The 62,172-nt window shown below is 41.6% G+C and overlaps 3 protein-coding genes across 4 annotated transcripts; 2 read left to right on the top strand and 1 right to left on the bottom strand.

The window, feature by feature from the left end:
* The first annotated feature begins 7,005 nt into the window (after positions 1-7,005).
* LOC113028036 (very long chain fatty acid elongase 6-like) lies at positions 7,006-18,293 on the top strand. The gene is made up of 4 exons (XM_026177994.2): positions 7,006-7,255; positions 12,442-12,573; positions 15,300-15,451; positions 17,384-18,293. Exons 1-4 carry the CDS (start codon positions 7,158-7,160, stop codon positions 17,812-17,814), a joined length of 813 nt encoding a protein of 270 aa, XP_026033779.1. The 5' UTR covers positions 7,006-7,157; the 3' UTR covers positions 17,815-18,293.
* Positions 18,294-25,458: 7,165 nt separating this feature from the next.
* LOC113028035 (transmembrane protein 150A-like) lies at positions 25,459-52,523 on the top strand. 2 transcript variants are annotated; one of them, XM_026177993.2, is made up of 8 exons: positions 25,459-25,675; positions 28,200-28,325; positions 35,268-35,315; positions 37,588-37,674; positions 39,756-39,823; positions 42,782-42,909; positions 50,068-50,245; positions 51,506-52,523. In XM_026177993.2, exons 2-8 carry the CDS (start codon positions 28,261-28,263, stop codon positions 51,748-51,750), a joined length of 819 nt encoding a protein of 272 aa, XP_026033778.2. In that variant the 5' UTR covers positions 25,459-25,675; positions 28,200-28,260; the 3' UTR covers positions 51,751-52,523. The 2 variants fall into 2 exon arrangements, with proteins under 2 accessions (XP_026033778.2, XP_026033776.2); XM_026177991.2 differs by having other exon boundaries at positions 28,200-28,371.
* Positions 52,524-54,021: 1,498 nt separating this feature from the next.
* Positions 54,022-58,526, bottom strand: LOC113028033 (S-adenosylmethionine synthase-like). The gene is made up of 9 exons (XM_026177990.2): positions 58,292-58,526; positions 57,073-57,150; positions 56,448-56,570; positions 56,220-56,332; positions 55,973-56,116; positions 55,422-55,640; positions 55,028-55,210; positions 54,447-54,580; positions 54,022-54,349 (listed from the first exon to the last, which is right to left on the bottom strand). Exons 1-9 carry the CDS (start codon positions 58,374-58,376, stop codon positions 54,247-54,249), a joined length of 1,182 nt encoding a protein of 393 aa, XP_026033775.1. The 5' UTR covers positions 58,377-58,526; the 3' UTR covers positions 54,022-54,246.
* Between the last annotated feature and the right edge of the window lie 3,646 nt (positions 58,527-62,172).

Genomic DNA, 62,172 nt, shown 5'->3' with positions numbered 1-62,172 from the left:
TACTGGCCGATCACTTATCTTGGAAAAAGCGCCACCATTCTGTGTGTAGATAGGAGGGTCTAAAGTTTTTCACTTATTTCTGCAAACAATTTTACTTTTCTACAAGTATTAATAAAAGATCCTAAAGAGGATTATGCAGACTAAATCAGAGTCTGAAGAGGATAAAAACTTTTAAGTCATGTCTATGTTTTATATACGGCTATAGTTTCAGACCAGGGGAGGCTGCTCCAAGGCAAAGTGTAATGTAGAATTACTGTATTTAGCAGTGAATCATCCAAAGCTATTCTAGCAGAGTCCAAGAATAAAGAGTGAGCAATAAGCATATCAGGGAGTCTTTGATTAAAAAAATAATGGCATTTATGTAAACACTCAAGCTGTCTGCATGCAAACATCACAGAGCACTGCAGAAAGCGGTTAATACATCTTTAAGGGGCCAGCTATGCATTCATATTTAGCCTCAAGTTGATAGACAGTACAGTGAAATTCGCTGGCATGTACAACCATCATCTTCTTCTTTCGGCTGCTCCCTTTAGGAGTTGCTACAGCAGATCATCTGCCTCCATCTCTCCCTATCGCTAACACACACCAACCCCCTGCACGTCCTCCTTAACCACATCCACGAATCTTCTCTGCGGGCTTCGTCTTTTCTTCCTGTCTGGCAGCTCTGTCTTCATCATCCTTCGTACGTGGCTTGTACAGCAAACACAAGCAAATCTGTTCTGGTGCCTCTCGACCAAAAATGACATCAAAAAGATTTCTAAAAATAAAGCAGCGCTTAGACACATTAGGACATCACGAGCATCATCACACTGTCCTCTGGTAGCTTTGCTTTTGTTTGGCTGAACTAGAAATGCACTCATCTTCAGGTCACTGTGATCTGAATGCCGTTAAAGCCTGGGAGCACAGTGTACTCATATTTGTTCCCTCTGAAATTTGCTTCCTTTCAGACCACAGTGACGACTGAGACTGTAGGAGATGTTCATGCCTGTCTAAATAGTCAACATCATTTCCTGCCAGAGGCATTAATGCCAATTTACTGTACACTGATCTAAAAGGCATTTTGATTGCCTGAATTCCTGCTCTAATCCCTTTGGATCTTGTTGTGCCATAAAAGAAGTCTGAGCTGTGACAGAAAAATGAATTATTTAGAGATATCTACAGTGGGAGGCAGATCAGCTGCATTGTACCTGCTGACATCTTTGATCTAAGGCATTAGTGTGTCTGTCTTCACTGCAGGTCTCCATGTAATCCCTCCATTCTGAAAACCATCTCTATCACACAATGCAACACTGCTAGCTTGCTGGCATGTAATGCACTGTCTAGTTTCTTTCTTAATACTGGCTTATAGGTACTTCTACCACCAGAGGGCAGCATTGTACCCAATCCTCACATGGAACTGAAATAAGCCGTGTGTGTAACAGTGTCTATACTGTAGCCAATTACTGTCTATTTAGTCCGTGAAGTCAGGTTCTGTGACAGTACCTGACTCCACAACACATTTCCCTAAGGGGACAACAAAGTATATCGTACTATATCGGCGCCTCTGTCAGTGCGCCCCAGGGAAGCTGTGGCTACAATGTAGCTTGCCATTGCCAGTGTGTGAATGTGTGTGTGAATGGGTGAATGACTGAATGTAGTGTAAAGCGCTTTGGGGTCCTTAGGGACTGAGTAAAGCGCTATACAAATGCAGGCCATTTACCATTTTATATTGTAAAACAGGACATGATACTGTGTGATAGTAGATGTCCCTCTCTGAAAATGGGTGTTATAAACCCCCCAAAATACAATCTATGCTCTTTGAAACATTAATTAATGATTAGTCATCCGTTCTTGTCATACGGACTGGTTACTAAACTGACTTGTAGATCAAAATTCAGTTTGGAAACTAAGGAAATTCTCAACCCAGACAGCAGAGTGTAAAGGTATAAAGTATGAACAGTATGTCGGGGTTAAACTTGTTGTCGAGCTGAGTTAAATTTTCAGGCAGTCTGGTTATCATTTCACAACTAGTTCACCCTCATAGGATAGAACAGAATGACAGCTGGGAAAGACTCCAGCTCATCCAGAAAAGGAAAATGGATTAACAGGTTTTACCCGTGAGTGCAGGTGAGCGGTCACATTGAATTTGGTAGGTTCCTCATTCTCCAAATACCAATGAAAGGTGCTTCCTTTATTAGGATTCACTGGAGCATCTTCTATGAGAGGGAAGGAAACGGTTCCATCCCAATAATTCATATAAAATGAATGCAGTAGTTTAATGGCTTCTTTGTAAAATATTTTAAGCAGCAGCATCAGAGGGCAGCGGGCAGGCTGAGAGCAGCAGCTGTGCACAGACGGCTTCTGGAAGCCTCTCTGTGTTTGTGCTGTTCGCTCTTTTCTGTGTCCTCTCCTGTCACCACCAGCTGCTCTGACACTAAAATGCAATTAAACCTTTTCGTACAAACATCCATTGGAAACATAATGAGCTTACTCTTTTCAGAAATACTGTATAAAAGAAGAAATATTTACAGGCTGGTTCAAACTTCATGGTTTGTCCAGCAGATGGCCTCCTGCACTCATCCTGTTCACACTTTGCTGAGTTGTATTCAGAGCCTGAATTTATTAATGTTTTAAGTTGTTTTCTTTGGTGATCTCACAGATATGATGCTAGGTTACTTAAAATATGAAAATTGACAGTTTGAACACGTGTTTCATTGATCTACTAAGGTGGGTACCATAGACTCAGCTGGAATAATTCATAGATGTGTGTCCTTGGGCACCTTAACTCTTCTGTACCTTTATGAGCACCTTTATACTGCATTAGTACTTTTTAAACATTAAATAACACGGCATCACCGTCTTTAAGCATCACAGGGGGCAGGGATTGTAATGAGGGACAGAAGTATTTACACTATGCAAAACCTTTTACTTATCAATTTAACACTGTGGATATTTTCTGAGTTGAAGTACATAAAGGTGTGCCAAAATTTTTGGATTCTTGCAGTGTTTTTCACCCATTCTAACTTCATATGTGTGGGACATATCCATACGAGATCTTGAGGGCTGAAAAACACATTTAAATTCTATTAAAAACTACAGCCAAAACAATTTCACACACACTCCCAAGCATCACAATCTAAAGCCAAAGTCTTTAAAGGTTTTGTGCAGCACAGTTTTTTTTCTTGTGACCAAGTTTGAGTATCAGTATGATGGGATACATACCATAGTTTTGCACAGTTAGCCTTACAACAAGCACAGCATGGGTTTGGGTCTTTTTATGTGCAGTTTTCATGTTCACCCTTGTCACTGAGGTTTCCTCTTACAGTCCAAAGACATGCTTGTGGTCAGGTTAAATGTCAGTTCTAAAGGTGTGGATGTAAATGGTTGTCTGTCTTTATGTGTTAGTCATGCAGCAGACTGGTGATTGGGTGTACCCTGTCTCTCTCCTTGACTGCTGGAATAGGCTTGAGCCCCTCCATAACTACTGAACTGCATGAGAGGTTGGAAACCATAGTTTCAATAAACTGCATGATTCCTTCTTTCTATTTTTTTCTAATATAGTCATATTTTAGCACTGCAGTGAAATAGAGAAACAACTTTGGTGTTCGTATGCGAAAACGGTTTGGAGAGTCACACTGATCTAACAATCTAAGTCCTGAAGCAGTTTTTCAGAAACCCTTGAAGGGTCTGGACAGTGAGTACGAACACAGAGCGTCACAGCGACTGGATCTTTCCTAGTGAGTAACAGGATCACGCCATCTTAGGGCAAAAGAAAATTCCCTCAAGCTGAATGGGTGATGAAGCAAGAAAACGGTGACGAGGGTATCCGATGCAGTTTGCAGCTGTTCAAATGTGTTTTTCATCCCACAAAATCTCAAGTGGCTATCTCCTGTACTCATAAAGGCTTAAAATGCTGTGAAAAATAAGCTAAATGAAAAAGTGACAACATTTGGACCCAGCCCGCCTCACAAGCCTGTATGAAGGTAATATTTTGCATTCTTCTTTATACTAAAGTTATTCTGCAGTCAGTTGTTTTGCCTATGAAATGTGTTCAATGGTTGAAACGATGCATAGAAAAAACACCTTTGTGCAGGAAGTGAAGCATCTGCTGCAGAGAGTTTCCTGGTCTTTGTGCGTGTATTAATAGTACATAAGAGCTTATCACATCACCACATTATTGCTGAGACTCTCCCAGCTTCCTTTATCAGGTTTCATGTGCAGTGCTTCCGATGCTGACAGATGATGTCTTATGAAACTGTACACCAAGCTGTTCCAGATGTACTTCAAGGGACTCGTTGTGTCCTTTGTACAGGATCAAAGAGCAGATCAATGCAGAAAGTCAATTTTTGTGAGCTTATTACAGATAGGAGCACTGCAGACTGCCAGCGGAGAAAAGGATCCATTGAGCAGGCATGTGAAAGGGAAACTTAAATGCAAATAAAGGCTCGTTCCTCACTTTGTTTAATAATGTAATGCTTATTTTACCAAGCTTAAACTGCATATAGTTGTTACGAGTTATTCTGCAAGTCATTTTGTGATTGATAGAGATTAAGTCTTTGCACATATATTCACCATAAAAAGAAATGGAAGAAAGCAGTAAATTATAGCTGCATGTTAAACTAATTTTGTGCATTAAAACCATTAAATCATGTGAGTGCACACTGCTGCTGTGTAAGTGTAATAATGTATTTGAAAGGACCCAGTTAATCTAAATGATATTTTTCTCTTACATAATAAAGCAGCTGGTTTTGACTGACAGCATTAATCCAAGTATGGATATCTGGGGTCCTGGCCTTGCTGACAGGAGCAGACTGGTCCGACTGGTCCCAGTGCTTTTTATGGGGTCGATACTCGCAGCGCTCTCGCCTGATGACAAAACGTCACACCCAAGCCCCGCCTTTCTAAAAACAAAAACAAAAACGTGTTCTTATTGAATCGCCCAATGACAGCGCAGGGAATACCGGAAATGCCAGCAAATACCTTCGTAATAAAAGTTGAGACTACAACCGGTGGAAATTTTGATATTGAGCACTTGAACTGTTAACTCTAGTGTTGAATGAGATATCAAAACTATCTCTCCCCAAACAATCTAAAAGTAGATATCAAAATAAATATAAAATAAAGATATAAACATTGCTTATTCTCACAGTATAGCTAATGTAGTACTGTAGTGATTTCATTTTATATCCTTGTTATGATTTTGCCCTTTTGTGTTTCGTTGCAGTTGGTTGCTCTTTGCTTACACTGGATTTGCATTTATTTGTATGTGATTAGCATCTTTATACGTTTTGGGTGACACCCTTGGTGGGCCCTTAAACGTGAGCACAAGACAGAGCACAAGAGAGAGTGAAGGCGTTTAATGCCTTGCTGCTCAGCGGCACAGATTTCTGTACTTTTTCCTGTTATTTTCTCTCCATGTTATGAAGAAAAATCATTTAAATGAGTTAAAACATAAACTTGTTATTTATTCCTGCTTAAAACGGATTTTTATGAATATTGAAATCTTATTTGTTTTTCATATGTACCTATAGGTACATATAAAATTGAAAATATATTTTCAATTATATTAACTTTAATAGCAGGAAATTAACTACCCAGACGCTTCTTTTGTTTCTGTCTTTTTTGCCATATTTTTCAAGTAATCTGTATTTGACAACAGCATAATAAAACTGGAAATTCTGTTTTTCGTGTACCCCCCAATATTTTTAGGGGCCCCTATATGAAAACATTCTGGAGGCACCCCTGCCTGTGCATGCTATTTCATGGAAACCTATTTCAACAAATTCTAATGCTATAGCTACAATCCACACTGAGATTTGGTGCCACTTAGGCTCCTATTCATGCTTTTATTCATGCCTCTCACTGTCACAGATCAATTCACAGACTTCAGAGTGTTCAAAATGAAGCAGCAAGACTTTAAGTTTTTGTGTGTGTTTTATTGTGTTGTTTTGTAATGTTGGTTGTGATAAGTGCCATAAAAATCAATCAATTTTCCTGTAGACTCCTGGTGGAGCATAGGTCCGCAACAATACCACTCCAACAGACTCAGTTCTGGGCCGTTCTCTTCAGCTGGGTCCACGTCATTCTGTCGGCCTTCACTTCGCTCTCGACAGATCTTCTCCACGTCTGTTTGGGCCTCCCCACTTTCCCTTTTCCTTGTGGGTTCCAGTCCAGTGCTTGCCTTGAGACGTTGTCGAATGGTTTTCGAAGAGTGTGGCCTATCCAGCCCCATTTTCTCTTCTTGATGTCTTGACCGACCGGGTTCTGGCTGGTTCTCTTCCACAGGTCTGTGTTCGAGATCTTCTCAGGCCATCTGATGTTGAAGATGTGTCGCAAGCACTTGTTGATGAGACTACAACCGGTGTCTTGCTGGTAATGGTGTTGGTCACCCGCCACGTCTCTGACCCATACAGAAGAAGAAAGTGTACTTTATTGGTCCCCGTGGGGAAAATCCCTCTCTGCATTTAACCCATTCACTCAGTGAAGCAGTGGGCAGCCACTGGGCGCCCGGGGAGCAGTGTGTAGGGACGGTACCTTGCTCAGGGGTACCTCAGGGTAGCTGTTCAGGGGAATCGAACCCCCGACCTTCCGATCATGGGGCCACCACTCTACCTACTGAGCTATCACATTGGTGTTGAAGATGCGGATCTTGTTGCGCTGAGATAAGGCTTTGGAGTTCCAGATGGGTCGCAGGGTGTTGAATGCAAGCCTTGCTTTGTTGATCAGGCTCCTAATGTCTTCATCTGCACCGCCATCACTGTTGACTATGCTTCCTTGGTAGATGAAGCAGGCATAGAAATAAATTATTAAAATACAAATCAGTAAGACAATCTTCACTCATGTTTATTGTATTTCCTGATTACTTCTGACTCAAAAGTACAGATAATATATATATTCCATTGTCTAGGTTAGAAAAGTTATTAGGACTTTTCAGTTAATAGTTTTTGGAAAATGCGTTTTATTTTGAAATCCTAAACCGGAATAGCGTCGTGTTCCTGCAGCTAGCTTTCTCGCGCTAAATAAAAATTGTCTTGACAGCCCGTCATCCTGCTGTCACCTCAGACGACCCAAAGCGGAGGATAACCGAGCAGCAGTTAAACTGTCGCCTCTCGTTTGCTTCTTCAGCCTTTTGTTGCATTTTTTTCTTCCTTCCAAAACGAAACCAGAAACTTTTAAAAATGAACGAGAGTGAGCCGAGCAGCTACCCGTTGACAGTTTACGACTTCGAGCGACGTTTCGACGAGAGAAGAGCGATGGAATGGATGCAGGAAAACTGGTAAGAACGAGGAAGTTGGTGAAATATCAGTAAATAAGTCATTCACTGGACTGCAGCTCTGTCCATCGTTTGTTGTTGAAGCCGTTTGTAACATGTTCTGCATGTTCGGGCTAAAACCCATGAAATCTCTTTAGAACCTCAGGAACATCGTTTTTCCCTCGCTTTAGTTCAAATAAACTCGAGTTAAGGATGCACCTCAGGGAGAAGAGGCGAGCCCTGCACGGAGTCCTGATTATGTAATTAACAGCTATGAAAGTAAAGACTTCATGCTGGATCTGCGGCTGCCCGTCTTCACCTTCAGGCACAAATATTGAGTAACAGGTCAAAAATTATGCCTTCCTCACTTTTACGTTTTCACTTTTGGGCTAGTTTGTAAGACTCAAACAGTGACATCTGTACGTTACAAACACCAGCCTTGCTCAGATTAATGACAGACGTTACGTTGTATCAAGTTGAAAATATGTAAGAGTTCCTGCGACGTTTCCTCTCCTATTTGAGTTAATTGAAGTGATTCAAGTTTAAGAACTATTTTGGGGTTTAAGTAAGCACGAGTTAAAGGTGAAGGTGTGTAATGCCTTGCTGGGCAGCGGCACAGATTTATGTACTTTTTCCTGTTATTTTCTCTCCATGTTATGAAGAGAAGTCACTTAAAACATTAGGAAAAAATGGTTAAAATAAAATATATTTAATTATGGTTCTGGTGATTTTTCTTTTGTATTTGACAAAATTTGACTTGAGGTATCTAATTTTTTAGGCCATTACCCAGCTGCAGCTCTGCGTATCCAGCGTGTCAAAGTCAAAGGGGCTGTGTGGAGCACACCAAAGTGCAACACTCATTGCTTTAGATTGAAGACACCCCCCTGCAGGGGTGAGGAGGGAGATTTTATTTTTTTTAATAGAGAGTATTTCAGCTTGCCTGTATGTAATAATTAAGAGTAAGATAATTGCATCTTCTTACCAGACATCTATTTTGTGCTGCCTGTTTGCACAGTAGACGGGGAGATACCCAGACCTATCTCTCCCCGCTCACCTACTCCAGCTCTTTTGGTGGGACACTCAGGCATTCCCAAACTACCAAGCCAGCTGAGAGACATAATCTTGTGTGTCCTACGTCTACACCGATATCTCCTCACAGTCTGGCATGCCTGAAACACCAAGGAGGCATCTTAGTGAGATGTTGAGCCACTTTAGCTGGCCCCTGCCAATGTTGAGGAGTAGCAGCTCTATTTCGTTTCAAAGAACTGAGCTTCTTACTTTATCTCACTCTATCCGTCAAAGAGCCCAGCACAAAGCTTATTTCTGCTTTTGGTTTCTGTAGTCTCATTCTTTCAGCCACTGCTGAGATGCAGAGCTCTCTCTTTCCCACTACAGACCTGTTTAATCTCCTGTCGCACCCTACCTCACTTGTAAAAAGACCCTGGAATATCTAAACTTCCCAACCAGAAGTGGGCAGTCCACCCTTTTCCAGCTCAGAACTGTGGCCTTAGATTTGAAGGTTCTAATTCTCATCCCAGTTCCCTCCAGCTTGGCAGCAAACCTCCCTCAGAGCGCGCTGGAGGTTGTAACTCGATGAAACTAACAGAACCACAATGTCTGCAAAAAGCAGAGACGAGACTTCTGAACCTGAAGCCTGTGAGCTGTGTCTAGAAATGCTGTGCATAAAAAATTAGGAACACAGTCTGTGACAAAGTGCACATTTTCCTTGAACCATATGGTTGTCAGGCACAGACACAGATGCCTGCTAATTAATGCTAAAAGGAGTTTGCGTGTGCTGATAACTCAGTGTCGATACCATGTCTTCTTTTCAGTCACAAAGACGTTTAAATTAAAGTTGTAGCTCCTTATCTAGATGATCCGTAATCTGTGTATTGTTCTTTATTCATTAACCTTGTAGCAGTAGCTGACTGTAAATCAGGCCACCTACGATTAGCTATCTATTAGGAGTGGACTTTGTATTAAAACAGATTCATACTAAAAAAACAGAGCAGGAAAAAGTTTCTCAGGTGTGCAAAATGTTCCACCCCCATGAGTCTGACAGCATTTGTATGTGCTCTGTCGAACTGTCAGAAAAGCATGTCAGTAACTGATAAAAAGAAATGATAAAGATAGAGACATGTGACTCAGATCATTTAGACAATTCCTGAGGGACGCTTGCACAGAGACACAAATTATTAAAGGAGACCGGGAAGGAATGCTGCTGTGGTTAAGTTAAATGATGCTGAAAAAACCCACTAGCTTACTGACTCCTGGAGACAAAACACTTGGCCAGGTGATTGTGGCTCTGATAGCTCGCGTGTGTCTCACCCTGTGCAGGGAGATAAAACCTGGAGCGTTTATATGCTCACTGGTGTGAGTTTGGCACAGCTCCCGAGTACGAGCACTGAAGTATTGATAAGAGTTTGGATGAACAATTCTGATTCATTTTGTCATAGCTGACCTTTTCTAATTCCAATCAGACCCCAATAATGACGAGTCTGTTTCAACACCAGTTGCCTCAAGGTACTTTTTTATTGTCAGTTAAAGTCAGAGAAAACAGAGAAAACCCCCAACTGTCCTCCTTTGAGTAAGCACTTGGTGACAGAGGGAAGGGAAAATCCCTTTTAACAGGAAGAAAACTGAAAAACAGCAAAACCAGGCTGTGGTGAGCCAGAGATTAATAATAACTAATGATTAAATGCAGAGAGGTTTATAAACACATTAAAAAAAGGGGAGATCCCCTCAACCTGCAGCTTTTGAGGTCCTTAAAACCCATTGAACTAAAGCTCAAGGTTTACAATTTAGTCACATTTTGTTTAATTGATTGTGTTGGTGTCCAGAGGGACAGCTACATTAAAAGTGTGTCATTGTCCAAAAAGTTATAGACCTGAGATTATTACTGAGATTTGGATGTTTGAGTGAAATGTTTGTAGCTGAAGGACTCTGTGCTTTTAAAGCTGACTCAGGTAATCTCAGGATTAATGCCTCTGAAATCAAAATTATTGTAAGCTTACCACGTGCTCCTCGCTGGGTGCACAAGTCTCTCTGTAGGATAATACGCTTTCTTTCTGTTATTAATCTGAGATTTCTTGGTTGTTTTAAGTTTGGACCACTGAGTCTGGAAGACAAATTGATTGATTAGATGATTATTCAGTTACTGAATTTCATCTCGGTATACAGGGAACAAACAGATATGCATCTTGTCTAAGATTATGTGTTATTAGCTTGGTGAAGAACTCTTGGTATGCTCGGAGGTTCAGATCTGTGCAGCGGGAACAGCTTTAGCTTTTTGCTGGTTTTTCCTCTCCCACAGGGGCAAACTGGGACCAGCTATCAGAATCCACTATAACCACTAACTGGGTCAAGCAGCAGCAGCAGCAGTAGTATCTACTCATCCTGTGTATTATGTATGTTGCCAATCTGGATTAGTCATCTGCTTTATTCCCAAATACCCTCAGCCTCACGCATACCCTCCCTACTTAAATAAAAACAGCTTTTAATAACATATGAGAAGCAGGTTAATGTGAAATTAAAAATATACGGTGTCAGTGCACATGCAGTCTCTGTTTCCAGGGTTTAGTATTCTCCTCGGCTGTTTCTGCTCAGCCAAAAATCGACTTTTTCTTTCCTGCTGTGTGCTGTTGTTGAAACATCAGGCGCAGTGGTGCCCAGTGGAAACGGCCTTATTGCCCATAGCTGGCAGTCTGAGTGGTCTGTGTGTCAGGAGCTAATCTCTTAATCCTCTACTATGAGTATAATAATTGAGTTGGCTGGTGTCAGGAGGGCTGACATGTAGTAATTCATAGCCTGATGTTTCGACTTGTCACACGACTCTGGAGTGACCACAGAGTTGATATCAGCTCGTATTTGTCTTTAATTGCAGTTGTCTGGTTCAGTCACACTAATTGTGTAATGTCTTTATGTAAGAGTGCTGTGTCTGTGTAGTTGTCTCCTGTTTCAAAGTCTCAGGAGGTGATTTAGTGTTTAATAGAGCTGTTTGTCAGCTGATAGAGGTCAAAGATCTGTGTGATGCTGGAGCTTTTAGGCCGGCGTTTTGTGTTAAGTAACATCAGTGTTTCCCACAGATTTGGGCTCAGGGACGTGAGGTTGTGGCTAAAGACAAGTACACCCTATTTTGAGAAGATTTTATGTATATTTTTCCTACAGGGATTAAGAGGGTAAGTGTAGTAGCAGCCAGGTGCTGTTATTTAAATGCACTGTGTTAATGCACCGCGAAGCAACTGCTGCTGCACGTCAGACTAGGAACGGTTATAAAGCTGTTTCTCGAGTTAACATTCAGCAAATTCATCCCAAGGTCAGACCATGCAATGCTCAGAGAAACTGCAAAAAACCCAAGAGCTGTACATGCCTCAGCATGTTAACGATAATGACAATTAGAATAAGACTGAGCCAGTCCCTGTTTGGAACAACCGTTCCAAACAGGCCAGGTGAAGATTTCTTGTCTCTAAAAAGAACATGGCAGCACAGCTTAGGTTTGCAAAGCTGCATCTGGGAAAACCAAAAGACTTCTTTAAAAATCTCCTTTGGACAGATGAGACCGGAGTGGAGACGTCTGGCTGCGATGCACAAAACCAAACTTAGCATATCAGCGCAAACACCTCATACTTACTGTCAGTCACTGAGTCGACCGTGAACTCCTTCGTATACCAAAGTATTCTAGATTCAAATGTGAGGCCATCTGTTTGACAGCTAAAGCTAAATCGGATCACCTGACAGGACAATGATCCCAAGCACAGAAGCAAATCTGCAACTGAATGGCCGAAAAGAAGAGAAACAAGGTCCCGTCAAAGTCCAGACCTCCTCCTGACTGATATGCAGAGAGCTGTGCATGGACGAATGCCTGCAGACCTGCGCTTGTATTTAATAATTATAGAACCTGCTGAGGACCAAAATGGTTTTCCTATTATGCTCTGACTAGAATTACAAGACTACGTATTTTCTTTTTACAGTGACGACAACCAAATTTTCATACATTCGTTTCCCTGAAATTAAGTATTAAATATTAATTGCAACAACTACATAATTTGATCCAGTACATTCTCAATCTAGTGTTTTGTGTCTGAGGGGAGCTTTTTTTTCCCCGTTACTGTCTCTCTGCTGTAATTAGTGCATGTAACAGTATTATCAGTATTGGTGTTACAGTGAGGATGAGTAATAATAAGCATCACTGTGTGTGTGCTTCTCTGCAGGACCAAGTCTTTTATATTCTCTGGCCTGTACGCTGCGATCGTATTTGGAGGGCAGCACTTCATGAGGGAAAGGCAAAGACTGAACCTGCGTCGCCCGCTGGTGTTGTGGTCACTCAGTCTGGCCATTTTCAGGTGAGTGACTCTCAAGGTCGATGCAGCTGAGACGGCTGACGTGACCTTAACGCTCAGTCAAGCAAACATTTAGAGTCGAGTGTTTCAGAGAAAAGTTGTTTGGTATTTTTTCTCTGAAGGTCCTTTTCCTTTCTGGGTAAACAGGAACGTGAACTGAAAGAGGGATAGTCAAAGAAGGAACGTGTTCTGAGTGTTTGTTTGAGAAGCCACAACCAGTCTGATAACAGCTGTCACCTCAAGGTTCAATGCAAGATTTAAAGCAGTACTTCAAGAACACTATAGACATTTCACTCACTAAGAGTCCTGATGTCCATCTGCACATGGTATCTGGGGGGTGGAATCTAAAACTTCTTGGGGCTGACCTAAAAAACTGGTTTACATTTTTGCCAATCTCCTGTTTGAGATCATCTTCTCTGAGATTTCCAGGCAGATTCCAGAGCAGCTGCATTTTCAAAATCGAGTTGCAGTTTCACCACAAACCTCAAATCTGAGCAGAGAGCAACCTCAGGATCCTTGCTGTTGATAAGAGCCAGATTTTTGGCATTTTTCACCTATAGGTAGTGGGAGTTTATGTCCCTGCTGCTTTATCTTCTTGAATCAAGTTGAAAGATCTCCATTTTGACACGCTGAAGGAGATCGGGGCTTCTACAAAGCAATCTTTAAAAAAAGCATCTGCAGTAGAATACCTGAGAAGATTATCTAGAGCAGGACATCAGCCAAACTCCAAACAGGTTTCTGTTTATCTACTCCTTCAGTTACCAACTATCAATCTAATTTACTGATTTGTTTATGAAGATCTAGACTGTGGTATTCCCCCAGAGAAGCGTGCTGTTTTTATAAAAACTAAAATCCTGCTGCTGTCACTTAAAGGCCTTAAGCTGAGTTTGTCAAACCCACCAGAGCCTGCAAGGATCCACGTGGCAGGTGTGCAGGACTTTAATCTTAATCCCAGTGCTGTGGGTATATCCTGCTCCTTTCAGCCTTAGCTGTCCGCACACAGGACGCGACGGTGTTAGTGTAGGTAGTTTTTGCTTTTTACTACATCCACCCTGTTAACTCTGTTGTCCTTTAAAGGATAAGTTTGTTTTTTATTACTGGTATATATTTTTTTAACCTCGGAGACGTGTGCCAGAATGATGACACAACATCGTGCACGCTTTGTTGCTTTGCTGTCATTTGGGCTTACCGTGAATGTCTCGTGTTAAAGTAAACAACCTGACAGAAATGGACATGATGAGATGGTTTACTGGTTAAGAGAGGGAGTGACTGCTTTAACCTCATGTAATTAGGGGTGGGGTAGCTTTGAGTGGCGGGTGGGTGCTGACGCAGACAGGTAGCAGCTAAGTGAGAGTCATAAAGCTGGACCTCATGCCTGTGTTAAGGCCTCTTGTAGCATTTTTAACCCAAATATGTGACAAATATACATTTATGCTTTAGTTTTGATTAATTAAATTCTAGTGTTTTATTAGTCTTGGTGCTAATTAACAGATATCAGTGCAATCCACATGTAAACCCCCAGCTTTAGCTGACAGTTTAGCACTAAACTATCGCTAATGAGCTATGAGGCTACTATAGCTGGGCTGCCAGCAGAAGCACAAGAGCTTAAAACTTAGACCTTAACCCTTATTTTCTGACTAATTTAACTACTGATGAAATATTTCCGATGCAATTAGGTGGAGGTAAAGCTGTTTATGGAGACTTAACCTCAACAAGCCAGTTGCCAAGCGCTCAAAATATATTCATGATGGAACAAAAAAAGAAAGTACTTCCTCTTAGGCTAATGTGCAGTGGGCCGCACAAGGTTTTCAGATTTAGAATCAGGGTTTTTTTCACTGCTATTTATTCATTCATCATATAGTTACTATTACAGTTGCATGGAAACAGGGCAGTTCATTTACTAGTTGAAGGCTTCTCCAACTGATATATTGAAGAGTCTTTGGGCAAAAAGAGTTTAAAAGTGCTTTTTGAATGAGCGACTGTGGCTTAGTTTAAAAGGACTGTAAGAGTAGCAGAGTGCTATAGTTATAAACAGGCATCCATACGCTACATACACCATCGATTTATGTCTGATACTCTGAAAAGGATTGAGCATAATCCCCATCAAACTCACAGTTTGGTCCTGTTTGACCTGCATTTGATTTGTGTCAGATCGAAGGCCGATACGACGATCAGTCATCAGAGAAAATGACACAGGCTGGCTCCCTGTTGACTGCGATCCGGTTTGCAATTGTTGGAACATCAGATAAAAGCACAGGGAGTATCTAAGGTGTGTTTAAGATGGTCTGACTGAGATTACCTATGAAATCTCCACATCAGTGTTGCACCATTGTGCAAGTTGCTCTTTGCCATCAGTGTAATGTCAATAAACCTTTTGACATCAAGCCTTTATGGCTGCACTGTAGCAGTGATCTCTGCAGCTCAGTTATGGTTTCTTTTTTTTTTTTATTATTATTTTATGACAAACAGTAAGATGGATTATAAAAATGCTGCTTTCAATGCTTCATTTGTCCACAGGAGGCATGGCAGAATGATTACACTTTAACACATCAGGGCTGCCAGTTGAGACCATCCCTGTTTTTACTATAAGGATGAGAAAACAGACTCTGTTCTAGGAAAGTGGTGACAAATATGAAACCAGTAGAGCAACATAATTTACTAAAAGAAGTGGCTGAGCCTCTGTGATCCTAGCTGTTGGCTAATATGTCCTTGTTGTGTTTCCTCTGCAGCATCGTAGGAGCGGTCAGGACCGGAGCTTACATGCTGCACGTCCTCACAAACGACGGCTTCAAACAGTCGGTGTGTGACAACAGCTTCTACAGCTCTCCCCTCACCAAGTTCTGGGCCTACGCCTTTGCCCTCAGCAAGGCCCCCGAGCTGGGTGAGACTTCATCTGATCTCATAAATGTCAGAATATTACTCACATGAATGAAGCACATACTGAAATCTAACCTATTCAAAGACCACCAGCTGTAGATTCCTTATTTCTTTGTTATTGGATTAAGGTGAAGCAGGACCTGTTTACACTATAGGAGCTCCACGCAACTCAGAAAAAACTGTTTTAATCATATTAAGGGTGGGGGTGTTAGCATTAGCTAAAACCATGATGAGGCATAAAGTGCTGTGCAAAAGTCTTGATCCACCCCTCATCTCTTTGTATTTTGCTTCTAAGGAGCCAGACTTTCTTGTAATGTTTTTTTTAAAAAAGGTCTTAATCAGTACTTTCTGAAGGTCTCTCAAAGCTTTTCTTTGGTTCTGTCCTTAACACTGACCTATGAATCATTTAAATATAAATGCATATAACTCAAGGGATGAACCTTATTTTGTTTCTTGACACGTTGTTACTACTAACCGTGCAAAACCACGTAGTTTGTTCCCATTTAATTAGGTGAATCTGTGCAAAATGCAAAGGTAACAGTTTATTTGCAACAACAATTTGATTCCCAAAGAGCTGTTAGCTGAAAACTTGGCAATTTTTTCAGCATGATGTGCAGTAAAAAAGATCAGTGAGAACAGGTCTGATGGAGCGATGACATGAGTGTCTACAGCCATCTGTAAAGCACGGTGGAGGCTCTGTCATGGTTTAGAGCTGCATTTCAGTGAGTGGTGTGGATTTTTTTTCAAAATTAATGTAACTGTGAACACAAGAATATTAAGTCAGAGCTTCACCCACCATGCAGTACTGCCTGCAACACATCTGATCGGCAGCAGCTGCTTCTTTCAATAAAAGATGATCCCAAACACGCTGCCACTAAAGTAAAAGTTTACCTGAATTTAAAAAAACAACAACAACACACATACAGTGGCAGTCATCGGTCATGGATCGTACCAGATAAGTTATTGTTATAGTTGTGCAAACCTTTCTATTTCCATGTATGTTTGCACGTTTCACCTGCCTTCCTCGCAGAATGTTAAGAAATGAGGGTTGGTGCAAGACTTGTACGCACTGAAAACGTGTAAAAGTGTAAATGTGTTGGATGTTTTTCAGTCTTTGTTCCAAAAGGATCTAAATTCAAACTGGATGTTTTTTCTTGCTCAGCTACTTTAAGAATGAAATGATTTGCTCAGTGTAGATTAAAGTGTGCGCCACTGTGCAGTAAATCCATCAGGAGGTGATTCCCTTAAGAGCTGAAATGGAGGCAGATGCTGAGCTGGCAAGAAAAGTCCATTAGCGCACAGCTGATAATGTACAAGCAATGTTTCCTCTGCTGCAGACAGGAAGGATACGTCTTCTTCCTACTGCAGGATAAGGACTCTTTATAGAGACTCAAATGAGCTTTAAATTAGAAATACAGGTTGTTCTGTTTTATAACAACTTCATGGGATTCACCAGAATCTGTATTTGTACTTATCAAAGTAAGCTTTGTGAGGAGGTTTGTCTGTGTAAGCTAAACCCTTTTATTTGTTAAATCCACCTGAAAGATCAAACATAAACCCACAAATCTGTGATGGATGTTCACGAAGCTGTAAGCTAACTGCTTGTGCTGCCTTGTTGAAAGTTTCTGTGCTCCTCCTGTACCTGTAAGGCCATCATAAAATTTAGTACACCCCCCCCCTTCAAACACTGTAAGTGAAGTCAGGCTTTATTGGAGCTGCGTTAAACTTGATACACAGTCAGGTCCTGTCAGGTATTTCACTTTTTCTGTAGGTTTTTAAAAAATATTTTTCCTGCTCTCACACAGCAATTTTCCATCTTTTGTGATAACTAAAGTACATCTGGTGTTATTAATCATGACTCAGTTGCTGAGGGGTTGAGGTTTGGTGCTCGGGTGCGGTTTTATTTAAACGATTTCCTCTCTGCCGCCTCTCTCAGGAGACACCGTGTTCATCGTCCTGCGGAAACAGCGCCTCATCTTTCTGCACTGGTACCACCACATCACCGTGCTGCTTTACTCCTGGTACACCTACAAGGATCAGCTGGCGGGCGGCGGCTGGTTCATGACTATGAACTACATGGTTCACTCTGTCATGTACACGTACTACGCCGCCCGAGCGGCCGGCCTGCAGGTGCCGCGTCCCTTCGCCATGGTCATCACGGCCTTGCAGATCCTGCAGATGGTGATGGGCCTGGCCGTGCAGGGCCTCGTGTACCACTGGATGCACGAGTTGCGCTGTCCGTCTCACCAGGACAACATCGTTTGGGGCTCTCTCTTGTACCTCAGCTACTTGATCCTTTTTGCCTACTTCTTCTACAACACCTACCTCAAAGGCTCCCCCAGGGACAAAGGGTCCAAGAAAGAGTAGCGCGCCTCCCTGTGCTCGGGGTCGTATTAAAGGCTCTGAACATCCTCCTCTTCTGACTGCAGCTCAGAGAGGAGGATGATTTGGAGCATTTTAATGTGATCTCACGATGAAAGCGAGGAGATTGAGGGGCATTTCCGTAACTGTGTTTGACTAAAAATAGCGCTGTCATCATTTAAACGATTGCCTTGTTTACTTAAACTCCTTTATCTAAAAACAGCCATATGAGGGCCAAATACTGTCAGAGGCAACTGACACTTGTTCCTGTGTTTTTAAAGAAGTCATTGATTTATATGTAATTAATTTTACTTTAATTGAGTGAGGAAATGGTTTGTTTAGCTCTAGTTAGCTTAGCATAAAGGCTGGAAGCAGACTTTCCTTTCCCTGGAAAACTGACTTATTTAAACTCTGCATCTTTCTGTTTAACCTGCAAATTAACAAAAACATAAAAGCAACAGATTCTTGACTCCAGCTCTAACAAACATCTTTTACAGACGGGATCCTGTTAAAGCGTTTACACACCGCCTGCTCACTGTCTTTATGCTCGACTAGGATAAACAATCTGCACCAAATGTTGAACTAGCCCTTTAAAAGTGACACCGGGGGCAGGTACTAATCTGATGCCGTAAAAATGAGCATCACGTGGCGCCTGCAGGTGCAGAAACTGTAACACCTGTGTCCACCTGTGCAGGTTAGCAGGTAACAGGGAGTGAAGACTAATGCACTAAATGGCAGAGGAATGTTTTCATGCACGTAAACGTGCAGGAAGAAAAGCAATGCAAGTTCAGTTCGGTGTAATTTTTTTAAAATGCTGTCACCTCTTTACCTTCATCTAAAAAGAAAGCCTTCTCTGTCTGCTCCTCTCAGTTTACCTCGCTGGCTTATACCTGCCTCAACTTGTTAGCTTAGGTTGTTTTTTCTGTTTTTTTTTTTTTAAGGTGTTGGTTTGAATCCAGGTGAAGTTTCTGAGTCTGAGAGCACAACAGTAAAGTGACCATATTCTTATAAAACGAACACAGAGGTTAAATTTAGTGTTGCTGCTAATGCCGTCCACAGCGCTGCGTTGCTTTGCTTCACCCTTTACTGCAGGTTATGCACTGACCACTAATAAGTACCTCATGCAACCCAGCTTTCCTCTAACATAGCCAATATTTATAGCCGCTTTCACCACGCGTACACTCTGTAAGACAAGGCCTGAGTGAGGAACGCGTTCCTCAGATGAAAGCCGTTCCAGCTCAAACAACTGACAGGAAGTGCGTTAAACCAGACGTCCTCCTGTCCCTGTCGTTTGGGTTGTTTTCACATGTTTACGCGCTGTACAGTATATGTTTTTTAACGTTTTTAATAAGAGATGACGGGAACGATTCACTGTTGGGACGCAGTTTCCCGAACCTTTTCTTCTGTGCAGCTGTGCGATGGATTTAAAAAGGAGACGTGTAGATGTGATGGAGATGCAGACCTGTAGCTTTAACTCAGAGGTTTAACAAAAACATTCCACTTCTATGGTGCACATTTATTAAAAGCGATAAAAAGCATCTGAAAACTGTTTGAACTGATTCTCTGATTGAGCAGCAGGAGCTAAACCAGAGTGTCTCGTGTGAAGTGTTTAGCAGACAAACAAAAAGGATAAACTGAACATAATGTGACGTAACAGGAGAGGTTTTTGTATCTTGCAACTCCTACGAGGTCCGACCACTACGTTTGCCTTGTTGCCGACACTTGATTCCTGTTTAGTTAGAAGAAAAAGCTTTATTTTGATCCATCCTTTGTGACTTTGCCCTGTGCTCATGTTGGTTTTGGTTATTTATTTTCCTTTTGTGCTTTAAATTATTTGAACAAACTGATACCAAACATACGGCAGATGACGAGGACCAAATTTATGTGGCGATTGCTGCTGACTGTGGTGCTGCTGCTCTTTATGACCTGCTGAAGAGGAGGCCACAGGGCGCTGGTGTCTGTTTTTAGATGAGAGGGATGTGTTTTCTTTACGTTTTCCAGCAGGTGTGAGGTTTACTTGGCAGGTGTCACATTAGGAAGCGGGTTGAGTTCAGTTTGCTCCATCCACGCTCGCGCTTACACCGCTTCGGAGGGTGAACTGCGACGGTGTTCGTGTTTAAAGTTGTGCAGCACATTCTCAAACCACGTCCTGTTTAACGGGCCTGTGCTCGCCACAGAAGCTGCTCGCCCTGGTTGGAAACGTGTGTGCTGAGCGCTGTGGTTTAAAACCTGTGTGGAGACTTTTGACTTGGCGTGACGGAGCTGATTTTGTGTTTGTGTCTGTAGTTGAATTCCGATTGTTCAGGACTTTGTGGATTACAGTTTGTCACGCTGACGCACCTTCTGTGAGAAACGACGTAGTTCTGATAAAAGCACCGTTTTCAGATGCACTTATTGTTTCAGCATCAACCAGTCGTAGTTGTTTTTATGTGATTCAATATAAAGAGCACTGAACACTGTTTGAAACTGCCTGCTTTTTAAAATCTGACACATTGTAACGCTGTTAAAACTTGAACTTGGTGTGCCAAACATGCTTCTGTTTGTTTTCTGTCGTGCTTTACTTTGTTTTGTTGTCTGTGCTTTGTTTCCTACTGATTTTTACTCCCTGTGGTTTCTACTGGAAAAAGGGCTTCGTGTCGAAACGTTATAATAAAGGTTTCTCTGTTTGTTGTTTCAGGGGTGAAATATTTTCACTGTGGAGAAGAATATCTGTTTAAATAGAAGACGGACAAACTCGCCACAAACATCAGCTGTTTGATTTAGTTTCCTTTATTAAGATTATCTTAAAAAATATAAAGCACATATTCAAGCCTCTGACAGGCATGTGTGATAAAGCCAGGACTTCAGTCTGATTGTCTTTTATTTTCTTTTTATTGGCACATACATTATAAACATATTTAATTGCTTTTATTTAACTAAACAGCAGCTCTTGAAATTTAAAAGCAATCTTTTGCAAGATTGTTGAGTCTTAATCGTAGACGAGAGCCAAACTCAAGCATACACAGCTTAATGTAAAATGCATTTCTGAGATGGTGATGAGTTCTCAGTGACCTTGACCTCAGGGTGTGACAATTATGTGTGTGAAAGGTTGTAGCGTGAAGCCCTTTGAAGGTCACGGGTCTGAAAAAGTGCCGTATAGATGGCAGTCTCCCATTACTCTGTTATTCAGGCCTGAATGTGGCAACTCAGCGACCGTGAGAGAATTTTTAAAAAAGGTTTGTGTACATGCGACAATGCCTCCCATCACTTTATTGGTCGCAAATAAAATCCCAGAAAGTGCCATAAACAGTTGAGGTGTCTGCAACAGCTGTGGGAAAACAACTAAACAAAGATTTAAAGAGATATATACAGAAGATGTGAAATAGAAAATATTTAAGGCTAAAACACATTTCTAATTTTATCATATATAAGGTGAATTCCTTGACCGACGACGTTATTGGAAAACTTCTGAAACTGCTTTTCAATGAAACTTTTATGATGCTCACGCTGTTCCTGTGTATTCGTGTTGGTTTTATTGGCATTGCTAAGAAGGTGATAGTTCAGTTTCATTTATTATTGCGGTCATAGTGCATGTTTAAGGGATGGGAAAAAATGTATAATAGGATTGTGTTAAATTGTAACCATGCATTACAGAGGAAAGGAAATGTTTAAAGAGAGAAAGATAATATATAACATGTCAAATCTAAATATTAGGTCTTAATAATAGATTTTTCAGTTCTAGTCATTAACACGAGCTCTGTAAGAAAAATAAATATGATACAAAATGTACAGAAGTATGTAAACAAGGCTCTCATTATACTCACATTGGACACATATGTGTATTTTCTGTATAAACTGAGTCTAAAGGATAAATTGACTGAAGAGCACACAGTGGCTCTACAGTCTCTGATGATCAGAAGCTGTTAAATCCCCGTGAAGCTTTTAAACTAGAGGAATTTGTCTTGCTGACACAGTTAAACCACACCGGCCCCCTGCAGCTCTGCAGCTCGCAGCACACTGCCCTACAAACGTCCAAGCTGAGCCGAGCGCTCTCTGGGAGGTCGTGGGTTGATGGAAGACAAAGCTCTGCCTGCTCAGCACATTATAGTCTTGTAGCTGTGGGTGGTGACACCAGAGGACCGGGAGGAAAGACACGCAGTGGAGGAGCCGAGAGGGAAAAGCTTTAAACAAGCTCGTCACAGAGGGTTAGGGTCACGACAACAGTGAGATTTTTCTGCGTGAACACCACCAGCTCGTGTTCAGCTCGGCTCTGTGATGGAAAGCAAACTTTTTATGAAACTTACAGAAACGAGTCACATTGTTAGGAGCTGAATGTGAGCAGTGCGCAGAAGAGGGCAATCATCTCAGTACAAACACAAGCTGTTACAGCAGTTTGTGTTTGTGCAGGAGCTCATGAAACATGTAGTGTTTAAAGTAATTAAAGATATCCTTCACATTAACACATCCAGCACATGTTACTGTAATTACACACGACAGACTAACTGTATAATTACATATGTTTTAATCATCGTGTTCATATTTATTAACAACTATAACCTGTAACATGAGATTAGACTGATAAAAATTACCCTGAATGGTTAAATGGGGCATACTTACATGTTTAACCCTTTTTTAAGAACAATAAATAAACTCCTATTTGTAATCGAGTACTTCTGCATGTTAAATAATAAACTCCGTCTGTCTGTCCACGTTTATTTAAATTGCTGTAACAATATAAAACCATCATTTCTTTATTTTCGAGGACTTTCTTCATCCTGACGCTCTGTGGCTGTTATTGCAGTCTTTGGCGCCCTCGTGTGGCAGGAGGCTGTCATTACCGCTTTCTCCACATGTGCTCCAAACTATACGTCAGCGGTGCGTTTGTTTCTTACTACAACACACAATGTAACGAAGAACAGCTGTGCGAACCTCTGCACAGGCGGGCACGCGAAGAAGCACGTGAGGCAGCCTCCAGGTGCCGCCACAAACCTGGTTAATCTGAACTTCATGTGTTTCCTTGTGAGGGTTTGCAGCATTGGTTGCTTGTTTTGTTGGGAAAATGCAGGCATGTGGTTGAGTATTTTCAGTTTTCGTTATATGGGTACAGTATTAATTCAAAATAGGGTCACAGCTCTTTGTTCTTTGTTTCAGGAAGCCTGTGGCTGATTGTTTTTACCATGTAAAAGATGAAAATACGCATCTTCTCTGATTGGCCTTACTTTGCGGCCGATTATTTCACAATAAAGTTTCACCCCACGAGGCGCCTCTTTGGCCCAACCGTAGACCACAGATTTTTCTTGGAACAATCTGCGGAATAACCTTTCTGAGAAAACCCCAGAGCCCCTTCAATTTCATGGCTTTTTAGTAAAATGAAAAGCTTTTATTGAGAAGAGATTCCCTTTTCACTATTGATTCATCTGCAGGGTACCTGCAGGGTGTTTTTAAAAGGGACACACTGATAAACTGTGTTTTCCTACAGCAACCAGCTGCAGATGTTATTTTGTCTTTTTATTTACTTAGCCTCTGTTGGATGACAAGACAAGACAAGACAGACTTGTATTTTTATCGAACTTTTCAGGCACAGAGGCTTCATTTACACTTTTGCCATCCTCTCTCCTTTCATTGTTTCTTTCTATTAAAGCTAACATTACTAATGAATGAAATCTGGACCACGACCCAACCAATCTGTTCTCCCCGACCCCCCACTGATGTTCCTAATCTGCTGTGAAAATCCGAAGCTGTTGGCTAACCGAGTAACAGGTGTAAAATTTCCCCTTTTAAGGTAAAAACCAGCAGAAATAGGAAGTATGCTTAACTGTATTTACTTAAATTATCCCTATAAATGAATTTCTAAACAAAGCAATGGACGTTTAACAGTTGGTATCGCTTTTATTTCTTTATTATCCATCCATCCATCCATCCATACATCCATTACTTAGCTGTGTCTACTATTTTGCATGTAGAATTAAAAAACAACAACTTTGAAGACATTTTCAAGGACAGAAAGTCAAAGCTTCTAAAACCCTGTGATTTGGGGGTTTAACTAAGAGTTACTTTGTTCTGATTAATTTGTGGACATGTCTTAGTTTGTCCCTACAATGTACTTAATCTGGTATTATAAAAGAAGAAATAAGTATATACAGAGAGCCTTTCATCTGACTGAATGAATTTGTTAAAGCATTTGCACAAATATAACCAATAATTATGGACCTATTAAACCTCTGCCAGACTAAAGTGATAAAAGTATTACATCAAACGATTCAACTTTAATTCCTACAGTGTCAATAAGAGTCGCCTCAAACTGGCTTATATTATATATTAGATAGAGAACCCCAACAATTATTTACGAGTAGCATTTGGCGACACTGTCTTTTCACAGGAAGAGACCTCTAACAGAACCAGAACTGGAAGGGACAGCGAAGAGAAGAGAAGAGAAAAAACAAAAAACATAGCGAAAGTGGACAAAAGTTAAAGACACGCAGCAGATGAATGTAAACAAAGTTGAACTCTGATCAGCTGATCTCACTGCCAGCTCAGCTCAGATCTCATATATGGTGCATTTCTTAAGCTGCTTTAACCTTCTCACAGTTGCTGTGCGTCAGCGAGCCACTTTGCAACCCACCTCCACTCGACCTCCTCCTTTCCTGCTCTCAGACCTCCCCCACTGCCGTTCATACACCAAAATAGTTAAGTAACATATAAACAACTGACTTGTAGAAAAGTTCCTATTTTTTTTTTACTTTCTCCTATAAAAATGTCTATTTTTATAGAAAAATAAATCTCTGTGAATTAACCAGAACTTTATGTTTTATATTCGTACAGGACAGTCGGGCCAGTGAGCTCACCAGCGCTTTTTCTGTATTTTGACTAATTTTATTTATAGAAAAATCACGACATGCTGTTGAAATTACACTTTTAATCTCAGGGATTGCTGTTATAGATACACTAATTTATTTCTTTACACTGACAGAAAGGGGAGTTTCAGTGGCGCCCCACTCAGAATCAAAGTGGGCTGTTTGTGGTCTACCGTGTAAAATGAGTTTGACATCCATGGTTAGATCAAAGTTGTAACACAAGGTCTAAATTTCTGCAGATACAAGTATTAGTTTTGAACTCAATTTAGTAAAACGTGGAATTAAACTATGATTTTTCCCCTGTTTTCTTGTTATGAAATATATTATAGTGGTTGTAATGGCAGAAGAAAGTTGTGAGACGTCATTTTATTTGACTTTTTCGGATTTCTATGGATAATTTTTCAAGTCTTTAGCTCTCAAATGCTCATTTCAATAAGAGGTTTAGAGAGGTGGAACTTCTTAAAGCTCATTCAACCTGACAGTAACTTTTTCTCATACATTCAGGTTTTCCCAGTGAAACATCTGGAACAAACTTGGCAGAATCCTGACTAAACTCCGGGCTCAGCAGCCCGGATGTGCAACTTGTCTGACTGCAATCAATTAGTGAAATTAGTTTCCTGGAACACGCAGAAGTCCCGTTTGCCCACCCACACCCGTGTTTTAGACTCAGAAAACATGAAAAATGTGGCAGAGATTTCCCAGAAGCAGTGCGAGCTTTAAAGCAGCGATGACTGTCGGGTTAGAATAACCTTCGCCTCCACCCGCGTGGGTGGGAGGAGCTACCAGTCACCGACTCCAGCTGCTTTCTTCACCTCCCACCACAGCTCAGCGGGCTGCCTCGGGAGCAGGATCGTACCGACGCCACCTCATCCGTCTCCTCTCCCGATCCCGATGAAGTGATACACCTGCAGCCACGTTTGGACGATGAAACATCAGAAACACCAGCTCGGCCTCACTTTTCAGCAACTTTTCCCCGAGTTTGGAGGAGCTGGGAGGAGACGCGGAGACTGAGGAGCCCCCGCTGAGCGGCAGAGGTAGGATCCGAGGACTGAAGCTGTGCATCTCAGGTTGTCATGCATCTAAAGCATGAAGGCCAGCTGATCAAGCTCAGAGGGGTTAATGAGGTCAAATAGACGCACAGCAGGAACACGAATAATCTGAAATTACAGACTAAACTGTGGCAATAATTAAAGATTTTATAATAACTTAAGACTTAATGTTAGTCAGTTTTTATTGCACGTGATTACCTGTAACCTCAACTATTTTATAATTTTATGATGTTTCCCAGACATTTTACTTTAATATAACACAACATGCAGGCTACTTATTTGAAGCATTCCTTATTACAGTCTTAGAAAGGCTGTGTTAAAAAATAACGCACGTGTTGCAGTTTCTGTGTGATTTTTAACAAAACACGCCTAAAATAAAAAAGAAGAAAAAACCCAAAAATGAATTTCAAAATGTCAAAATCTGACTCAGCTTGTGTTTTCAAGTCTAGTTATCATACATTAAATTTTACATTTATCACGTCAGATAAACGAGTTCAAAAACGGTAAAGCTGAACGTTTACAGGCAGATTGAATATAGAATATTTCATGTTTAATGTAGGATTTAATAAGATAATTGCATACTTTGCATGTGAAAATCTGTATTTTCCCCCTTAAAACAGGTGGAAATAAGCCGACACCTGTTATAACTGAGGATAAAGTGTAAAAGTTACTTTTTGGACTCTGTTAAGTGTGAAATTAAAAGAAGCGATGATTTGTAAATCTCATAAAACAATAAGGTGAACCTGAAAGTGATGCCAGCAACATGTTTATCACTGTGCAGCATCCTCTCTTCCTTTAACAACAGCTCATAAACATCTGGAGCAGCTGCTGGGCTCGTGGGAGAGGAATGTTGTCCCGTTCTGGTTTGAAACCTGAATATACTCAGAGCTGAGGGTCCTTTTCCTCTTTGGTCTGGAGGATTTTGATTTGTGTGATCACAGAACATCTTCACACTTTTCCTCAGGTTGTTTTAAATTAGCTTTGGTGATGTTGCTCGAACATGTTTGCTCTTCTACCCACGATTGAGCTTTAACCTGCGTTTGTGTACGGCACAGTGAGCTGAGTTCACAGACAGAGATTTCTGGAAGTGTTCCTGAACCCATCCAGTGATTTCCATGACAGAATCAGGTCTGGTTATGACGCAGTGCCGCCTGAGAGCTGAAGATCACGGCCAGCCACTATTGATTTTTAGCCTTGTCCCCTGCGCACAGAGATTCCTCCAGATTCTTGGAATCAGTCGGTGACATTATGCTCTGTTAGATGTCCCAAATGTTGCTGCCATCAAACTCAAATTAAGCTAACATTTTTCAACATTTTATGTGTTTTCTTTGTTCTGTTGTGAATAAAATATGGCTCTATGGGATTTTCTTTTAACAGTGTCCCAACTTTATAGGAATTGTTTGTGTAACAAGTCACAAAAATAGTAATACTCAAGTTATGTGCTGAGCCCTAAATGTGCATATTTTTTATGAATGACTGGCAGTAATTCACTGAACTCTGTAAAGTTCAAACTTACTGTGCTTAATCTGTGACAGGACGATAACATGTCCAAGGACAGAAACTGTGATACCTCAGCCAAAACATAAATCAGTGTCCTGTATAAAAAGGTTTCAGTTTGGTGTGTGGACTGAGAGCTGCTCTATAGTTTTATATGTTTATTTAGGAAAATAGCCATACAGACAGAAGCAGGACTGCAGGTCTGAGCATTGGCCCGTCGTTTTCACAGGTTACTGTTTGTTTCGCTCTGTGTGGGAAAGCACTGATGTATTTGTGGAGAAAGTGATGAAGGTACAAGTTTGACAGCTCGTCATCTCTGCTGCAGGCCGCTACATCGGACCTGCACGACAGACACAAAACACGTTGTTCAAGATGTAATATTCTCCCCCTTACATCACTGCAAGGGGACTGCACATCTCTCACAGATGTCTTGTTTTGTTCAACCGACACTCCAAAATGCAAAAGACGTTCAGCATATGAAACATAAAGTAGGGAAAAGCTACAAACCCTCACTTTTAACATAAGATATACTCTAAAAACTGCGAAACTCCAATCTTACAGCAAACAATAAACGCAGCAGCTTTAGTAAAACAAGAATCGCTTGAGAAATTAAAGTGCAGTATGGCAACACAAAATGCAATCTACTACACACATACCAAGAAAGAAACGAACCCAGTGAGTAAAAATCTAAATGAAAGACAATAAATCATCATGTAAAAAAATGCACGTAATATGGCAAAGAGCTCTAAAGGTTTTATTTGATTGAAACTGAATATAAAGCAGTGCAGGTTTCGGTAAATGTGGAAAAAAAGGACCAAAAATATTGGAAGACAAAAAAGTGGTGTGGTATAGGGAAGTATAGAGGAAAGTTCAGTATAGGAGCTGGAACAGGCGGGAGTTTTATAGATGGATTAAAGAGCTAATTACCAATCAGGAATCCTGATTTCAGGATTTGTGATTGTAATATTTGTACGTTTGTTTTCCCTGACTGATTATGTCTGCGCTCCTTCAGGTCTGTAACGAAGCCCGTGTCCGTTGGTGTCGTTTGCGGCGGAGATCGCCTGGCGTCCGTCATGTCGCCTTGGATGATCCTTCCCGTCAGCCTGCCTGTCTTCATCATCACAGGAATATGGGTGGTGTGAGTACCTCCGAGTAAACAAGCCGCGCAGCAGCATCTGCAGGAGGTTCCCGTGTCTGTTTGTACACTCAAAGTTTAAATATGTATTTAAAGTTCAGCTCTTGAAACACTCACGTAAACATTTACTTCTTTTGGATAAGATTAGGACTCGTTAGGGTAAATACATTCAGCTGCTTCCTCTTTAAATACGAGCCTTGGAATCAATAAGTGTGTAGTGATGAAGGTGATCTTTCTTCCTCTAAAAGACAACTCACGAGTCAAGCTGTCTGCACACGAGTGTGGTCACACATGTTATCTGTTATCCCTGCTGCGGTCACCATGATGTCGACTGACGGTGCAAAGTTCATGCATGTGAAATGTTTTCCTTTTTTGGAAGCCAGAAAAACGCTTAGTCTTCATTTCAGGACTTTGCAGGCGAAGATCGAAGATGTTTTAAAAATCCTCCCCGGCTGGAGTTAATGCTTGTTCCTGCAGGCATGTAAGAACTCCTGAAAAGAGACCCAAGAACCTCTGTTTGTGGTTAACTGCAGTTCCTCTGATAGCCACTAGAGGCAGCCATCAAAGATGAGCCTATCCCAATAGGCTCTCATGTTAAAATGACCAGCATGTTTGCAGACTGCTCTGAAAAACTGTTTGTTCTGTCCTGCTAATGACACTTGTAACATGCTTGGATATTTCTTCATAGCTCACCCATTTAAATGCTTTAAGGCTTAAAGTTTGACATTGTTAAGGATACGGCTGCTGGGCGATAGGTGGATGTCGACATGCAGCCACTAAATTTTGTGTTTTTTGTGCGGTTAATTGTCACAAACCATCCAATAAGTCTGTGCTTCAGTTGTGTCAGTCAAACTCTAGAATTTTATCCATATTTTTAGCACTAAATATACATTTTAACTTTCTCGAAGGTGATGAAAGTTAATCGTTTTTAAAAAAATCAAATCTAAGATTTCATTTCTCTTTAAACAAAACTGCGAAAAGTCCCCCACTAAAAACAAATTTTGCATTTATCTTAAATCATCACTGACCAGAGTCCATTGAATTTAACATTTTTTCACTGTACTTTATGGAGAATTGTTTAGGGAAAATGTACATGTAATCAAATTACTTAAAGTCAGGATTTTGATTTGCAATGTCCTGTTTTGATCCTTAAACCAGGATAAAACTGATAAAACCTCATCAAGTAACAGAGCTCCCAGCAAAAAAGCAAATAAAAGCATAAAAAAAGGAACTGTTTCCTTTGATCACCACACACGAGTCCCTGAAGAGACCAGAATACTTTTCTAATACTGGATTCTTGGTGTAACCTTTTAATGAAATGTAATGGTTAGTTGGAGGCTCATTTCTGTGCATGAAAAGGTCAGTCAATAATAATTAATGTATAAAAGTCAGTGTAGGATTGTGTAAGTCTATCAAGAGTGGCACAGATGAGTTATTGCTCCTGATAATGATCTCTTGAGGAAAAAAGCTATCCAACATCTGTGCTCCCAGGCTGGATGACCTCTGGATAACGCCTTCTTGCACTTTCTATAGACTAGGATGCTGGGAAACAGCTGATTTCTTTTCCTCTCAAAGTGTGAGAGGATTCAGAGTGTTCTTTGTTAAATGAGTGCGAGAGTTCTTCACGCCGGGCCTCTAAAGCTTGAATCTGTAATCCCCCTCCTCCTGCTGTTTTTTCAGGCACGTCGACACCTGTCTGTTTCTGCCTTTGAATGCTTTGTCAGCTTTTGTCATGACCTAAAAACTCCACAGCTCTGGGCAGCCGTGTGAGGCTTTTTGCGGGAAAACATGAGGAGTTTGAGTTTTACACTTTAACCAAAGCGAAGTAAATTATTTATATCAAGCTGAAATGTGTCACATCTGAAGGGAGAAATGACTTTTCTTTTTTTGCTTTTTCCAAAATGAAATATTTTTGTTTTTTTCTTTAACTCGTTCTTTGTATTAAAATCAGTAATAGGTCACAACTGAGCAACTTGCTCTCCCAAAACATCAGCTAGAGCTGGACTGTCGCATGCTGCACGTTTATTAGGAGGTGGGCAGGGTGGTGGTTTATGCTCATATTTTGACCTCTGCAGTGAATCCATGCACGTGGCCGTTGCCAGCATTCACGCTTGGGCTGATGCATTGTGTGTTAAGTATCTTGTGAGTTTTTTCCCTCATGGGTCAGTTTGTGGTCAGTTTCACTTTTTGTTTTTTTGGCAAAAATGTCCATCAAGTTTTTTCACTTCTTTGTACTTTTCCTCATATCTAGTTTTGGTAATCTCCCTCCATGAATTTACTGACACGTGTGAGTCCTGATGTAGAGGCGATGATTGTTGAACTGGCCGATCACAATAATCGCAGGCTACACTCATCCGGATAAATTTGAAAACGGCATTTTTGTCTAAAAACGCTCCACTCCACAATATCATTTTCAGTCATTTTCACAGAGTTGTGCGTCCACATTGAAACGGCCGAAAACGCTTACGGTCCAGTACTGCTCATCCGTGAAACGCAAGAAGATTCAACCTGCCTCATTTCTGTCTGCCGTTTATGTCTGTGAAGGTTCTCAGTCATCCAGGTCATCGTAGTCAAAGGAGCTTGCAAAGAAAAGCGTCTGGACTTCTTTAAGTTGCTTGAAGACGTTTCACCTCTCGTCCGAGAAGCTTCTTCAGTTCTAAGGTCAAATGGTGGAGAGTCCCAGATATAAACCTAGTGGGAGTAAACCCCCCACAGAGGGACAAAAGGACCCCCTGATGATCCTCTAATCGCCTGAGCCAAGGTGGGAAACTGGGCGTGGGTCCCAATCAGCCAGAGTTTCGGGTGTGTTCATTGTGAAACCTGGCCCCACCTTATCATGCGAATTCCTGAGGTCAGCTGGCCCAGGATGTGAGTGGGCGTTAAGGCGTCTGGGGAGGAAACTCAAAACTGGATTATAGATGGCAGAGAGTTGGTGTCGTAAACCCCCGCCTCTGTTCAAAGATGGTCGCTCACAGTGGACATAGATGCTTCTTTCACTCCTCTTTCAAACCATCTGTCCTCTCTGTCCAAAATGTGAACATTGGCATCCTCGAAAGAGTGTCCTTTTGTCCCTCTGTGGGGGGTCACTCCCACTAGGCTTATATCTGGGACTCTCCACCATTTGACCTTAGAACTGAAGAAGCTTCTCGGATGAGAGGTGAAACGTCTTCAAGCAACTTAAAGAAGTCCAGACGCTTTTCTTTGCAAGCTCCTTTGACTGTCTGCCGTTTATTTACTTTCCGGTGTTGTGCCAAAAAGTGATTGCCTGCTAAAAACTGATTTCCAATGTTTCCGTGTATTTTTTATGTGTAATATCTTTACGTATGTTGGTAAATAGACTTCGGTGAACAGCGTTTACAAAGGGGTTATATAGAGAATTTAAAAATTATCTGTTTTTTCAAGTATCTTTACAACTCTGTGTTATTGTACTTACATTATAACCGTTCCGGTCCTTTATCCCCACTTAAAATATTTTTACAGAACTATTGTAATATTTGCTGCCATTTCTGCTGTCCTCTTGGCCAACTTACTCTTACAAAAGACATTTGTAATGTTAATGAGATTTTTTTTTTAACTGCATAAATAAAGGTTATATAAAAGTCGCTGCCAAAAACTGATTGCGGCTTCTACCTTGTTACACTAATGTTGTTTGTGGCTCAATATGACTTTATGTCATCCATGAGGGATGCATTTGACATATGTTTCACATATTATAGCCCAACAAGTTACTTATAGCAGTTTAAATACCAGCAATCAGTTTTTGGCAAATACCGGAAATCAGATTTTGGCAGACGATCACTTTTTGGCACAACACCGGCTCTTTGAAACGTCGCGGCAAAAGGTCGAGGAAAAGCACCAAGTTTTTTAAATGGACTAACAATGAGGCGGAGTTGTTGCTGCGAGTAACACAAAAGTACAAAGTTGCAAAAGCGAGTGAGAGTTAAGGGATTTGAAGAAAAGCTCTCTGGAGCATGTGCAGACTGATATTAATCTTTAATAGGGCTGTCAAAATAGAGAGAAAACAAAACAGCTGCTATATAATGCCCTCTGCTATCTTAGTTTAATTGGTCACAGCTCCAAAAGGCTCCGTTTACACGGTCCACACTGTGACACGAAAACGGCGTTTTCAAATGTATCTGCTTTGGAGAGCGTTTTCAAAAAGCTCTGTTTTCCTTGAACAAAAATGCCGTCTCAGTGTGGACGGGAGGCCAAAACGGAGAGAAAAAGATGCGTTTTCAAATGAAAACGTATTAGTGTGGACGTGGCTGCAGACTGTGTTGATGTGACATGTGGTTACAGGGAGGAGCACATCAGGTTATGGGGTAGATTATGCTTTCAGGTTTCAAAGGGATTTGCAGGGATCTTCGGGGTAGATTTAACACAGCAGTATGAATCCTGTGAAAGGTGCTTTGGCAGTGCCAACAGAAAGTTACTGGAAGTATGCCATTTCCTGTTTCAACTTCTATTTCAGTGCCACAGCTGTGATTTTCTTTTCCCATTCAGGAGAAGACTGCAGCGAGTCAAGCGTGCCAGAGCACGAGGATCAGTGCTTATAGGAGGTTTGATGACGTTACACTTCATGCAGTGACCGATGCTGCACTGAAAAGAATCTTTGATTAGGTTTACACAGAAAACACAGTTTTCAATTTGGTTTGATTGCTGGTAAAACTTTACCTATTTCCAGGGTGCATGGGGAAGACCAAAAAGATTGACGCTCCAGCAACACTTGTATGTAGAGAAACTTTACTGGTAGACTTGCATGTTTCGGGTGATAGCCATTCACCAGGGTCCCTGCCAAAGACTGAAACACATCGGTCAAACAAAGAGTGCTTTACAAGTGTTCGTATTTCACGTGTTGGCAGTAAGAATCCATCACGTTGTTGCCTGAACTCGATGCATCACAGCACTGAATCCAAAGGTCACCTTCTGTGTGATTTGGCGGCGCTGACAGCTTTGAGAACACTGAAGTATTTGATGGGATGAGAGAGGCGGTGTATCTGAGTCTCTAGTTTAACGGCTCATTCACACCGTGATCTTCACTTTAGTTTACACGGCATGCAGTTTTCAAGTACATGCAGCAGGACTAAAAAAGATGAGTCGTGGGAGGGAGGGAAGTGGATGATAGTGGACGGCCTCTGTCAGGCCACTCACTCCACATCAACTTTGTAAAGGGCAAATCAATTCTTCTGACCCGAGAATTCCCTCGTTATCAGCGATCAATAAAGACGCTCCAGCGGTCACATGTCTGTTGGCATCTTGCTTTTTTGAGTCCTGTGTATCTGATCTATGGTGCAATATGTCCTCACGGTTGTTTTGAAAGAGGCTAATGGGCCATTTGTGACATATTTCAACCTGAGTGATAGTGCACCAACAACATTATGGTGTGGAATATGGGAGATTTTATGTCCACTGGTTATTTATTTTGGTAACAACCTGTTTTAATTTGTCTGAATGTGGTAAAAATGAGTATTTGTAGAGTTTTTATGCCACACACTTTGAACAAGAAGCACATGTGACTTAATCCATGTATGTCTTTACAGAGGAGAGTGGACACCTTCTGAATCAGGTTAGCTAGGTTACAGTAACACATGCGTAGACTTGTTGTAACTGGCAGTTGTAATGCAACTTCATTAGCAGATTCATGAGTTTGTGCTTAAGTATCATGGTAGAAATGTCAAGCATTTTGCAGGCTTTTGATCTTAAACCTAAGTAGAAAAGAGTTGAAGAGTAAGACTGAAGGGATTTCTGTTGCAGTCTACTTCACAAGGAGCTGGATTGTCATCAGGTTTGAGAGATTGTGGTAAAATAATTGACACAGACAGACTTCCTGGGAGGTCTGCAGCACAAAGCAGAATATATTATTTAGAAGTTAATTCCTAGAAAAATGCACCAACAGCACAAATCTGATAGAGGACTCCACTTCAGCGACTCAGATTAGAGGACTAAAAGTAGAAATGATGGCTTCAAAGGGTCAACTCTGTACAGCTGTTTTATGAAGGTGACTGAAAAAAGAAGAGGCCAAAAATAGAAGAAGGAATCAAAGATTTTAATACTTTTTAATGCTGTAAAGTTGAGCATTTTAACAGGGGAGTCAGCCTCAAGTGGCCATTAGAGGAACTGCAGTTTTTGGTACTTCTGTGTTGGCGTCATCTTTTAGAGTTTTGGTCAACTGCCAGTTATATTTGGAAAGAAACAGCACTTTCAAATTGTTTTCAAGGACTTCTCAGAGGGTTTTGCATTAAAAAACCCCCAAAAACTATCTGGATAGTTTGTGCAAAATCTCTATTTGATAGTTGCCAAACCTTTGTGTGTAAGATCTCCTGGTACAGCCAGACAGAAAGTCGGAGGATCACCGAAACCAGAAGCATTTATCCTCTGGAGGAAATTACTGTCTGTTCAGAATTTTATGGAAATCCAGCATTGAGTTTGAGAGATAGGAGTCTGCACCAAATTGGTGGAGTAAGAGAACATGTGCTTCTAAAATGTACTACTGTGCATTTATGTGTGTGATGAATGATCTCTGTTTGGCTGTTAGGCTCTGCGTGTGTGTGTGTGGAGGTTGTTTTGTGTAACTGACATTTTTTTAAACATCCCTGTGGTGTAACAGTACATGTTAATATGCAGCCGTCCGGCTCGACGCACATGTGTGATGAAGAGGAGCTGTCTCCGTCTCTGAAAACAACCGTGTGGTGATTCATGTGTGTTTTGTTAGTGGAAAACATTATTAGAGCCTGGAGACGTTCGTGTGGTTGGATGTGACAATACTTTCAAATGCTGCAGTACAGCGAGTGAGGCAGAGCTTTGGACATGTTTTGAGAGCAGAGCCAGTGTTATCTCCAGACCGTATCCTGACAGCATGATTGAATCTTCATCATTTTCTGTCTGCCTCTTTAACCGTCTGTTCAGATCTTTGACCAAAGATTTTCTTCTTCTTTGTCTTCACAGATACGCGATGGCCCTCTACAACCAGCACGTCTGCCCTGTGAACAACTGGTACAGCACTCACACACACACAAACACACATATCGGGTTCATTTTAAAGACCATAGTATTGGTCAGCAGTTTAATGTTGCTTCAAAGCACCAAAGAGACACAAGCTGCATCTCCGCATCAGGAATGTTCCCAAAGAGACGAGGAAACTTTTTCCAAATTGTTTCCAGTGCAGTGACCAGAGGTCACTTTCACAGAGATAGATTTTTGACTGTGGATTAGATTAAAAAAAAAGAGTCAGAGATGTCTACATTACACAAAGTGCTTCAGACCTTAAGCAGGATTGTTGCACAATTTCTCAAGACTGCATTCAACTGTTCAGCTCTGCTTGGTTAAACCAGACAATTCAGTTCACTTTCATTTAAAAAGCGCCAAATCAAATCACAAATCATAACAGTCATTTCAAGGTGCTTTATTTTGCAAGGTAAAGACCCTACAATAACAAGCACTTGGGCACAGTGGGAAAGAAAAAAGTCCTTTCAACAGGAAGAAAGCTTAAAGATGCTAAAAACATTGTGACGTATGTACAAAAACATGTTAACTAATGAGTCCACTTGCAAAGCATCACCACTTAAACCAGAAGTTGAGATTTCTCTTCTTCAGTGGCCTTTAATATAGATCACAGTGGGAAATATCAGGGCTCCTTGAGTGAAAATGCAGCTTCAGAGATAAATAGAGTGAATCTTGGAGTTATATTTACAAACTAAAACTCCAGGGATGATAACAGTGATTTTCCTTATTTGCTGAATGAGTGAAGCAGCGAGTGTTGGATAACATTTTCATCATATCAGATTAGAAGTTGATAAGTTCTCTGAGTGTTTTTAAAAAACAAAATCAGCCAAATCAAATAATGAGGGTTAAAGAGTCACTCTGTGTGTTTACCTGTAAACAGGAGCGTGTCCTTAACAAATAAAAACACATAAAACAGACTTTCTCTCAAGCTGTGTTCGGGGTTTGCTTGCTCTCCACGAGTACTCTGGCTTCCTCCCACAGTCCAAAGACATAGAGTGGGGTTAGGTTAACTGGTGATTTTAAATTGCACATAGGTGTGAATGGTCGTCTGTCTCTAAGTGTTACACTCTGACCAGTCTAGGGTGTACCCTGCTTCTCAACATATGGCCACTGGGATATTGGGACCACATATCTCCATAGTGCTGTATCTGCACATATATGTCGATTTAGGCCCTGTCTACATGCATATACAGGTATTTTAGTAAATACAGGTATATATTTATAGATAAAATGTTACAAACCCAGTTTTTAACATTTGTAATGCAGGAATGTAGTTTGCTATTTTGCATTTGAGTTAAATGAGACATCGGTTTGAGTCACTTGCATACAAATGGAGAATAGAAATCAAAATAAAAACAAAGTATGCAGCTGAACATTAACTGTGTTACATAAAAGACCTTTCACCTGAAAACATTTTGGGTTAATTTTCTACCGTCATTTGCGTACAGTAAGAGCGCTATCATGCCAAACGTGTCGCAGCTGATGCTCAACCATTAACAGAGTTTTCAACACGTTTGGTCACTTCAGTTTCCCTGAATTGACATTGATCTCGTGTGAAACACTAAGATCACATTTTTACTCAACCTTTTTTACTGGGAGTTAGACAACCTACATTTCGATGATCCCATGTAAGCAGTACTTGGCGACAGTGGAGAAGAAGAACTCACTTTTAACAGGAACAAACCTCCTGCAGATTCAGGCCACAAACAGCAAACGTCAGTCAATAAACATAATGACATAAAGTAGTGGAATGGAAACACATGGAGACTAAAAAGATGAGAGTGGAGAAGAAGTGCGTGGCATCATGGGAAATCCCCCAGCAGTGTGGGCCCATAACAGCAATACTCCGGAGTCACCTGATCAAGCCCATCTCGGATAGGTGGGGGACACAGTGTACAGGTTGCCATTGTATTGCTGAACCAACACACAGAGACAGATGACCAATCACATTCAGCTAACCGCACTAACTGCATGTCTCTGGACTGTGGGTGGAAGCTGGAACCTGTAGCGAACTCACGCATCCATGCAGAAAGGTCCCGGCTAGGTGGTGCATTCGAACCCCAACACCAGTGACCATGCTGTCCCAAGTCTGAAGCATAATCCTAAAAAAGGAGATGGGGCTGATAGTTGAAGGCCTCCCATCCTACTTTAAGAAATTCGAGCAACCGCAAGAAATTCGGCGCTCTGAGAGATAACGATTGTTCCGAACACTGAATCATGTTGAATAACTGAAATAAATGGATGCACATGTGTGTTTTTCTAGGGTTTACAATGAGTCCTGTGTGGAGCCGCTTCCATTACAGAGGGGACCTGTACTGTGTTGCACCCTGGACAACATACCACTCATCAGGTCAGTGAGCCCACCTCTGCGGGTGTTACAGGTGGACTTTAATTTCCATGCTAAGATAAGATAAGATAAGATAAGATAACCTTTATTAGTCCCACACGTGGGAAATTTGTTTTGTCACAGCAGGAAGTGGACAGTGCAAAAGTTATGAGGCAAAAATTAGAATACAATAAGAATAAATACAGTACACAACTGTACAGAATAGAATAAAATAAAATACTATATACAGTAGAATAAAATAAAATAAATATACAATAAGATAAAAATAGAATACAAATACAAATACTATATACAACTGAGTAAAAATACAACGATGACAGAAAGGATTATTGCACTTAGTATTATTGCATATGTATGGATGTGTGTGCTTGATCAGTTAAAGTCTTTATTATGGAGTCTGACAGCAGTGGGGAGGAAAGACCTGCAAAATCTCTCCGTCCCACACCGTGGGTGCCGCAGTCTCCCACTGAAGGAGCTGCTCAGTGCTGTCACAGTCTGCTGCATGGGGTGGGAGATGTTGTCCATCAGGGATGACAGCTTAGCCGCCGTTCTCCTGTCACTCACCACCTCCACTGGGTCCAGAGGGCATCCTAGAACAGAGCTGGCTGCTGCTGCTGTGTGCTTACCTGCTAAACTCCTGGTTTCTTGTAGCATTTGGGAACTTCAAAGAACAGAACGGCTGCACGTTGCAGTCATTCCTGCCCTATCCTTCATTAAACCACAAAGAGGAAGCAGACTGACGGTCCTAGTTCTGCTTTTGCAGTAATAACAATTTCACTGAAACACAAAAAAAGTTATGCTGTACACATGATCTGACCACAGATGTCAGATGATGTGACACAGCAAACCGCCCTGCTGTGGTCAGTGGTTTATTTTCGAGGTTGGCTGCTTTTGTTCAGTTGGAGCAAGCACGTGCTTGATTTTTGGTCCTTTTCTAAAAAAAGAAACAAAATTTTCCTGTTTTACTAAAACTACTAATTGAAATAACACAAGAAAAGCTGCAAAAGGAAGAAGACAGTCTGAGACTCTTTGTGTTGTCATTTTTAAAACACACCAGCAGAAATGTGGAGCCACGGACATCAAACAAAGTCTTCAGAAAGTCGTTGAACTCACAGAATATATTTATGCAAGCCAAATATCAAAGTGTCAGAGCTGGAAAAACAAAGTTTCATCATGATAGATAAGGCAGAGGAAATGCTACTGCATGACTGTTTTAAAGTGCAGGTAAAGAGGCTTTTATAGGACATGAACCAATAAATCCAAGGTAGTTTTTTATTTTGGGGATTAAATTAAAGCAAACTCACATCTAGCCCTCAGTGTAAGCTCATTGACCCAATTTAAGCATCTGACATCCATGAAATAGGGACTAACAAGCTACGAAAGTTCAGAGTTTAAAAACCTGCCTGCTTCAACCTGTAAATCCTTGTGAACTGTCAGGAATCCACGAGATCTGCAGCTGTTCATGGGGCTGAAAATCAGTTTTTGTTTCCATGCAGCGTTACAAACATCAGCTGAAACTGTTGCTTTAGGGTTTGCAAGTCTTACATGTAGCTCCAGAAAGTGATGTCGCTCGCTTCTTTAACTAATCCGGTTTCAGATAAACTGCAGTGATATTTGGCGAGCAGCTGCAGTGAAGATCGTGATCTTAGATAAGTCCGCACTTGCCCGAGCGAGGCTCCTCCTCACCTCTGCAGAAAGAAAGGCTTTTGTTAAGTGCTTCACAAGTCTTATGTTCCCCCCACAAAAACATCCAGGGTGCTGAATAAGTGTTGCTGACAAGATTAAAATCTAATCGGCTTATTGTGTCTAGATGGGAAAATGTTTTGGATGCTTTTGAGCTGGAGATACAGATGTGTGTCCTTCTTTCTGACCTCCCACAAAGACTCTATATTTATAGAAAAAATGCTGGCAGGTTTTTAGTATCACAGAGCAGCTAAGCACACAAATATGGGTTTTCCAGTTGTGCACAGTAAAAAAAAAAAGTAAAATATGGAGAAGGGGGTATATGACAGCAAGCACAGGGGGTCGTAGTTTGAGTACAGCCCTTACTAACCACCCTCCTCTCGTCTGTGTTTCCATTGTAGTAAATGTGGAACTCTGCCACCTGAAAGCTGCTTTTTCAGCCTCATATGCAGCACCGGATCCTTTATGGGTAAGAACCAGGATGGTTTTGGTCTACAAATATTCAGCTTTTATAGTATTTTTTCTTTTTTTACTCTCGTACATATTTACCCAACATCTTGGTCGAACAGGACTTGTTTTTTCAGCTGGAGAGGCTCCGGCCAACTTTCTGTTCCCCAGAATCCACGGCCAGCTCTGGCCTCAGCCCTCAATCTGAGAGAAAACTTCAATCTAGGCCATCGATACTGCTTTTTTCTGAATAAAATGACCCACAAGCATTCACCCTCTGACCATACGGACAGCTACTCTGTGTGCCAAAAGCATTGATTTTCTGTGGTTTGCTCAGGGTTCGTTGCCCGGTGTGCAGAGGGTATATTGGCTCTTTTTCTATATTTGCTTTAAAAATGTTTGCCAGGATTCTGATAATGTACACTCAGGGAATTCACCCTGATCAACTTTTTGGAAATGCATAAATGGAAGTTTGCCTCAAAGGAATGCAGTTCTTTCCAGATTTGAAAGCGACTGTAGGAGCCTCAGTCAGACACAATTTCCTGGTGTTGGGAGCTTCCTGTGATCCAACGTGAACTCACACACATTTTGCAGTATATTGTCAACCCTTTGACCCGAGTGTCCTGGACTGAAGCTGCCTATTTGCTCTCTATACAGAGCCATTTATTTAAGGTGACCTCTCCCCTATGAACACCAGGTTCATGCTGCTTTTCTGAGAAAATGCTGGAATTTGGGCAAGTTTAAAAACCTGTTAACCCGTTCCAGCTCAGGCTTTTTCCCTGAACCAGATTTATCTCAGAACTTGGCTGTTAACACACAGTCACTGTTTTTCCATCCATGGGGCACAAAAGTTTTTCAGGGCTTCATCTTGGTGTTTTTTCATTGTGGCAAAAGACACGAAAATCAGAGAAAATAGTCTGAAACAGCGACAAAGACTTGAGAAAAATAAGCTTTAGAGCTTAATAGAAAACTTTACTTCTCTTGTTTTTCGCTCTCTTGCTTTTGTCACTTTCTATTTCATTAGACCACAGATGCCTGATACGTAGCTCTCAAAATCTGTCTTAAATTGGCAAAAGCGCATCAAACATTTGTGCCCTGGTGTGTAACTTTGCGGTCCTGGTCCGTGGTGTCCCGACCCCGGGCTGAGCAGTGCTCTTTCCAAGTCAAGGAATGACAACATCTTAATTTGACTTGAAGGATAATAGATAAATACTTAAAGGAAGGACCTCTTGTTCTCTTTGCAGGAATACAGGAACAACAAGTTCGTTCCTGTAATTACCATTTTTATGGATGATTTCGGTGAAGTCTGCAAAAATTAGGGTTTGTGAGCGAGCTCATTTCTCCCACATCAAAAGCTTTCCTTCTTTTTTTATTCCCCTTTCATAAACAATGCTCAGTTTATATTGGTGGGGGAGTTTGTTTAATTCAAAGGTGTAGTGTGAGGTTAGAAGAATGGTAAATGTCAAACTCTTGCTGTGCAGCAGCCCAAGAAACGCACGCCTAACCCAGAACCCAAAACACGGAGTCTTATCGTGGCGTGCACTCGATCGCCACAAACGGACCACTGTGCTCGCTGCTGGACAACCCACGGGAACATCAAAACAGTCGCTCTCTGCAGTTTGCAGGGAGATGAGTGCCAGATGTGAACGGCATGATCATCAGACAGGAGGGTGGGAGAGCCGTGTGAAACTGCTGCGAAGCTTTGAAGGCGACGTTTCATAAACAGACATCAGGAATCTGCTCACACAGGGATGTGCAGAATCATCAAGCTTTAGCTTTGAGCACGACTAAAGGTTTATTCTGTGCAGTTTGGGCATTGGAAGTCTTATAGTTGCAAAAATGATGGTGTGGCTAAAGCAGGGACCTGAGTTGGTACACACCTTGAAATTTGATTTGCCTTTGCATGTTCTTCCTGTGCTTGCATGGCGTTTCTCTTGGTACTCCAGTTTCCTCCCACAGTCCCAAAGATATGCATGTTAAATTAACTGGTGATCATTTCAATGTTGCAGGTGGAGATAGTAGCTTTATCTATAATCATACTGTAAGGATACTAGTACTGATTCCCCTGCACATCACACCTTCAGCAGCTACTTGGCCCTGGAAAGCCATGCCATGAAGCTCCTGGTGCACAGCTGTTGTGCTGATGTTACTGCCAGAGGAGGTTTGGAGCTCTGCATTTACTGATTCAGCAGAGCACTGGGGATTTTTCTAGATGCTTCAGCACTCTGTGTCCCCGCTCTGTAACTTTACATGGAGGATAACCCTTTAACCCTCAGATTAACCCTTTACATCACAAATGTTTGTCAAGGCAGACCGAATGGCTAAGTTCTTCAGTTTATACACTGGTGACAATGGCACTGAAAACACCTGAATTAAAAGATTAAGAGGTGTGGGCTAAAACCTTTGTCCGTACACTGCCTGTCAGTAAAATAAGAAGGAATTAATGTTTTAAAATAAACAGTGTGGAGTACAAAATGCAACATTTGCATCTTTAACGTAGTAGAATCGAGGCAAAAAGTAGCATAACATGGAAATACTTAAATAAGCTGCAAGTATACTGAACTAGTACTTCAGTGAAGAACTTGAGGACATGTACTTTGTTATAAACTGTAATCCAGTGATGCCAGAATTTTGTAAGACTATCTGTGCTGTTAATCTGACTCTGTAGTGAATTGAATGGACCAGCAGCGTCACCCTTTTAGTACAAATGATGCAAGCCTTCTGTCTGCTGCCTCCAAGCAGCCTAAGCAAATCAGTTTCAGAGAGGACTAAGCTTCATGCTTGTTGCCCTGAGGTTATTTTTCTGCTCTGTAGAGATGGAGCTCATCCCGCTGGAGTAATCATAAACACCTCAGGTAGAGTTTGTAGTGTGAGCTTCTCTTCCTGGAAGAGAAAAAAATGTGGTTACATAACTTTTTGACCAACAAAAACGGTCCTTTCTTCCCGATTTGTCATTTCCTTTTTTCCTCACTTCCTCCAGTGATGCTGATCGGCCTGCTGCGCTACGCTCACGTGATCGAGAAGCACCAGAACTGCATCCTCAACACCGCCGGCCTCTCCGCCGGGTGGCTCTGCGCCGCGGGGCTCATCATGGTGGGAAACTTCCAGGTAATTAATCCAGTCAGAGTCAATGAGATCAAAAAAGTCTGGATAATGTTTGTCAGCCCAGTTTTTCATAGACTCACAGCACACGAGCAGCAGTGACAGTAAATATCTGTTCACGCTGACCTTCGCCCACAGCTCTCATCCCTGCCTGTGTAATCATTCACTTCATGTAAATCAAGGGTGATAATAGTGGAAGTTTTTTATTCTTCTGCAAACTTTAACTCCTCTCTTTTAGGAGAGATCCCTGTAAAAAAGAGTCGCACGTGGTTTTAGGCAGACTCTGTTCAGAGGATAGGATCCTGCAATTATTCCTAAACGACTTAATGTTTATCCTCACAGTTAAATTAACTCAAATTTTATGAACTCTGTCCCAGTTTCATTCAGAATCCTGCCAATTTTCCATCTGATCGACTTTACAGACATTACAGGGGAGAGAAACTGGGATAGTGGGCCTGACAGGCCCCAAATCATTCTTATGCAATCGTTCAACAACATCAATTGAGGGGTGATATTTATACGTGAAAGATACAAAAGCAAAAATCCTGCAAAAAAAGCTGCAAAAAGTAAGTTACATAATCAGAGATGGAAATCTCACTGTGTGTGATTCACGGCACCTCCGGCTATTGTGCAGCTGCTTTCTTTGAAACTGAGGTGGAAGCTTGTAATCCATGTGTAGCCTAAAAACAAACTAATCTGGGTGCACTGTTTTTTTTTTTTTCCTGCAACACAACATTTGCTGGTTTTAGAAAATGTATTAACACCTGGGTAACTTTGTGCTTTTCCACATTTACTGCAGTGAAGTAGGAGGTAGAACGGGCTTGATGCCGTGTTCAGGCCACACAGCAGAGATAAGACTTCATGATTTATGGGTCAGTTGAAAGCAGAAGGCCTGAATGTAACAAACAGCATGGAGGTAATTTAAGTGATGACCATGAAGAAGGTCAGACTGACCTGCCTCCCCTCAGCCAGAACAGAAACTCAGCTAATGGGCAGCTAATCTCTGAGGGAAGAGGGAAGCACATACCAGTCTGTTGAATGAAACAACTTTCACCTGCATCCAGACTTTGAGATACCATTCAGGATCACCACTTTGTTCATTTAAGTCCACTGTAAACCAAACTATGATATGAGGGACCGTATTTGTTTGGAATCAAACGCTCTTTTCAGGACAGATTTTTTATCCTGACGTGAGAAAAACAGAGTTACCAGGATAAAAGACCTAACCTGTATGCATTTTTTCTCTAACTCCTCCCCTTATGTTGCACCTGAAGTTGACTGAGACTCTTCTTTCATTTTTTCATTCATAAAGTTGATGTTAAAGCTCATATCTCATTAATTGTGTCTGTGCAAACACTGAGTTAGCAGTAACCTTTATTAAACAGTTTCTCCTCTGCAAGATCTGCCATGTATCAACTAAAGGCTCTCATGTAAATAGAGAAAACCTACAGTAGAGGCTCCAATGCATATTCCCAAGGACTGACTAATACCTGGGTGGTGGGATTATGGTGTGTTTATACATCCATGGGCTCCAATGTGGATTGAAGGCAGCTGTGAAAGGCCAGAGTGGGGAGAGGAGGCAGCGAGGGGAGCAAACAGGAGCGAGTGTTAAAAACTCAGAGCTGTGTGTAATTTTCACGCGTTGTTTATACAGTTAATGTTCCAAGAACATCAGTGCAGCTGACACGATCACATCGTTGTGATGTAATTTATATTTAACAGCCGTGTCAGCTTCTATATAAAGCTCAGGGCAGATTTCCTGGCTTCAAATAAATCATTTTGGGTCCTTAAAAGTCCTTAAAAAGGTTGGTTTTCATAGTCAAGATTAGTAAAAATGTATCCATGTGTACATCGCTGTGTATCTGTCTATAAAAAACAGAAAATCCTTAGTAGATGTTAAGAAACCAGGAACTTTTCCATTATTTCATTTTTTCTTTAATCTATTAATCTATAATCTTACATCCATTACCTACCTTTTTGTAACATGGATACTCATGTGTGCAGCCTTTATCAGTAAACGTAAAGCTATAAAACTTTATAAAAATACAGTTAAAAGTCCAAAATTGACACCTTTGGGCTGGTTGTGGCTGAGGACATAGAGCAGGTCATCCGATGGTTCGATCCCTGGTATCCAAGTATCTTGGACAAGAGACTGAAGCTGCTGTTTGAGCAGAGAATAATTGTGTGTTAGATTGAAAGGACTTGGGTGTAGAAAAAGTTCTTGTAGGCGAATAAGTCGGTGAATGAGGCGTGCTGCGGTCCTTTTACTGTTCCTTCACATTTTTGAATGCTGTGCAGTGGATTGGAGAGTCCGATTTTGGCCCCTGGGCCTTATGTTTGACACCTCTTTCCTACAGCAACATTAACTTTCATAACTATTTTCACAAACCTGTTACCAAGCCCTTCTCCAGCTTCACACAGCCTCGTCAAGCATCAAAGACATGAAGTTACACAATGACCCAGTGTGCACCTCAGCCTGCGGTGCAGCCCATTGTTCAGCAAACGTGGCTACGTGCACGCACTGCAACTCTGTCTCTCATTCCCATTTCAATCGAGTCTTCGAAAAATCGAGTTACGACCTTACGAGCTGGATTATGTCCTTTCGCACCGCTGTGAATGTTGGATTGGCGTATACGGGGTTTCTGCTGAGTTGCGGTTGCAGAGCCTCTGATGATCCTCGCTCCTGCAGACTCGCAGCTCTTTGTAGAGCTTCCAAGCACATTTCCTTTTGATGTTCTGTTTGTTTTGTCTGGAAATTGTCTCGCTGTGGTATTGTGATCATAAAAACAAAATTTTGGCTGCGTGTTGTGCGTCTGTGTTTCTTCCCTCGGTACACTCGAGCGTGGTGTAATGTAAGGGCGCGCTCTCACGACAAAGCGCCCGTTCATTTTTCAGAAAAAAGCTCAATCTTTGGCTCACCTTTTCTTCTGATTCATAGAAGATGGCTTCATTAGAGAGAAGAGCTGCAACACATGCACCAACGTGTAGGTTTTTACAGCAGATGCTCAGGACACACATGCGTACATTAGGGTCACAGCGCAAGCTCCTTTATTTCTTGGTGCTTCAAGTTCTGACTTGCACGAAATCTTCTGTTAAACCTGTGCTGATTTGGTTTTGCCAGGAATGCAGCACCGGTGCAGCGTCTGAATGTCACCGCGATAATAATGAATGTTTTTAGTTTGCAGATCAGAGGAAAGAAACGCATAGGAAGCAAAAGAAAACTACGTGCAGTCAACTGTGTCACTTGATTTTTACTGCAGAACATGTCACTGAGACATGTTGGACTTTTTAATCCAATACATTTATTTTACAGCTCTAGATGTATCCTACACTCAATTTAATATGCAATACATGTGAGGATTGTTTAATATTACTTCACAGCACTTCAAAGACACAAATTACATGAAAGATTTTCCTTATAATTTCTGCATTCTTTGCCTTTCCTAATCTTCTTATCACATATTATGACTTGTCACTGCAGGCAAACACAGGTGCATTACATTAACTTTAATTTAAACCTGTAATCACTGATTCAGATACTTTAGGGGAGACAAAAGTAATGTTTGCAAATGTAAAGGCTCTAATGTGATCAGTGTGCTCTGGTCCATTTTGTTCTTTGAAGGTTTGTTGTCCTTGAGCTCAGAACCAGCTGATTCTTGCTGTGTGATTGCTGATTTAAATATATATATATATATATATATATATATATATATATATATATATATATATATATATATATATATATATATATATATATATATATATATATATATATATATATATATCAGGCCCATTAGCTGCTAAATGCTCCACTGCACTACATGTAAACTGCACTGATGTAGCCTGATTTTAACATCATATTCACCCCTTTGTTTTTAAAATATTTGTTTTTAAAATAACAAACAGGGATTTAACTGACGGTTTTTACAACCACCATATAACAGTTTTACATATTTAAGTGGCCACTTTGCAGTGGAAACAAAACTGCATCATCTTTGTTGAAACGCGCTAACATGATGCACAAAATTGAGCATATCGTTAGTTCAGGTAGGAGGTGAAGCAGTCAGACACATCATGAACAGATCAGGTGGAGGAGGGTTGCAAAGTGGCTTGCAGAGACACAGCAGCTGTGGGCCGGCTAATATAGCAGGCCAAAGATTCACCAGTTGGATGAGCTGTGGTTTGATGATCAGCTGATCTGGGACTATAGCTGCACAACTAGTGATAGCATAATGAACTCACAGGGCAATGTGAGTGTGTGTCATCTTGTACTGGTTGTACGTAAACACAACGTCTGCACTGATTTTGAGACTAAATAAAGTACAGATCCAGCAACATTTGTGCAAATAAAGTCCCAATAGAATAAAGTAGACAAACTGTGGGCTGATTAAAAAGATCGGAGTACTTCAGCTTCTACTGTGCGTGTGCATGTGGCGGCCGTCTGAGCTGTTTTGACATAGAAGTGATAATATTCAGGCACGTGTGCACGCTGCCAGAGGTCACAGTAATGCAGGGAGGCTGGGGTCTCAGGTTACTGCTGCCCTGTCTCTGCACATGTGGGCCCCCTCAAATACATCTCAGAGTCACTGCACAGTGCAGCCTCAGTTCTTTTCATCCATTCGCCCACCATCGATTAAGGGCGACCCTCCCCTGCTCGCCGATTGGCCGTGGCGCCCTCCTCCCTCCCCCTCTATGCTCGGTCTTATATAATGAATCGCAGTGTTTCCCACAGTGTAAACATGGCAGACGTCTTGAGTGATATGGGCTCATATACTGTAGAAGCACGCATGGCTCTGACACAATGATAAACAGCTTCATCCAGTCTGTTTATGTCTCAGAGAAAGAAGGGTGAATGCTGAACTGGAGTTTCAGGAAATCACGAATGATGCGGCCAAGAGTCTGCGTGGAAAAGGAAAATTTCTGCAGCATTGTTCTGCATCATGCATCGTTCCACAAAGAGCTTATTGTGGTCTCATTCATCGGTGGTATGTCTGCATTTTTAAACCTTTATCATCCCATGTCCCAGGTCTTATTCCACAGTGCCTGACACAGTAATTCATATATACATTTTCAAGATCATTTCAAGACCTCCAGGGAGTTATTTTAGCTTTGAAGGCTCTTTATTATTAGTCAGAAGAGTTTTATGACCTTTATTCCAGTCGTCACAATCACCAGAAAAACCCAAAAAGTTAGCACCAACAATAAGGTTTAAATCACACATAGACACTGAATAAAGATGGACGTAGGAAACACCATCGAAATGTTTGCTGATACTTGCTTCTGCAGCATGAAGCTGAGCAGATGACCTGAGCAAAGTGTGGATCTGACTGAGAACCCTGCAGGCCGATACAGTAGTGCAAAAACACGTGGGAATAATAACGCACCATAATTCACAAAATAAAGATAAAGCTGTGTTAAACACATTTTGTAGTCCATGTTCTGGGTGTTGTAGTTTCTGTACGGCAGACAATAATCCCTGTGCACAGTACTCATCATTTCTCCTTCGCTCCTTTCCTTCGCCTCGTGATGTTTTCCGTCGAGGTCGAGGAAAAGTGGTTAGGAAAAGCAGGTAGGCGGTCCTTTTTTGGACTGTTCTCTTTACACTGTTGTCAGTTTTACTTCTTGTCTTTCTTCGTGACCCCTTCTTGGTAATTGTTTGTTTCTAATAAGTGTCCTCAGGACATAAACCTCCTGCCGCACAATTCCTCGTGTTCTCAGTATTTTTCCTTGTGTTTGTAGTTATTTCCTTCTGTGTGACCTGTTGCCTGGATTGTTTGGCCTCCCTGACTGCCCTTTGGTATATGAACATGGCTTGTTTTTAGGATTTTACACAGCCTCAGCTTACCTGTCAACTGTCCTGCATTTGACTCCTCTTCCTCTGTTCGTATGTGAAGATTTATCTATCTTCCTGCTCGCCCTTCTCTTTTGAATCAGTTTTATAATTAATGCTGAGATGAATATGAGAGGATACGACCCACATAAAAGTAGCTCATGAACAAAAAACTTTCAGATGCTTGGTGTAAGCACAATTATAACTCAAGCTGAATGAGTATTTGTTTGTTCTCTGGGTCTCTTCCCTGTGGTCAGACGGCTTAAACCGCTGCTTTTTCTCCATAATAAACCACAAGTCCAGGCTCAGGAGATGTGTCGTCATAAAATCAGCTGCTGTATTTGAAAACGTGCTCTCACAGACTGCAGGAGAAAATATTAAAAATGAACTTCCTCCGTCTGTGATGCTGAGACGAGATGAGCTCATGGCAGTGACGGGTAATCTTCCGGCTTGTTATGTGTGGAGTTCGAGCTGACACCGTGTCGCCTCCTCCAGTGCCAGAGATGATAATGGTGATGATCCAGCTTCCTTTGTAAATTAGTATCATTACAGCTTCCTGTGACAGATGATTTGGTAACAGTGCTGGGTCACAATGACCTCTGTTTGCATTTCTATCAGCTTTGTTTTGTCCTGATGTTCCCACAAGAAGACTGTGAGGTGTAAATGATATTCTGCTGAGTAAAGGACTTGTTTAAACTTCCATCTCCAGATTTGTACTAAAGCCTGAAGGCGTATTTGAGAGAAATACATCCAGTAATTGATTTATGTTACATTTGTTAATATAACACAAATTTCCCAGAGTTGTTAAGATATTTTGGTTTACACAACAAATTTAAACCTCACCCAGTCAACAGGGTGGCAGTGTTCATCCTCCGGTTAACGTGATTTTCAGTGCAGAAAATCTAATAAAGCCTGGTGCTGAGCTCACATCAGTCAAACAGTGGCTGCTATATGATGATGTTGAGCATTATGAAAGACAGTTGGTGATATCACATGAATTTATTTTGTCCTAAACACAAAAGAGGAGGATTTTAGTTGCATTTAAAATAGTGCTGTCAGCGTTAATCTCGTTAAAATGATGTTAACGCCATAACCGCATTAATGCTGCAAATCACAGTTAGCGAGTTAGCGTGGATCGCCCCGTGCGTGGGGCTGGACGGCGTCAGCGCGTTAGCGTGGGTTGCTTGTTAACGTGTTAGCGCCGTGCTCTCATAGTTCTCATAGTGGATGAGAAAGACCGACTATGTCTTTCTCTTCCGTGCCGTGTTTCTACTTCCAGATCCTCAGTGTAACAGTTTTTGTTTATCCGCCTGTTTTGTTTTCTTTTTTTTCAGGTGGATTTTGCTAAAGTCCTTCACTACGTGGGAGCTGGGGTCGCCTTCCCCTCCAGCATGCTGTTTGTGTGCCTTCAGTCGGCTCTGACCTACAGACTGGCCAAGACCCAGGAGGAATACTGGATAGGTCACATACGAGTGGGGATGGCCCTGCTGGCCCTCATCGCCCTGGTGCTCAGTATCCTTGAAGCTTATCTGTGTTTCTTCCAGCACTACAGTACATTTTTAGTGAAACAGTTCCCTAACACATAGGTTGCTTGCATTTATTTATTTGCTTGTTTAAAACCACATTCAGTGGCATAGATACCCTGCAGGGTTGTGTCAGAGCTGGATGAGAAAGATTTATTTCGAGACATGGCACCCTCTAGTGGCTGTAGGACCTATGGCAGCGTAAGTTGTAGATTTATGGAGTCACAGAGACAGGAACAAGGAGCTCAGGGTGAATGGATGGGTCAATATAAGATTTAATAACTATAGTTTTTCTTTCTCTTTCATGATGGTTAAATGAGCCAAAAAAAGGTTATGTATTACTGCACATTATTTGTTACTTTTCTTAAAAGTAATGAAAGTGACTTGTTACAGTACTGATTACATGACTTTTGCATTAAGAAGAGAATTTAAGACCTTTTTTTTAACATATTTAATGACATAATTGTAAGTGTGGTAGCACTTTAGTAGTTACTTTATGATCCATTATACATAACACAGTTTGTTCCCCTAAATTTACTAAAAGATGCATTTGTAGCTAATCAAACCTTTAAAACAGCATGAATGGGTTGCAGGGATATATTAGGGAGAAAAGGGTCATTTTGCTTCACAATAACTGGCTTTGTTTGTGCATAAATCCAGAGAAACTCAGCTTTTTGCAATAAATCAGCACATTAGTATAAAACTAATTTCTTGTCTGTCTGCACACGTGACTGTCGCTCTTTATAGTGTTTAAAATCCAGCACATTTATAATGTATGGTATGTTGCATTGCCCCCTGCTGGAGAGCACACAGCCTTACAAACATGACTGAAACCAAATGCTCACTTGGAGTTTTTGGTCATGAAGATTATGTGTCTGATGAGTTTATTGCTGTCAAGTCTGTAAGGAAACATTTAGGGATAAAACATCTGCAATGCACCTTTAAAAGGCAGGTCATCAATGTATGGATGGTATTGATTGGAGTCTATGTGAGGCTTGCATTCAGACACAGGAAACCTTTTACTGGCTGTTAATGGTAAAGGTAAACCATCACTTTTTTTAAGGTGGGCCTTTGTGTTAGAGGGTCAGGTTTGACCACAGGTCAATGTGATGGTGAAGCCATCTTAATATTAACAGCACAGGACCGAATTCAAAGTAGCGACCAGTACATCTCAGTACGTGAGCAATAAAAACAATGTCAAACTGAACCACTGTGCAGCCGTTGCTCGCCTTAACCCTCTGATCACCAGGTGGGGGTTTTTTCTGCCAGGAGAGCTATGCCCTGCAGCACGCCTCCGCCATCTTTGAGTGGATCTACTGCTCGATCATCATGTTCTTCTACGGGACTTTTGCCTTTGAGTTTGGGGGCATGTCGGGGAACACCCTGATGGTGCTCTCCAAAGGCGGGGCGATGCAGAGCTTTTCCACCTCTGACCACAAGACAGAGGTCGGCGGAGCCGGCCACCACCAGCCAGAGAGCTTATCGATCCTGTGACTTAACTATGGTGTGTTTGAGAAAAACTGGAGGTGAAAGAGTAACAGAGTCTAGAGCCTGGATGCTGCACCCTGCATATCACCACACTCACTACTACAAAGTGCCAAAGCTGCTCTCCTCAGCAGTGACCAAAGACTGACAGACTTCTGTCCTGCAAAGCGTTGCACAAAACCAACAATGCCTGTGCGAACACAAACACCAACAAAGAAACACACACGAGCACACCCACAGTCCTTAATGTTTGGTTTAATTGTCTCAGAGTAACAATCGGTCTCTGAAAGTGCCTCAGATGTCGCTCCTCGCTGCGCGCCGTCAGTCCTGGAGCCTTGCATTGTTTCTACTCAGGAAGTTTTGTTACACAATCAGGTTTCTCTCCATACCTCCGCCGCAAGATGAGGGTTTCCACAAACATCAGACAGCAGGTGGGCTTCATGTGCGACAACTAGCCTCTCCTATCAAAGTAGCTTAAAGATGTAAATGTTATTCTAAGCTGAATTTCAACACTTGGTGCAACTGTTTAAGGCAACATTGCCCATGTAGCTCTCTCATATTTCCCAGATAAGCTCAGTTTTGTTTTGTCTTTTGTTGTTTCTCATTTCAGCTCATTGCCCAAAAAAATGCTGTATAATTTCTCTTTAATGGGACCAAACTATGAAGGTGAAACATTGATATGTTTAACATCTTTAATTTCATCATACGCGGAAATACTTTATTCAAATTGTATTTCTTAGAATGTACACTGAAAGTAAAACAATAAAACAGTTAATATGAAATGATGCAGTGTGTGCACACATAACGGGTTGTGGTTAGCTTTAGATATACAGGAATCCACTGACTCAGGTTTATTGAGCTTTAAACTGTAAAGATCCTCGAGGTCTGTTTAGAGGAAAGCTTCACTGCAAATCAGTACAAAGTTGTTCTGATTGAATAAACATTTCCATCCTGATGAAACTGAAAAGGCTCCCATGCAGAAGACATATTGGTTTGATGAGATGAATACCAGAAATTGTGAAATTTTGTATCAACGCATATTAAAAGACCAAAATGATGACTGGCATTTAGAAGAACTGTTCCATCCCTCCTGCAGAGTTCTGAAGCAAAACCAACGCGCATCGGAGCTCCTTTGGCGCCACACGGTGGCCAAAGTAACTTAGTGTTTTGTTTCTTTTCCCTAATTTGTACCCATCTGTATCTAACAGAAAAACAAACGAACAAAAAAATTCTACACTGATAGTAAAAAATATATATTCTGGTAAGCATGCAGGAAGAAAAATCTTAACTTTAAACTTTAATAAATGCTAACCTATGAAGCCTCTCTGGGACATTTGGATTTCATCTTTGGTCGTCTGCATCTCATTAAAAACCTCACGTTATTGTACTAAACTGCATGAAGCCTGAGGAAAAGTTTATACACCTGCAGAAAAGTTTTAAGATTATTCAGCTTCTGTTCTTTTAACCTCAAACTCTCATCAAAATCATTTTGGTGTTTTCCATGCAATGTAACAGGAGCAGGATGCCACATCCAAGCCATGTAGGGGAAAGTTGGCTAAACCTTGGGAAGTGCCAAGAGCAGCAGATACTAGTACACCTTCCCACCCCTGATAGCAAGTTGATTAAAAAAAATTGTTTTTATGTATGGTTTAAAGACGCTTCGGAGTCATTTTGACTTCTAAAGTTGTCTTTTAAAAACAAAAATCAGCTGATGTGAGGGTGTCATCAGCTGATGCAGTTCAGACTGTCTACTTCCATGTCCTCTGACATCATCCGTCTTTGGTAGACGTGTGTTGTTGTTCATGTTAAATAAATTCCTTTACAGGGGAGCACGGTGGCCTCACAGCCCGAATGTCTTGAGTTAAATCCACCATCTGGCTGTTTCACGTTCTCCCTGTGTCTGCGTGGGTTCTCTCTGCATACTGCGGCGTTCTCCCACAGTCCAAAGACATGCAGGTAGTAGAGTTGGGTTACGTGGTGACTCTAAATTGTCTATAGATGTGAATGTGAGTTCAATGTGTTGTCCGTGCTTCTCGCCCTATAGTAACTGGAAAAGGCTCCAGCCCCCCAGTGACCCTTAATTGGGTGGATGGAAGTTCATTTTTATCCAGGCAAAACTGAGACGCTTGTGATAAAAATTATTCAAAGAGGTTTAGCTGACTGTCAGAGTTTGTCACTGAAATAGTCATAAACGAGCGCGAGAAAACCTCAAACATGTGCAGAATCCCCACAGGCTCTTCAAAAACTCACTGAAACGCTTAAGACATGACCCATGCACGGTTTTTCTCCTTTAAAATTTGGTCATCCACTCAGTTTATTTTTTTCTTTAACAGTTTAGATTTAAAGTGTAAATATCTCTCATGCTTCAGAGTTGTCATTTAGGGACTTTGTCACCTACAGCTGGAACACCTCTGACCCACCCACACCTCAGACTCAGACCAATGAACAAAGGCCATATGGACTCCACCACACACACACACACACACACACACACACACACACACACTAGAAGTTGAGGTTCTTCGGGACCTCCCAGGGAAACTCCTTCCTGCCAAAGTGTCCGTAGCATGCAGTCTTCTGGTAGATTGGTCTCTTTAGGTCCAGGTCTCTGCAGCAGCAAGCAGTCGAGATAGATTCAGTACAGTCTAACAGATTTGGACAGAGATTATAAAACACTGAGGCGGTGGTGTGGGTGCAACCCTGACCTGACTATGACTCCAGGTCTGAGGTCAAAGTTTTTATTGACGATCTGCAGAAGCTCCTTCTCGCTCTTTGGAGAGGAGCCGTAGGTGAACAGGGAGATGGAGAGCGGGTGGGCCACTCCAATCGCATATGCCACCTGGAAAAACACAGCATGTGATTAATGAACATGTTGTTTTATCACCACCGTGATGATGGTGATACCACTGGTGATAGTGCCACGTACTGCTGGGTTTTCCACAATTATTTTATTATTATTTATTTATAAAGTCCAAAAAAAGGAGAAACTAACTCCTTGATTCACAGTTTAAAACCATTCTAATTTACTTTTAATTGGACCTTGATGCACCACCATCCCGCTCTATTTAAGCCTTTTGATTGTTTCCCCTCACAAGCAGAAGGTTTGAACCGCAAAGTAATGACAAGCATAACAGCTTCCACCTTAAATATGTAGAAAAATGAGTCCCACAAAAATCCAAAAGAATGATTTACATAAAAGGACTCAGAAAACAGACTTCTGAGCCTTTTCATCCTGCACACAGCTCAGAAACCTTTTGGAGAAGATTAAACTGGAACGAGGTCTCACCTGCACCAGTACCCGCCTGCACAGCTGGGCCTTCACCAGAGATTTTGCCACCCAGCGTGCAGCGTAGGCGGCCGAGCGGTCCACCTTGGTGTAGTCCTTTCCAGAGAAAGCTCCGCCCCCGTGGGCCCCCCAACCACCGTACGTGTCCACAATGACTTTCCTGCCCGTCACTCCTGCATCACCCTGAGAGAAATCACAAAGATTTATATCCACACAGCACACAAGCAAGCAAGATCTTCACTACATTATTTGTTTTTAAACTTTGAAACTATGAAATTAGATTTGAACCCCATCATATTTGAGCTGTGCACTAAAAGCCACTGCCAGCATCCTCATGCTGCGTGACATCAACGTAAACAGTATTCGGGGACTTCGAATGTTCTCGGCTCTTTACCTGCGGCCCTCCAATCACAAAGCGTCCGCTGGGCTGCAGGTGATAGATGGTGTCCTCGTCCAGGTAGCGTGAAGGCACCACGGCTTTGATGACCTTTTCCTTCAGCACCTTCTTCTGCTCCTCCACACACACGTTATCATCGTGCTGCACGGAGATCACCACAGTGTGCACTCTTTTGGGGATCACAGCGCCATTTTCCTGGGCGTAATGAACTGTTACCTACGGAAAGGTGAACATTATGTTAATGTTATTGTAGCAAAACAATATGCATTGCCACTTTTAGTCCTTTTACTTTGATTTAACGAGACTCGGGTGTGTCACACGAGGGAGCTACTTCTACTGAATCTACTTCACAAATAACACTGTTAAAGCAGAGCCCAACAAAGCTGACATGAAGAGTTGAATGAAGGCTGCTGGACCTCATTCGTGGGGATTCATGGAAGCATCTTCAGCTTTCTTCTCAACAACAAACATGCCATTAAGTATGCCACCCTGGCTGCCTCACACTGCAGGTTCAGGCATGTCTACACAGTTTTCTACTCTGACCTCACCTGTGTCTTTGAGTCTGGGCGGAGCCAGGGGACCGTCCCATTTCGTCTCAGCTCGGCCATCTTAGCGTTGAGTTTGTGGGCGAGGACTATGGTGAGGGGCATGCACTCCTCTGTCTCATCTGTGGCGTATCCAAACATCAGACCCTGTCCACGCAGCACGAGTACAGTCAAAGAGCAGCACTTTAAATTCTGAAGAAGAAAAAACTGGTGTTTCAGTCCAGAATTGAAATGTAAGCGCTCAGATGACCTGGTCTCCAGCTCCGATTTCGCTCTCCGTGCGATCGATATGAACTCCCTGAGCGATGTCAGGTGACTGCTGCTCCAGGGCTACCAGCACGTTACAGGTCTTATAGTCAAATCCTTGGAAAAACAGAGGAAAAAGAAGTAAAGGGATGTTTTCGTTTGAAAGCATTTCTCCTCCCTGGAATCCCAGTGTAGATGAAGTTACAGCCAAAACGTTAAAAACTTCACTCACCTTTCTGCGAGTCATCGTAACCAATATGCTGGATGACTTCTCTCACCACTCTCTGGTAGTCCACGTTGGCTCGAGACGTGATCTCCCCACAGAGCAGCACCATGCCCGTCTTACACACCGTCTCTGTTTCATCCACACACAGGACATCACACTGCATATGTGTATTCATGCCATCAGATGTGAATGTCCTTCCTGACTATTGATGTAATACTGCTGGTGTCCTGGATTAAAGTGAATTGAATTGCTTGGGAAGTGATGTTCTTTTGTCAGGATCACTGCTGTTAATGAATATTTCACGGAGTTTTCCTGCAGCAGAACCAGCGACATCGTCTTTTTCATTCCATAAACTAAAAATAGACATATAATTTAAAGAAATACAAACAAAAGATGCTGAGGTGTGGGAAGCTTTATCTTATCACACCTGCATTTATTACATGACATATTCTGATGGGCGATTTTTTTCCCACTACAGTCAAAAGAAAATGCAAGCCTGTTTGCAACCCACCCTCCTTTTTTAATGTCTCACTTAACCAATGTCATGGACACTATTACCATTTGCATCCATCTTAAATGTCCCTCTTCCCTGTGTGTTGCTTCCCTCTGGTGGACAAAAACTCAAACTCACCACAAGCCACCTTAGCATCAGGGTCTTGCCTCAGGTGAGCGTCCAGCACAGCATCACTGATCTGGTCACATATCTTATCTGGAAAAAATAGAATAAGGAGAAGTCTAAAAGGCATAAATATCTGCATGTGTGCTGGTTCGGTCTGTCGTGCGATCGTTTTACTGCACATGCCAGATTCCTGATCTGGGCAGAGCCTGAAAATATCACCCCGTTCCCTCTGGCAGTTACAGGACTATGAATAGCCTTGATTTGGTGAATACACGCCAGCGTGACACGGTACACTCTAACTCCATCATCAAAGCACTCCCAAACTGTATCAGCACTACGGCACTGAAGCTTCTGTAACTTCAATTTACTCTCCTGCTTTATGATGAACATTTTTTACACCACCCTTAAAAATGTAGAAATATTATATTATCGGCTTATTGTTGGTGAAACTTTCATGTTTGTTTGTTTTTTTTAAATTACAAACATGGATTTTCCCCATCTGTAAAGTTTGGTTTGCTGCTGTTTTAACTACACATTTACATTTAAAGCACATGTTTATGTGTAATTTTAAATGAATTATATTTGCTGACACTTTCACTGCACACGTCTTCAAAACTCACCTGATATAAGGGATTATCTGTGAACCAGCACCATTTTTACACATCAGCAAAGATGTTATAAAATCTAGCTGTTATCCTGATTATTTTACATGATGCTCACATGTTGCGTTCTGCAGAATTGTAAAAATGCAAAGTGTGATGAGGTTAAATCTGCTCTTCAACCACTTCCTGGTGGGATTAAGCTAAACATCTGCAGTGCATTAAACATGCACTTGTTAGAAAATTAAAGAAAAGATGCAAAGCTGCACTATTTACTTTATAAATGACATAATTTATATTATGCCGAAGACACATTTTTCCTAACAGAACATACGTCACATGTCTGCACCACAAAAACGGCTCCAGCAGCAGCTGCAGATGTAAAAATTATTCATGACAAAAAAGTGACTCATCAGATGTTCAGCTTAAAACACAAGTTCTGCTTATATTGGAACTAAAGTGGAAGTTTTCTCAGTCCAGGATTCCTCCTCTGCAAATCAGCACCGTGTGGCTCCACGAAAGTAGACTTTATGCAGCACCGATCAGGCTTCTGCGCATTCCTCAAAACCATCAATGATCACTGAAGCACTCAAAGCAGTTTCTCACATGATGAGCAGCACTCCTCTACTCACCAGGATGTCCCTCTCCCACAGATTCGGACGTAAACATGAAGTCATGAGCAGTATGCTCATCGCTCACATTCACTGTGGAATTCATTCTGAGGGCTGTGCAGACTGAAGGAGTGAAGTCTTTCTGATGAAAGCTGTTCCAGAAACACGCACAGGCCGGGTGCCATCCAACACCAGAGTCCTACGGCCGTGCAGCCGGATAACTCTGCGCTATAATAGGAAAAGACAACATACACATGGGGGGAGGGCACTCTGTGAACCATGTGGGTTAGGCCATTCAGACAGGAAGACGGGGAGGGTGGGAATGCTTTTTTCAACATGGAGACCTTTTTTAAACCCTCCCTGTGTTGAATGGTCTCACTTTATCACACTCATCAAACTCGGGCTCAGAGAGCAGAGGAGGAATTCATTTCATCAGAGGGTTACTGTGTGGCTCCTCCACCTATCCATTCATGCCTGCCCTTTGTTTCTTTGTACCTGGGGGCCCCTGAGGTCTCTGATGGGGCGTCCGTGCCTGTGTACACATGAAGCAGTTGCTAATGAGACCTTTTCACTTCGCCGACTCCGAGTTCAGACAAACAGAGATGATGAAAAGAATGAAAATATGAATGAACTAGACTGCTAGCCCCCCCAAGAATAAAAATATACAAAGTTGCTATAAAACACACGATACTCATTAGTCTTTCTTTGCGTTTATGCAATCAATAGAGTGTCATGTTTTTTATTGCTGATCATTTGACAAATCTTGATGTTGTGAAGATGCATTTTTGCAAAAAACAAAGTTACCTCTCAATGTAGAAATCAGTACAACACTCCAGTAAAACCCTGAGACAACATGAAAAATGTAAATAGCTGACAACATATTTTAGGACTTTTTGGGTCGTTACCTGGAAGGAGCTTAAAACTAACTCCAGGTAGAGTCAAGGACCCATGGCGACGTGCTGAACACAACATGGTGAAGCCAAACAGGGATAAGGAGGCGAGTAGAGTGGACGAGTCTCCTACAGAGGGCAGCAGATCAGCAGGAGACAGATATAAAACACTCATGTTGGGGGGGGGGGGCTACAAAACAGATGTTAAGATAATCAATAACCCCATGTAACATGTACACACATATCTCACTTTGGTTCACGTGGGTGCTCTTCATCTTCTGAAAACTGATGCTGCTGATGTTCAGGAAGATCACAAAGTTTATCTGTGGTCCATAAAACAAAAGAAAGATAATCTGAACACTCGTGATTTTGGTCACGAGATTCAGGAACTTCATTTTAAGCTTGAACATAATCAGCACTTTAATGCTTTAATGCTGATCATAGTATGATTAATAATATTTGTGGTTGTTTACTCTTTAATCTTGTGTCTGACAAAGAAATTATTTAAAATGACCAAAATGACCCCAGCCAACATCCACAGCAGCTTCCTGGTTTGAATGAAGTTGAAGAGCAGCACAGTGTGCAGATACAGGCCCCTCACCAGCAACCAGGAAAAGTTAGACAACAGAAGTGAAGAAGTGAAGCAGGTCACTGCTGCTTTGTACTGCAGCTGAAACACCTGGGAGACAGTGTAACCCAGGAAGGATTTTATAGACAGCTATAACGTTATTGTTTTGAGAAGAGGGCCGCTATAAGGGCACATTTTGAGCATGCTCAGACTATTTTTGCCCATAATGAGCAGGATGTGGGTTGCAGCCTTTGCTATGGGCAGGGATAGCTCAGTAGGTAAAGTGGTCGCCCCATGATCGGAAGGTCGGCGGTTCGAATCCACTTAACGGCTACCCTGAGGTACCCCTGAGCAAGGTACCGTCCCTACACACTGCTCCCCGGGCGCCTGCTTAGTGGGCTGCCCACTGCTTCACTGAGTGAATGGGTCAAATGCAGAGAAAAACAAGTAATTTCCCCATGGGGATCAATAAAGTATCCATTATTATTATTATTATTATGAACCTCTGCTCATCCAAACAACATGAGTCAATTAACCAAAGTCAATTATCAACAAGCATTAGCTTAAGTGTTTTTGTTTGTTTGTTTTTTAATAGCTAACGCAAATGCCAAAAAACTGCAGTTCCTCTAGTTGCCACTTGAAGCTGCCTCCAAAAGTGAGTCAATTCTCATACAGCTCTGTTTAAAACTCCAAATTTACAGCAGAAATAAAGTAAATATATATATATTACAATTACACTAACATGGAAACTCTCACAAGCATATTTAATGTTTTATTCTGACATTTCAATGTGGTCGTTTTCAGCCTTTAATGAAAAGGTTTCTGGTGTCAAAACCAACCTGAAACAGCAGAAAACCACAACAGCAATGAGGAGAGCAGTAAGAGATGCTCCATATCCAACACTCCACATCAACCTCAGAGTATCAAAGTAGTTTTTCTGGAGCAAGGCATGAAAGATTTATCACACGCAGGCACAAAGAAGTAAGTCTGCTTCTCCCTGCTGGCTAAATATATTTAAATTAGTGGAAACCCTTTGATGGAACTGAGCCGCTACAGTAAACCTGCATGCAGCCGTACCTCCTTCCCCAAATCTTCATCCTGCTCGTGAGCTTGATCAAAACAGGTTTTGTAATATTGCAGGTTTGTTTGGCTCCAGCCTCAGACTGTAGATCTACCAGTGATGAAAGCTATGGAGAAAGTGTTTTTTAAACACTTTAAACACAGCTTAAAGTTTTTAAACTGCAGCTCTGCAGAGGAGTCCAGAGCAACACAGATTTTTCTTTCTTTTATTCTCATCATTTTGTTAGACATGGCACAGTTGAAGAAAAAAAGAAGACCACTCTAATTTGTCATGTGTTGTCATATTTTGATGAGAAGTACTTTTTGTTGGGTATAAAATCACCTGGCGTTAGTGATGGTGTTACTACTTTTAGCGATAGTATTCTAGGGTTAATCGTGAAATGACCAAGATTCCTCTGGAGGTGGCAAGGATCGGGTAGACCCGATTTGTATGGTCAGAATTTTCACATGCGCAGTAAGGATCAGGGAGTCCTGATCCATAACTATCTTTTTAGTTTTAGTTTTTGTCTACATTATATTGAAATGTTTCATTATTGGAAACATTTTACGAGATACTTATTATTCTTAACATCTTAACAGATACTCTGTTCTATCGTAAAACGCTTCGACCAGAAGTAGACACCTTTTAGCGCATGCAGGGTACCGATCGGGTTTCCGGTACAGATCGGGTAGTGACAGGATCTCAGAACTGGATTATAGATGGCAGAGAGTTGGTGTCGTAAACCACTGCCTCTGTTCAAAGATGGTCGCTCACAGTGGACATAGATGCTTCTTTCACTCCTCTTTCAAACCATCTGTCCTCTCTGTCCAAAATGTGAACACTGGCATCCTCAAAGAGTGTCCTTTATCCTTAAGATGCAGATGGACTTCTGAGTCTTGTCCTGTGGAGGTGGCTCTTCTGTGTTGTGCCATGCGCTTGTGAAGTGGCTGTTTGGTCTCTCCAATGTAGAGGTCTGAGCATTCCTCGCTGTACTGTACAGCATACACCACATTGTTAAGTTTGTGTTTAGGAGTTTTGTCTTTCGGGTGAACCAGTTTCTGTCTGAGCGTGTTGCTGGGTCTGAAATGCACCGGGATGTCATGCTTGGAGAAAACTCTCCTGAGTTTTTCTGATACACCGGCTACATAGGGGATGACAATGTTGTTGCGTCTGTCCTTCTTATCCTCCCTCGCTGGTGTCTGGTCTTCTTTTCTGTGCATCTTTGCTGACTTTATAAACGCCCAGTTAGGATAACCACATGTTTTTAGTGCTTCCTTTACACGTGTGTGTTCCTTCTTTTTCCCTTCAGGCTTAGAGGAAACATGTTCTGCCCGGTGGTGTAGGGTCCTAATGACTCCAAGTTTGTGTTCCAGAGGATGATGGG

The sequence above is a fragment of the Astatotilapia calliptera genome, chromosome 8 (assembly GCF_964374335.1).
Source record: "Astatotilapia calliptera chromosome 8, fAstCal68.1, whole genome shotgun sequence".
Lineage (NCBI taxonomy): Eukaryota > Metazoa > Chordata > Actinopteri > Cichliformes > Cichlidae > Astatotilapia > Astatotilapia calliptera.
Note: the sequence above shows the minus strand (reverse complement) of the source record. Positions and strands in the feature narration are given on the sequence as shown.

What these genes read in the sequence shown, in the direction of transcription:
- LOC113028036 (XM_026177994.2), top strand. Translation starts at nt 7,158, where the DNA reads ATGAACGAGAGTGAGCCGAGCAGCTACCCGTTGACAGTTTACGACTTC. An exon ending in GAATGGATGCAGGAAAACTG is followed by an intron (nt 7,256 to 12,441) that starts GTAAGAACGAGG and finishes GCTTCTCTGCAG; the next exon opens with GACCAAGTCTTTTATATTCT. An exon ending in CTCAGTCTGGCCATTTTCAG is followed by an intron (nt 12,574 to 15,299) that starts GTGAGTGACTCT and finishes TTTCCTCTGCAG; the next exon opens with CATCGTAGGAGCGGTCAGGA.
- LOC113028035 (XM_026177993.2), top strand. Translation starts at nt 28,261, where the DNA reads ATGTCGCCTTGGATGATCCTTCCCGTCAGCCTGCCTGTCTTCATCATC. An exon ending in TCATGGTGGGAAACTTCCAG is followed by an intron (nt 42,910 to 50,067) that starts GTAATTAATCCA and finishes CTTTTTTTTCAG; the next exon opens with GTGGATTTTGCTAAAGTCCT. An exon ending in CCTCATCGCCCTGGTGCTCA is followed by an intron (nt 50,246 to 51,505) that starts GTATCCTTGAAG and finishes TCTGATCACCAG; the next exon opens with GTGGGGGTTTTTTCTGCCAG.
- LOC113028033 (XM_026177990.2), bottom strand. Translation starts at nt 58,376, where the DNA reads ATGAATTCCACAGTGAATGTGAGCGATGAGCATACTGCTCATGACTTC. An exon ending in TGTGGGAGAGGGACATCCTG is followed by an intron (nt 57,151 to 58,291) that starts GTGAGTAGAGGA and finishes TATTTTTTCCAG; the next exon opens with ATAAGATATGTGACCAGATC. An exon ending in TGATGCTAAGGTGGCTTGTG is followed by an intron (nt 56,571 to 57,072) that starts GTGAGTTTGAGT and finishes TGGATGAAACAG; the next exon opens with AGACGGTGTGTAAGACGGGC.